The sequence below is a fragment of the Zingiber officinale genome, chromosome 5A (assembly GCF_018446385.1).
Source record: "Zingiber officinale cultivar Zhangliang chromosome 5A, Zo_v1.1, whole genome shotgun sequence".
In the NCBI taxonomy this organism is placed as follows: Eukaryota; Viridiplantae; Streptophyta; class Magnoliopsida; order Zingiberales; family Zingiberaceae; genus Zingiber; species Zingiber officinale.
In genome coordinates this window covers 138069422-138130369 of record NC_055994.1, presented here as the reverse complement: position 1 = coordinate 138130369, position 60948 = coordinate 138069422, and the positions used below count along the sequence as shown (strand labels likewise).

The window sequence follows — 60948 nt, the reverse complement described above, 5'->3', positions numbered from 1 at the left end:
AATAACCAATATATTAATAATATCGATGCATCTGGATGATTTATGTGTTGTTGATGATAGTACAAATGGAATTAACTCTAAGCTTGAATCGTGGAGGAAAAAGATTGAAAATTAAGGATTTTTTTAATACAATGTAGAACTTTAGTGGAATATGCCAAATGTAGTTTCAATAATAACAAAAGAAGCATAAGATGGATGGACAGGAAATTCTAGTGAGAGTTTTAAAGATCTTAAATCTATTCATTGAGAAGGAGATAAAAAATATTATTAATAAACTAAAGAGTGAATAGTTGAAACAAAGAGTTTTTTTAATGGTTTACGTGTGCTTCATAGCTAAAATGAAAATTGAATAGGATTATAGTGTGAACAACGACCATACTTTATAGGTTATTGTTGCCTAGGTAGGAAACAACTGTAGAAAATGTTACTATAATGGAGGTGAAAATGCTAAAATGGATGTGCAAGGTTATAAAGATTTAAAAAACTACATTAAGGAATTACTTTTAGCTCTAATAGTTGATTTACTAAAAAGAAATTAGGTTAAGATGGTATGCACATGTTCAAAGTTGAGATTCTATTAGTTGACAAGTTGGAACGATCATAGCTGATGGTCTATGGGGTAGAGGGAGATGATGGTTAACATAATTGAAGGTGATTGAGGAGAGCTAAATGCCAATAGTGGTGTACTCTTGATGGCACAATAAAATCCATATAGCCAATCTCCAATGATTGGGATATCATGACTTCTTGTTGGAATCGGTCTAGAGGTTTTTGCTGGTTGAATTGACACAGATTTCTGCCCTTCTAATGTTGACCAGGTCTTGTTATTAGAACTGTGCCTCAACTGGATCTTGTTCTAGAGTCCTTGCAATGTACTGTTGACTTGCAGATAATGTTTGACATGCTCAATCAGAATATATGAAAGGAATATTTACTTAATTAGTCTATTATTATGTATATAGTTTCTAAATAATGTTGGATCTACTGAATATTGCTGCCGAAACAAAATCTTGCACGTAATTAATTAGATATTATATTGCTTTTGCATTCTATGCTTGCACAAATAAATGCATAATTAATAATGCACCTATCTAACTTGATGTTTTTAGTATAACAAGTCTTAAAATGCTTAAACCTAAATTCATTGGGAGAAATACTGCTCAATCTTTCTATATATACTAGAATTCACCTTTGGTGTGAGACTAATTCGCCTGCTCCACCAATACCATAAATAATGGTATCGACGATTATTGGTCCTCAAAATTGAAGAGGAGTGGATTTTAGATGACTCCTTGCAAGATACAATAGTTGCCATAAGCAAATATTCAAAGAAATGGGCAGACATCTCGAAATGCTACTACAAATTCAGTTCAATTCACCTGAATTAACTAGTGCTGACTCACTGAGGACTTGTCTGCCTCTAGAACTGAGCATGCACTAATAAATGTTAGGTCTTGACATAATTGCCACTGAAGATGTTAGATTTCCACACTTCATAAAGCAAATTTGATGTCTTTCGAGCTCATTCCTCTAAAATTAATTTTAGAGGTGGGTGCAGCCACTCTCCAGATGAGTGCATTTAAACGTTAAATTACAGATCCTTTTTTTATTTAGTGTTGACAGCTTTTAGTTTCAGTCGATATGTGCATTTCAGATGGTAATTTGGTGATGATGTATGATAAGACTACTGTTAACACCTAAGTTGTCCAAGATTTGTCTTGCTGTTAAGCTTGAGCAGGCTAGCATAACTCGATGAGCCTAATCATTGAACCAGTGTTGCGTCATCCACTACCCCAGTACCCCACAAGATTCTTTCCACTTATGGTGCATATGATGACTTTACACTTGATCTCTGAGCTTTCAGGTAAGTAAATATGCTAATGAAACTATCTTCTGATGCACCATGTTCTTTTACTGGTATGTTTTCCTTTATGCTGATTGTGATTTTTAAATGTAGTACTGTCATTGAGAATGCCGTTGTCTTTTGGGGCCAAGGTTCACCTTTTTTTATTTATCGGTTTTCATGAAAAGGAAATGTATATATTTTTTGTGTCAAAGTTTCATTTTTTAATTTTTTTGGTTGCTTCTTGATTTGCATGAAGAGTATCTAATTTTAAATATGATTGTTGTTGTTGTTAAATAGCAATCTTCATAATTAAAGATTATGAAGATTGCTATTTGCTACTTTTGAAGGTAGTACTGCCTTCAAAAATGCTTTTTTTTTGGGGCAAACTTATTGTGCATATGATGGCTTTACACTTGATCTCTGAGCTTTCAGGTAAGTAGATATGCTGACTGAAATTCTCTTCTGATGCACCACCATATTTAACTGGTATTTTTTCCTTTATAATGATTAGTATTTTTGAAGGTAGTACTGTCATCGAAAATGCCTCTGTCTTTTGGGCAAAGTTTCAGCTTTTTTTTTGGATTGATTTTCATGAAAGGACAATGTATATAGCTTTTGTGTCAAAGTTTCTTTTTTAGTTGTTATTTGTTGCTTCTTGAATTTCTTGAATGGAATGTAATTTTTAAATGTGGTTGTTGTTGTTGTAAATAACAATCTTCATAATTTTTAAATATGAAAATTGCTATTTACTGTTATCGAACATGCCTCCTGTTTTTGGAGCAAAGTTTCATCTTTATTATTTATTGATTTGCATGAAAAGAAAATGTATTTATGTCAAAGTTTCATTTTCAATTTTTATTTGTGATTTCTTGAATTTCACGAATGGAATATAATTTTTCTTTGTACCATCCTCTTTTATTCAAATCTACTCTAGCTTTTCTCCCAATTTTTATGTTTTGTTGGGTGTTTCTTCATGGAGGATTTTTATGAGATATAGACATTTATCTCTGTTCACCGTAGTCGTTTAATTACCACTAGACTTCTTTTATGTGTTTACTGCTTTAGATAAAGTTAAATTTATTTTTGAAAACTATTTGAGTTTGAAGCCTTTGCTAAGGTGTCTCTTTGGCTCTATGCACATTCTTCAAAGATTTCTGTTTGGAATCAACATCTGTTTGATTGGAGCAAAGAATCGTTGGATTAAATAAGTCGTGTTCTTCAACTCAAAAGTTTCACCCTGGTTCTTGGAATACAAAGGAGAAACTTGTACAAGAACTTATGCAAACCATTCTTTTTTAACTTCGTAGTTTCCGGTTTGCAGTTTCTTCCCGTTACTTTTTGATGCACAGTTAAAATGTAAAAGCAGCAAAAAATAACTTGATTATGTCTGCTATTATTTTCTAAATTCTTGTGTTAAAACATGGATGCACTATATTGTGGAAATCTATGTGAAACCTAATTATGTCAAGGTGAAGATATCTTTTAACCATTGTTAAATCTCCAAAGGTAATCACAATCACCGGAGATACAACTGTAATTGCTAAAGCATTCTTATTTAGATGTGTTGTATTTGCATCTTTATTCAACATAATGTGGTAATATCTGCACATCCAAGCTACACTTCTAGACAAAAAGAAAAGGCCTATGTGTCCAAGTATTTCTATCCTTTCTCACCGTCCATCGGATAAATCTGGGATGCACAGATTGCTCTATTATTATTATGAGCAAACCATAGTAATTAATCATGCCATATACTTGAGTTGGCTCAGTTCTCAATGGAGGGAAGTTGGTGTAGACCAAGGTGAGAGGAGTGAGTTGTTTGTTGAGGAAAGTTAAGTTTGATCGAGTTGAACCTAACTTAGGTAAGGTGGTTTTAGTTAGATTAGGAATAAAAGTGGTCATGCTGGTTGGAACACAACTCTAAGTCTTTAGGGCTAAAAAAGATTGAACATGCTGGTCGGAGAAGAGTGGGATGGGGTTAGATGTGAATCATTGAGGAGATATAAGACAAGTGCTCATCAAATTTGCCTAGGGATTTCAGGGTTAATCATCCTTCAATATCCCTCTCTAACATTGCTCTGGGTACCCTTTATTGTTGTCCTTCAAATTCAATGGTAGAGCTCCATATCTAAGCTGGGATCGATTTAATGCTCCACTGTAGTCTCATATGGTGAGTTGTAACTAATCCATAGAAAAAAAATCGAATCTAAATCTAAATGGTACACTCATTCAAGAAGTTAAAAAAGGGAAATAGTTTGTATTTTAATTAGTTTACTCGAAATAGGGATTAAAGTTTCTTTTGTACATGACAAGTCGGTTAAGCGAACTATCTCTCTCTCTAAGTTGTTTAATATCTTTAATTCTTGGCCCTTTCCAAGTTATCCTAGCGGACAACAAATTTTGTAACATGTCAAATTAAACTTGTTGTACCTTAGATAATAATTTCTTAACTTTAAAATTTACCATTAAGATAGTTAAATTTGAATAACTTTTCATCAATGTGCGCAAATATATATAGAGCAATGTTTCTTAGGGACCTTTATTTTTTTTCTTTTTAATTTATTTTAACTTTTGAATTTAAAAAATCAATATTTATATGTATAAATCCTTAATATATAAATATATCCCCTAAACACATTATAATATTTCATAAATATTTAAGTATGTTTTATTTTTAACTTTTCTTTTTACTAAACATTATATAGAGATAAAATCTTAAAAAAAAAATAATTTGAAAATTATAATCCAATTGGGATGCATGAATCTTAAAATAAAATCTTAAAAAATATTTTAATTAATTTTTTTAATTCAAAATTTTAAAAAAATAATAATAATAAATAATGAATATCTATTATTTCGATTTTGAATTTTTAAAATTTAAAATTTTAAAAAAAATTAAAAAGGATATATATATATATATATATATTTGATGTTTTGTTTTTTTTTTAACTTCCGATTATACCAATAATGAACATAACTATATATATATATATATAAAATACGAATCACGTGTCATGTATTATATGAGAATAATCTACAGACTACAGGCCCTGCCCATAAGATTGTCATTAAAATATAACGTGTGAGGGAGATAATTGACCACTGTAGTATGCGACAATTTATAAATGATTATTCATTGTCATTAAATAACAATTATGTGTAATAAGGATGAATAAGGTCATTCACTTGATACTTATCATTTGGTACTTGCATAAAGATATGATTATGTTACACAGAAGAAATGGATTAGGTTAATTAAATACGTGTTTCTTAAAATGATTTTTAATAAATATTATGAGTCGAGATAAAATGATCCAAAAATTCACCGGCGATAAAAAATTTCTCCTTCACAACGCCAAAATTGATGCTACTTCCACCCTCAGCGGCGTGAGGGTTTTAAGACTAAAGTGTTCGTTTCGACGAACAAGGAAAGCAAAGCGTCTGATGACGATGGCGCTCTCGTTTGGGTCGGCTCCGTCGTCGTCCTCATCCTTCCGCTGGTCTTCTCTCTCTACGCCCTCCGCTTTCCCCCTTCCTGCTTCGACCTTCTTCCCGAGGAAGCTCAAGGCAAGTAGTGATTGTATGTACCCCTGTAATTGATAATTGATCTCCGGCAGAACTATAGTAGAAGGAAAGTTGAGTCCAGGGTTGGAATTTTTCGTAATTGTCTATGTGCTATACTTCACATGCAAGTCGGGCTCTATCGCAGGTAGGTTTTGTCAGCAAAAGGAAGTTAGTTCTTTCTAATATCGGCCAAGTTGGCATCGTCGTATGCAGGAAGTTGTGGTTTTGCTTTAGTAATGGTTTTCTTGTTCTAGATATCACAACTCCAAAAAACAGTAGTTTTACAATGTGATGCTGCATTGTCCAGAATCTTGTTGCCATAAAATTAAACACTGAACAATCCCATGTCTATGTTATGCCCATTATCAATATCAGATAGTTAAGCATTATGACAACAAGCGTTAGTCTCAACTATTTGGAGTCATCTAACATTCATTAAAAAAGTTGAGATGGAGAATTTCATTATTAATGATGTGAAGCAAGGACTATGGTTTATGTTATGTAAAGGCAGTATCAAGTGAATCGTATCATTCAAGAGCATCTCAATAATGATATTAAATATACCAAGCACGGGAACTAGAGATTGTATCAGTTATTCCAATATATTTATCTATTCTGTTACTTTTCATGGGTGCACCAAAAGTTCACTTGTAAGCATAGGTTTGTTATGATAAACTAATTTGAAATTAATAGTACCATAATCAGAAGAAGCAATAAGGGCAAGAATTCTCAGAGAGACAATAAAGGCACTAGTCGACTCGATGAGAGTATTAGAGCAACAAGTTCTTAGGCAACAAGCACTAGAAAATGCTCTTTTTTTTTTGGAGACTACAAATATAAAAAAATTATGAATCAACATGTGTTTGAAATAATCATGTAAAATTGCTCATTTAATGTTGATGCTATCTGATATAGGCAGCATGTCATGTGTTTTTTAAAAGGATTGTTATGTGACATAATTAGGCACCTTTGGTAGTTGAGGTGAATTTATGTCAATGCAATGAAGGCACTGAGCTTCACAGGAGTATTTTTTCCAATGGACCTTAACTTTGAAGGGTGGAGCCATCCTTTCATCAAGGGAGGCGCCTCATACATACTTAGCAATTATGAATAGGAAATTTCTTTCCTACGCATCCAATAAGATCCCAACACAGTTGTTCCATTACTCAGCAAGAACTTGACCATATGTCCGCATGCACACATGCTAAGCTGCAAAGAAATCTACATCAACTAAGGTATTGGCACATTTCCCGTCCAAATGAGTCACCCTCTCTACTTTTTGCTAGGAGGATTCTTCTTTTGGGAGCCCTTGGGCAAATGTTGATGTGAAACTCAGTTTCATAGCTATGACATGCTACAATTTAAATCTTCATTCTCTTGCTAATCATCGCACTCCTATAATAGGTCAATCGATAACCTACGTTTGCAAACTCCACAAATTTGAGGATCCACCACTAGAGACCCCTAATTCCGATTTTGCATTTTCAAATCGTGTTTATTCCACTAAGGTAAGAAGAATATCTGAGGTTAATCAGCGCCTAGGATTTCTCCAATTGTTGTAGAAACTGTCATTAGTTGGAGTTTCATTGTCTACCTCCCCCTCTAATTTTTTCAATCATCAGAGCCTTGGAACTTTTCATCTTCTTGTGTCAAGGTTGTGACAGTGTTTTAAACAATTTATCGTCTCATATTGGGTGACACAAACGAAATTTGGAACCATAGATCTGAAGCTTATCTTTGCATTTCATAAGATATTATTTTTTCTTCTGATTATTATTCAACATTTTCATAATATATCAACCACCTCGTTTGTCTTTAAAATACAAGTTCACACTGTCATCACCCATCTGCTGTAACTTTTTTTTTTTTGGAAAACTATTGAAGTCAAATGCTAATGGTGTCAACTAAGTTTAGCCGTACCTGGGATTGATCCATTAGGGTGGTTACCCAATCCTAATGTATCACTGGGTAGTGGGTGGTATAAGTCAATCTTTTCCCAACTGCTACATAACTATCTTTGTGCTACTATTGGGTTTGAACAAAATGGGTTGTAAAACATGATCTTATCCTATAACTTTATTAAAATTAACTAGTTTCTGATCCTTCTACTTTTCCCCATAATATTGTTGCTTCTGTACAGTAATATAGTAGCTTTTCATCAACTGGATCGTTTAGCACATTCTGTATTCTTTAACTATAATTATATTTTGATAATTGTTATCCTTTTTCAGTCAGCTTCATTTAGGTGTACTGATCAAAAGACCCATGAGAATAGCATGCATAGAGTGAAAGGTACCTTTTATTATGATATTAGTATATTTTTTTTTGCTTTTTGTCTTTTAGATTGCTGATGTGTAAATGTGTATGTAACTGATCAGGACTACCAGCACAGACTTCCTATAGGTATTTGAAACTGAAGAATCAACCTCTGAGCAGGCGGCTAACTTGTTTGGCTACTTTTGAAGCCCCATCATCCTCTTCTGAGCTTGAAGCTAATATAGAGCTAGAGAAGTTTGACTTGGATTATCAAGAAAACTCCCCAAAAAGCAGTCTGTCTGCTTTTTCTGGGAGATCTGATGGAAAACCTGGGTTTATATCATTCCATGGTTACCGTTACCTAAGAAATGAGGTTGAAACTATTTCAGGGGAGGGAAGGTCTAGAATTCTTTGGTTTGCTGCACCAACTGTATTGGTAGCCTTCTTGGTTTTCCCCTTGTTTTACTTGCGAAAGATACTTTCTACCTTTTTTGAGGACTCTTTATTTACAGGTATACTTTCTTGTACAATTGTGATGTTAAATCTAGACTTTATTTGCAATCATTTTGGTATACTTGGATAAAGGCCAGGGATTAGGGCTTAATGCAGCCCTCTTATTTTTAATCTGGCATTAGAGGTGTCAGATACATTGCTCTTTTATGACCGCATATACATGTAAATTTTGTGAACATATCAAGGATACTACCTAGCCTATAGTATGAACATTTTCTTCTGGTACAGAATCAAGTTATTTGGCCTCTTGATAATGGAACTTCGTCTTGTATTTATATACTAAATACTCTGCAGCAGCACGTGGTCAAAACAACTGCAAAAAAATGTTTTTTTTTTGTTTTTCTTTGCTGAGTCATTATTTGCTCAGTTCCTCCTGAACACGAATCATATGAGAGCAAAGACTGGAAGCATTTTTTATTCTAGTCTTTGCTATTGTAGGAACACTGCATTCCTCTATATTTCATCGTCACTAATCAGTATGAATTGGAAAGTATACTATGATTTTTTTTAACTGACTGTGCACTAAACCAAATATCATTTTTTTTTTATATTGGCAACACTGATCAGTTTGTAATGAATCCTAGAACTTGGAACTGTTGTATACCAGTTTCTGCACATATTCTTTCTTATTTAAATGTATTTATGCATTTGCTATGTTTTGTAAAGAAACAAGATTGCTCACTCAGTCACTCTGCATCTTCACTAAAGAAAACATCTATCAAGAAGAAAGATCTACTATTTTATGCTATACAACTTATTAGTGAATAGTAGATAACACCAAGAATCACATGAACAAGAATAGTCCAGGACATTATTGCTTGTTTTATATAATGTAACATCAGCGGTCCGTGTATTCATCTGATTCACTGGATTCTGGGTTGATGCAAGGGAAAATTTATATAATTGTTGCCATGTTTTGCTTTCATATTGAAGTACAATTGATTCAACAAGTTTACTCTTTATACGAGGATAAAAATCTACTTTGTAATTTCCATTCATTCTTGCTCATATTATGAAGTTTCATCGTGGTATTAATTATTTTTTTCTACGTACAGATTTCCTCATATTATTCTTCACAGAAGCTCTTTTCTACACTGGAGTTGCAATCTTTGTTATGTTAATTGATGTTCTGTGGAGGCCTATTCAAGCTAAATTACATAAGAAATTATATGTGTTGAAAATTCAAGGTCTTCGGTTAACTTCAGTAGTTACATCTGCTATGCCACTAATAATACCTCTCCTGACAATGGGCTTGGTTTGGCCTTGGACTGGACCAGCAGCCTCTGCTACTCTAGCACCATACTTGGTTGGCGTGGTGGTACAATTTTCTTTCGAGCAGTATGCTTCTCGTAAAACATCACCTGCATTGCCCGTTATTCCCATTATTTTTCATGTGAGTATATAACTGCAGATTGTTTTTGCTGTTCGAATTTTCTTATCTGCGAATGGTTTTGTATGATATTAAATAACTATTTTCATGATTTCAGGTATACAGGCTGCACCAGTTGAACAGAGCAGCTCAGCTAGTGTCTGCTCTATCTTTTTCAGTTAGAGGCACTGAGATAACATCGCATACGACAGCCATAAGCAACTCGCTAGGGGTGCTGTTTACCGTTCTCCAAATCCTCGGTGTAATTAGCATTTGGTCACTCTCAAGTTTCCTGATGAGATTCCTTCCTCCTTCAGAAGCAGTTTTCTAGTCATTACTTCATTTGAAAGTTGTTGCTGAAGAACTGGTCAGCTTCCAATAATATTACTGGTTTACAACTCTGGTCGATCTGGTAAAATGGTTGATATTGAAATCTGCAAGTGTACCAGATCTGGCAGTCATGCTACTTTACTATAACCTCGATAAGTCTTTCATGAGAACTGCTACCTAGTAGCTGTCCCAGGGGTGCAGAATCGTTGAACAGCAAACACAGTTGATATTAAGAGCTAAGCTTTAGCCAAAATTCTGTTATTTTGGTTTTTTTTTCTTTATCTTTTATTAACTTTACAAACTGTAGTCGTGTGTGATTAATTATCGTCGTTGAAAATGAATATATGATGCAAATCTACCCCTCTAGTACCAACTCATGGGCTGTTTGAAAATGTATTGGATTACAGATAAGGAAGATTTTTTTATATATATTTTACCACTGTTGTATCAAGTGTTTCTTTTGTTGGTGTGACAATGTGGTATTAAATGGCATGACCAGATTCATTTATTAAATAACACGATGAGGCGGAATTTGTTAGTTCAGATTTTCTGTTTCGAAATCATGTTTTTCCATGTCTTTTGTCAATTCCACGGTGATAATATCTTTAAGATATGTCTAACATCTTTAAAATGATTTTAGGACAGATCCGAACTCCGAATTTGTACGGTGTCAAAATCCATTTATCGGTCCAAAATCGCGTCCGTCCGAATATCGAAACGGTATATGATTTCGTAGCGTAATTATTGATCATCGCCAACTCATCGTCTTCTCTTTCTGCTTCGAGACGCGACGCGGGCGATAAGCCAGCGCCGATCGAGGAGGGGGCGCAGCGAAAAAGGGAGCAGCCATGACGACTCAAGATCCCGGCAAGCTTATGGCCAAGGCCGACAAATTGTAATCGCTTTTACTCCCTCTGCGGTTCACCGTGTTATGCTCTCTCGTTTTCTTCACTTGCCCCTTTCCCATTGTCGTAGCGATTTCATTTTGTTTGGTTCCTTGACATTGATTCTTCTGTGCTTGTAAACCGTTATTGTGTGGCAGACGAAATTGCCTTCTTGGATCCATATCCGAGTAGTTGTTTCTTTGTCAATTTCCGGGCATTTTTTGTTTTACTTGACTTTTCGTGGTTTTTGTTGATGGGTATTATTAGTAGTCATTGATATGGATGCATTTCAGATGAATAATGAACTGTGTTTTAGCAAATTCAAAATTTGGATGTGCTAGTATAATACTATCATCTTCCAGTTGTTCCTCAATCTTGTAAAGGCAATATTTCGTTTTAAACTGATTATTAAAAAATAGTTCTGTTGTCTTCTGTACAAACCCAATCAAGCGAGATCTTATTTTTTTAGAGCAGAAGATAGTGATAATGTAGGCATTTTCATTCTTCGGTTAAACTTAGATGCTATTCTTTGGCGTTTCATCCTAAAATTCGGTTGGAATATTAGTTCAGGAATATAATATGAAAGATATAGCTGAAAAAGTCAAGGATTTTTTTTTTTGTTCTAGTTCAAACCTTCGGTGTAGATCAGATGGATGGATCCATTATTAAAATTTGAATCAGAATTTATAGGGTCAGAGTTGTAAATTTCTGACCCTATAAATAGAATGCATCATGAATGTGCTCAGCAGGTATACACTCCTACTCTCAAGTTAGTCTTAGATATAGGAGGTTGAAATTAAGGAGCGGGAATGCTATTTCCTCAGACGTTCTACTTGGAGTAAGTGTTTTACTTGCAGTTGTTCTTACTTCGGAGTCTTACCTCGCAGAATTTCTAATCTTGAATGAGTCTTACCATAGAGATAATCTTACCTCAAAAGGTCTTATCCTAGAGAGAGAATCCTAGAGTTCTTACCTTAAAAAGTCTTACCTCAAAGCGAGATTCTTACCTAAAGTTTTACCTTTAGGGGAGAGTTGTTCTTGGATGAATTGTCTAGCTCCCATTAGTATCCTATGTGCATTGTGGTACAAGCATGACAGCCAATACAACACTCCTTTATATCTTCAAGATCAAAATTATATAAGGATGAATTTAGCTGTCCCTACTGATATAGTTCTTGCTCGGCTTCCAGCTTGACTTGAAGTTGATTTACATACAAATTATTGTTTCAGATTTTATTAGGATAATGGACAAGGTTCATTTCATTGCTAGACTAACATTTTGTCTTAGCCTATCTAGTGTTCATTTTAATTATGAAATTCATATACTCGTCCTATAATAGAAACAATCTTTTTTAAGTCCATGGGAGTCTTCATCGACCTTTCAACCAAAATGCTGAGCTGTCCTCGTGTCTTTGTACAGGCTTTTTTTGAATGAGATCAAAGACTAGTTTTGACTGTGTGAACTTTTCTCAATGGGTTTCTTTTACTGCAGAACAAAACTCAGTTTTACAAGATGGAATGCAGATTGGAAGAATGCTACTGCATTGTATGAGCAAGCTGGTTGGTTGATATTACTTTTGCCTCTTTAGTTGCAATAACTCTTTGGCTTGCTTATTAGTTTCATTCTTTTGAAGCTGTTGGCTATAGATTCAAGAAAGAAAATGAGAAAGCAAAAGAAGCTTTTGAAAAGGCTTCCAAGGGACAAGAAATGATTTCCTCGTATCCTTGCTTGCTTTGTCATTTGCTAAAATCCATAATTTGTATTTTCTGATAAAGACGGATAGCTGTAATCCTTACAAGCTTTACAGACCTTGGGATGCTGCCAAGCATATGGAGTCTGCTGCTTCTTTAGCAAAAGAGCTTGGCCACTGGAATGAGGTTTCTGACTTTTATAGAAAAGCATCTGAATTATACAGAGAATGTGGAAGATCACAGCCTGCATCAGATGCTCTAGGAAAGGGTGCTAGGTGAGTCAACTTGGTGTGAACAATGTTGTTCGTTAAATAGCGCTTATCACATATTGGTTTTACCACAGTGCTTTGGAAGATACAAACCCTGATGAAGCTGTTCGGTTGTATATTGATGCTTGTGAAATTCTAGAGGAAGATGGGAAAGAGCAAATGGCTTTTGATTTATATCGTGCTGCGACAAGCACTTATGTTAAACTTGAAAGGTGAGGAGCTTTACATTATACATTCTAGTTAGCTATATGAAGTTCTTGACTACAATATGTATCTACATATGTTCACAATTAGATCCTTCCTATTTCATGTGTCAAGCTTCTTGTGCATTAGAGCATCTCCAAATTAGCAGAAGTTAGTGGTTTGTAATAGTTTGTGCACAATCTGGTTCATATCTATTATGCCATTCAACATTGAGCTTGTCATTTGAAGTATTGATTATTGATTACTCACGTTTTTGTTAAACTTCCTGAAAGTCTAATAGGACTCCTAAGCAGTTTGCAGACTAAGTTTTGATATTTCAGCAAATATTTTGTAGGTTTTACGGAAGGTTCTGTAAGACTTAACTGATGAGTGAGACAGCCATCAAACTTTCATATTCTGATTATGTCCCCAGTTACTTCTGAGTTCCTCTCTCCATGGAGGCTCAGAGCCAAACACCATGATTACCAAATTATGGATATTAAAACCTTGTAATTGCATTGCTAATATGGTGTTAACAGTCAACACCTACTCAAGTTCATTGTTTCAAGTAACAGCCATGTTATGGATGATGGTTCTGTAGAAATTTTAATCTCGAGTTTCATGTATTGTACAATGTATTGTCTATTAAAAATTGATTGATGAAAGGCAGTGCTCATGACACACTACACTGGCTAGTTCCATGTGCCATCTGAAACAGTTCATTCCCAAGCACATGCTTTTCTTAACTCTATTGTATGTTTCTCACGTTGAGATTGGCTTGCTCATGTTGGGTCAGAATCATATTACGTCAAATTTTTCTGGTACTTAACCTACCCAACCCAACCCACTTTAACTGGGTTTGAGCTCCTATCTACTCATTGAAGCCTGTTCAGGCAGGGAAGTAAGTATTTAAGTCTAGTTGAGGAGTAAGTGAAATTTGCAGTTCCTGATTATTATCTTTCTCACTCTAGCTACTCATGGTTTGAGATCAAGTTTTTGGCAAAATGATAGCAAATGAACCAAATCTTAGTGGACTTCCATGTTTGGGTTCATAGTAGGGTCCAAGGGAAAACCTGGGTGGCCAACTTGTTAACATTTTTGTGAGTGGGTCAGTAGTCTACAAGATGAACCACCTTTCTGATTCTTTGCTTTTGTATATGATGGAGCAGTAATTTTTTAAATTAGTTGTTACTTGTTTTGGTTCCTGAGCATGACACAAGTTGATGACTGGTATAAATCAAAGTTCAGCAGTAGAGAAGCACAACACTCAGCACAGAAAATATCTCAAAGACTGAGAGCAGTAGTAAAACCACAACTTTAATAAAGAAATTCTGATACCACAAGATAAATTGATGGAAGCTTTGTTTTTGTAATTTATTGCTCAACGTCCTCTAATGTCAAATCAGATAAGCTTGAACCAGTGACTAAATTTCACGGGAATGCAGACAAAGAGCCAAGGTATATGTGCTTCTATAATCGACAGTTAGACCACACATTATAGAGCAATAATATGGGTACAAGACTAGATTTGAAATCATTAGCTGTGGGCTGATAAAATTGATAAGTCCATAAAAGCAAGAATTTGCCTAAGTGCCCAATTTACATCTTTATGGTTTAACAATCTGCTATCTTGTTTCAATTGATTTTTTGTTGAGGATTCTATAATATAAATTATTTGATGATGTTTATCTTGTCTGTGATGAAAATTTAAAGTGTATTATTGTAAACTCACGTTGACAAATCTTCACAATGCACTACAAATACCATCTGATGCACGAGCTGATAGTTTTGTTGAGATTTTCTTGCTACTTTTGCTTGAGTAAAATTTTCATACATTTTGTGTAGGAAGTGTACACAAAGTGTCTAAGTTAGATATCAACTTCTCTGATTCATGATTTTCTTTGGCAGATATACAGATGCTGCAACTCTTCTTTTACGATGGGGTGTAGCAGCTGATAAATGCAATGCTGTTAACAGTCAATGCAAGGTGTCATTCTCAACTTCATTCCATTACAGTATACAAATCCATTATTTATACAGTTTATGTATATTAAATGTAGTGATATGGTGAATAACTTGCCACTAATTTGTAACTTCCTATTTCATTGCACAACAATGGACAAGATCTAGTTGTATTGTATGGATTACAAAGGGGCTCTATGAAGGGGCTCAATGCAGTCTAATCTTCTAATAAGCTCAAACAAATGTTAGTGATACAATTTTATATGGTAAAAACAAGTTCTAGTGGTTTGAATCTTTAATGTCTAGCTCAAAAACTATTTATGATATTTGTTTTCTGATTTTAATTAACAATTAATTTTACATAAGTGTGCACCCCTTTTGGCTTTATTTTCTGATTGCTTGGAAATTGGAATCCGCTCAAATGTCAATTGGATCTGAATTTTAGGAACATGATACTTGTATGACTTCTTATTTGTAGAACAAGTTTCCATCATTGGAGATTGGCTATATGAATCATATTCCTGTGTTGAACTCTATTTGGGTTTGGGATTGATATTGGTGGGTTTTTTGGATCAACAATAGCATCTTATTTATCATAAAAGTAATTAACTAGAATAGTCACACCAAATAAAAAGTTACTCTAGAAAATTAATTTTGAATGGTACTAGGAAATGAAGTCAAAGAAACTAAGAAATGAACAACCATTTTTTTTAAATTGGAAGGAACTACAAAACATGAAATCCAATCATAAACAAACTTCCAAAAGGTAGCAACTTTTTTCAATTAACCACCAAAGCTATTCAATAATGCAATCTGAGAAAGACGGAGAGAAAGTACTCCTAATTAAGGTTTATGATACCTTTCTTCTACCAATCTTCGTGGCTAGCTGATGCCCCCAGGGCAGGGTTGAGTTGGCTAGTGCGGGGTCGAGTTGCTACGGACAAGGGTTTGAATCGACAAAGCCGAGGGAAAAAAGCTCTTCCCGCATTGACCAACTATAGTTTTCTGATTTACCTCCTCACAAATAGTTGTGGGGCCGCTGGGGTGGCGGATTCCACCTTTTGCTATCATTAATGGTTACCTAATGCAGGATCAACCCAATATAACCCCTTGATCTTCAAAAGGTTATAACTTTTGATTTGGGACTCAGAATCAAGCTATGTCAACGCTCACGCATGCATAATTTAAAGATCTACGTTTGCTACTAGAATTCGTAACCACCAAGTTTTGGGCCCCCAAAACACCATTTAGGCCCTTTTCTAAGCCTTCGAACATATTCTTTACCATTTTTAGTAATTTATGTTTTTATGGTATTTAGGGTATTTTTGATATTTCTGGTATTTATAAGTTAGGGATTGTCTATATAAGCGTCTTGTTTTGATAATTTCTTTCTGTTATGAATTTTCTTTTTGGGTGCGATTTCTTTCCTTTCTTTACAAGATAGGAATTGAGGTCTAGGATTTCTTTCCTTTTTGAGTCTTACGGTCTAGAGTCTATATAAACAGTTGTTTAGCTATTTGAGGATTATTCTCTATTATTAACAAAGCTTTCTTTTTTTTGGCAAATGACAGATTTCTCTTTGTTTTCTTAGGATTCTCTTCTTGCCTTCTCCTCAATTCCCCTTTCTCGTTAGCCTGCAGGATAATCACTATCCTTCCTAGTGTCAGTTGGTATTAGAGCAAATCAGATCCATGGAAGGGCATCGTGGTTGCGGTCACAAGCAGTTCCGATGGAGGAAGGCGAGCACCTTGATTGTAGCGTTTATGACATAATGTTGATTGAGGATTTACAGAGGCAAGTTGCAGATTTGACCCAGTGTGTAGCTGAGGCGACACAAAACCTAGAGGATCGTGAGATCTCAGATCGTGGATATGAATTTCCATCGAGAACCTTTATCACCAACGAGCTACATACCACAAATGCCGTGGTCGGGAGGAGCCCTATGGAGACCTCGGTTTTCAGTTTGAAGTGCCCGAATTCTATGGTATGTTACTGGCAGAGGGCTTCGTTGATTAGATCAACGAAGTGGAACGGATTTTCGACTGTAAATAAGTTCCAGATCAAATGAAGGTGTAGCTGATTGCCATCAGGCTCAAGGATCGAGCATTAGCGTGGTGGGAGCAGATGCAATGATCGTGAGATAGATAGGGCAAACCCCAAATAACTAACTGACTCGGAGAAGATGAAGAAGAAGATGAGGGAACACTTCCTTCCTTTCGCTTATGCCCAAATTCTGTTCAGCGACTTTACTTGTTGAGACAGGTGCGAGATTGGTCGATGAGTATACGGGTGAGTCTTCCAGTTGATTGCTCGAAACGATTTATTTGAGACAAAGGAGTAGATGGTGGCATGATAGTTAGAGGGGTTACACAGTCCTTGCTATATATCCTCAGCCTTCATTCCTTGTGGACGATTTTAAAGGTCTTCCGGCATATATTGGCCATTGAAAAGCACATAATCAGAAATCAGTGGGTAGAGGCGACCAAAACAGCCGGCTAATTTGCTCTTAGGATTCTCGTCCTTCATAGCAGTAGCCCCCATAGGTAAATTCAAAGGCCTGTTTCAGGTGTTATCATTGTGGTGAATAGGGGCATAGGGTGAACTAATGCAAGAAACCTTCTCCTGTTGATCCAAAAGGTAAAAATTTACTGATCGAGGAAGACGTGAAAGAGGAGACAACAATAATTGACGACATGATGTACAGTAATGCCCATAAGACTTTGGTTATGCGCAAGAGTCGGTTGGCTCCCAAAGGCGATTTAGGGGATGAGTGGCTGAGAACCAATATTTTTCACACCATCTGCGCTGTTACGGATAAAGTTTGTAAGATGAGCATTGACAGCGGCAGTTGTGAGAACATAGTATCCGAGGAGGTTGTTCGAAAATTACATCCAAAGATGGATCATCATTCTAAGCCATATAAATTGTTGTAGTTGAATAAAGACAACGAGGTAATAGTAAACAGGTGATGCCTCGTACCTTTTTTCAATTGGTAGCAAATATGTTGATAGTACTTGGTGTGACGTGGTGACCATGGATGCATGTCTTGTACTACTGTTGGGACACCCTTGCAGTATGATTGCAGCATTATCTACGATGGATGGAAGAATACTTACACCCTTCACATTAAGAGAAATAAGATTGTATTGGCGTTGCGGCGAGAAGAAATCACTCCAATTCCCTTAGCCAAAACTACTAATCTGCTTTCACTATGCAGGTTCTTGCATGAGATGGAGAAGGGAGGCGAAGTCTATGATTTGTTGTCATGCCATAGCGATGTCCTAGCCACGAATGTTGTTGCTAGCGGACTTTGATGAGCTAATGCCAGAGGATCTTCCTTTTAAACTACCACCTATGCGAGATATCCAGCATCAGATTGACCTTGTTCTGGGGTCGAGTTTACCTAATCGACTAACATATCGCCTTAGTCTCAAGGAGACTGAAGAATTGCAGCGATAAGTGATGGAATTACTGGAGAAGGGTTATATCCATGAGAGCATGAGCCCATGTGCAGTTCTTGCCCTACTAGTGCCGAACAGGATAGTTCGTGACATATGTGTTGATAGTCGAGCCATCAATAAGATTACAGTGAAGTACAGGTTTTCAATTCCCCGGATCAGCTATCCAGTTCTAGGGTCTTCTAAAAAATTGACCTTAAAAGTGGATACTACCATTCAGAATAATGCATGGAGATGAATGGAAGATTGCATTCAAGACGCAACATGGGCTATATGAGTGGATGGTTATGCCTTTTGGATTGTCTAATGCACCCGACACATTCATGAGGTTTATGCATTAGATCTTGCGACCTTTCATGGGAAAGATTGTGGTGGTTTACTTTGATGACATTCTGATCTACAGTCCGACATGGATATTATACTTCGATCACCTTCGTGCTATTTTTGAAATGTTGAAGACGGAGCAGTTATTTGTCAATAAGAAGAGTTCTTTCTTTATTGCATCATAATTTTTTTAGCTTTATTGTGTCTACTGATGGTGTGCACGTAGATCAAGCAAAGATAGACGCCGTCTTGGAGTGGCCTCAATCGAGGACCTTGCATGATGTCAGAAGTTTCCATGACTTGACTTCTTTTTATTGTAGGTTCATCAGAGCACTTTGATTGCTCCTATCACCAAGTGTCTCAAGGGACGAGATTTAAAGTGGTCTGAAGAAGCATAGGTTAGTTTTCAACTGGTCTAGCAGAAGATGACCAAGGCGGTTGTGACACTTCCTGATTTTGACAAAGTGTTTGAGGTCAATTCTGATGCATCCGACATTGGCATAGGGGGTGTTCTGAGTCAGTCTGGGGTCTAGTTGCTTTCTTTAGTGGAAAGCTATTCGGATAAGAATTATTCTGCCTACGACTTAGAGTTTTATGTCATTGTTCAATTCTTGAAGTATTGACGTCACTACCTAGTATAGGAGTTCATCCTATTTACTTATCATGAAGTCTTAAAGTACATCAATGGTCAACATAAGCTGAGTAGGCGGCATGCCAAATGGGTGACTTATTTTCAGGAGTTCACTCTGGAGTTTGAACCGTGTCGTAGATGCTCTGAGTCGTCGCTCTTCATTACTTACCACTATGACTACCAAAGTTGTAGGCTATAAGGTCTTCGCAGATATGTACGCAACTGATCCTTCATTCGGAAGGATATTCTAGGAGGTGCATAATAACTATCTATTTCGTGGGTTGCAGTTGTGTATTCTAGATTGCTCTCTAAGGCAGTAGATCATAAGTGAGCTTCATAATGAGAGACACTTCGGACGTGATAAGACATTGGTCCTTATCTCTGTCGATTTTTATTAGCCTAAGTTGGACTAGTGATATGGCTCACTTTGTAGACCGATGTTCTGTATGCCAGCGGTCAAAGGAGTTCTCACCAATACAGGCTTATACACTCTCTTGTTCTAAAGCTCCTTGGTTCGATGTCAGCGTGGATTTTGTATTAGGATTACCCGCACCCAACGAACCTCAGATTTGATTCTTGTTGTGGTTGACAAATTTTTAAAGACGAGACACTTTGTAGCTTGCAAGAAGACTATGGATTGTCCATCTTTACTTGACGGAGATCTTGCGTTTACATGACTTCCTTGGTCCATGACTTCAGATCAAGATACAAAGTTCATCAGTCATTTCTGGAAGAGCTTATGAGGAAAATTGGGCACGCAATTGAACTTTAGCAGCACCTACCACCCTTAGACAAATGGTTAAACCGAGGTGGTGAATCAGAGTTTGGACAATCTTCTAAGATATTTCATAGGAACTAAGCCGAAGCAGTGAGACTTGACGTTACCTCAAATAGAGTTTCTCTACAACAAATCGAGAAACATGACTATAGGTTTGAGTCATTTTGAGATTGTCTACGGGCTGAACCCATCTGGGGTTTTGGACTTAGCCCCTGTTCTACATGTAGAACAATTTGGTCTTAAAGCAAATGAGATGGCAGAGCATCTCTAGGGCATTCATAAGCATGTAAAATTGGCAATTCTTGAGAGCAATATCAAGTACAAGATTCGGGTTGATAGTCATTGTCTACTTTTTGAGGTTGGAGAATCTATGTATTAACTCGTGATGGTTTCCCTATTGACAAGTATAATAAATTGAAGGATCGGAAGATTGGACCGTGTGAGATACTGTAGAAGATCAATGATAATGTCTACATGTTGCGCCTTCCTAGTCATTTGAATACTTCTAATGTTTTCAATGTGAAGCATTTGACTCCTTATTCGGTGGATGCTGATGAGGCAATTGTGAACTCAAGGGTGAGTTCTTTTCAACCCGGGCATACTGATGCAGGACAATATGACCCCTTGAATTTCAAAGGGTCATAATTTTTAACTCGGGATTTGAAATCAGGCTCTGTCAGTGTTCACGCATGTAGAATTTAAAGATCTACGTTTGTTACTAGGGAATTTGTAATTGCCAAGTTTCGGGCCCCAAAATCACCATTTAGGCCCTTTTCAGAGCCTCCAAACATATTCTTTACTATTTTTAGTAACTTCTGCTTTTATGGTATTTAGGTATTTTTGATATTATGGGTTAAGGATTATCTATATGAGTGCCATGTTTTGAAAATTTCTTTTTGTTATGAATTTTCCTTTTTTGGTAGGACTTCTTTTCTTTCTTTACCAGATAAGAATTGAGGTCTATATATTAGGATTTTTTTCCTTTTTGAGTCTTTGGGTCTAGAGTCAATCTAGTCTATATAAACACTTGTTTAGCTATGTGAGGATTAATCTTTTATTATTAATAAAGTTTCCTTTTTTGACAAACGACAGATTTCTCTTTGTTTTCTTTGAGTTCTCTTCTTATCTTTTCCTTAATTTTCCCTTCGTATTACGGATAATCGTTATCCTATCCGACATCATTAGCTGAAATAGTTTTTTTTTTTTGGAGATGACCAGTGTATTGTGTCTGTACAAATTGGTGTCAGTCATCATGATTGAAGGGAGAACGAAGAGGACGAAGATAGAGCAACAACACATGATTCCCAAATATTGCAGTTCATAGATGACTTGCTGTTCTTTTAGACGGTTGACCAAGATAGAATTCGTAGTTTGAAGGTGACAGTAGAACTTTTTCTCTTTACAGTGGATCCAAAATTAATTCCAACGAGTCTTCAATCTCATTACTTGGGAGAATCCCAAGAAGAGGGGACATTGTTACTGCACCTTCAGTCACTTTGTATCCAGCTATGGTCTATACAATTCCAGCTTTGTTAATCTAGAGAATGGAGCTTAGAAGAAGTTCCATTTGACAACTGATTAGTGTGGAGATGAAGGTGGTCAGATGCCTGGCTTCCTGGACATAGTCTGCAAGCCACCAGGTTTAGAGGATTGTGTGTAATCAATCTTGAAGTCTTTAATTGTGCACTGCAATGCAGATGGTGATGGGCTTGGGTAAATAAGGTGGATGTGATTTGGGTGAGAATCCTCCAAAGAACATACTTGAGAACTTCAAACTGGATGGATATGACCACAGACAAATGATCCTTCTTATGGAAGGAGTTTTTTAAGGTGCGTGATGTTTGTTACAATAAGTAGTATCACAGCTCAAGTTTGTAGAGTAGTAATAATATACTATGGCACCTTAGATGGCAGGATGAAATTGTATTACCTGAACTGTTCTGTCTGCCTAGATAAGCAGGTGGAAGAGAGGGATGTGCATCTTTCTTGGGGTTGAATTTCAGCAGACCAGTTAGGATCAGAGATTTAACTCAAATTGCATGAGAGGTTGGGGATGATACTACCACAAAAATGAATATAGTTTCATTTGGAGGTGGAACCTGGGTAGCAAGTTCTCAACTGTGTTTGTGATTTTCTGATTAACCTAGGAATTCAGGATGGGGCTGTGTGTTAAGTTGTTTGAATCGTATGACCTCTAAAAATGCAAAGTTCTAAACTTGGATGATACTGAGAGATTGTGTGAATACTACAGTTATGTTGACAAGGGTTGTGCCACTACTTTATGTGCTTTGCATCTTCTATGCGGTGGAGCAGAAGCAGAAATTGAAATGTGTGAGAACTTTTTTTGATTATAAAGTGCATGTGTTGATTGGGATATCATTAACACAGATTTAAGTTCACTGGTATGGTTGAGCATCAAGTTCTCTTCAAGTAATTGGAGAGGATGCCTCTAAGATGTGGTTAAATGCTGGTGCCTGGTATACAAGCCTGGCACTATGCTCTGGATCACAAGACATGGAGTTATGTTGAGAGAGAAGGAAATGGACAAACTGGACTTGCTTCAAAGGTGGAGAGATGGGGTAAATCTCTGGAGTCTGAGGGGCTCTGGCTTCAAGAAGAGATCTGTCATTACTTTAAAGAAGTATCTCTTTTGTTGTGAGCCCCTTTAATGTGGTTGCTAACATGGTATTTGCTATGCTTGTAATAGGCAGCTCCTGTGCCTGTAGCTGTTAATCTTTTAGGATACCTCAAATAAAATTTGAGGGTGCTACAGCCGCTCCAATCCTTTTTTTTTGGAAAAAAAAGGCTTCCCTACTTAGGGTTCCTGTTTTTTTTTTTTTACTGGAGAACTGCCTGCTTGCCTTTCTCAGCCATTGAGCTAAACATGGCATATCTTCCTCAACGTTCCTTATCTGTGATCCCTGATTTTCATGGCTCTCTGTCAACAATGTATTGAGTTGAAGCTAACATTTTAGCACTCCCATCTCTCCCACATGTAACAAAATGATGGTTAATCCATGGTTCCAAGATAGCTATGAAGAAATATCAAAAGTGGTCAAATTGAATGTCTAAGGCAATGAGTTTTGCTGTTAGACTGCATACAACCTGGACATGACAAGTGTGTTTAGCTAGTATCTGCTAGATCAATAACATGATTTATTTGTTCAACAACAAGAAATGGTTAACCCACTCATTGCTGTCAGTTATATGGTATCTATTTATCCATTGAGCTCTACAGGAGCTATCATCTTGGCAGTACTGCAGTTCATTTACATCTCTTTTTGTGTTTCCTCGGTCCAAATATCTACAGCATCATTTTTTTTTGTGCTGTTTTCTTCATTCTTATGTAACCAAGCGATTGCTTTGTTTCAGGCTTACTTGAGTGCAATCATCATTTACCTCTATATGCATGATTTCCAGCAAGCTCAGAAGTGCTACAATGATTGTTCTCAGTGAGTTCAGTGATTATGTTATATAGTCCATGAAATAAAATTCAAATGTAACATTCAAACATAATTTATGTTTTTCTTGTGATTCTTATGTTCTCATTCAAGACCTTTCACATTTTTCACCCGCGGTTACTCTCATATCGTTGATCAACTAATTCTGCTGTAACATCTCTTTCCAGAGTTGGTGCATTTTTAAGTAGTGACCAAGGTCGTTGTGCTAGAAAATTGTTATCCGCATACGAAGAAGGTGACATAGAAGAAATTAAGCGACTTGCTCAACCAAGTCCAATTACACATCTCGATCATGTGGTAACATATTTTTCCCCCCTACTTGGCTACACTAGGATACTTACATGGTTTTAGATTTCCACTATACTTTCTATAATAATCAGCATGTCAGATTATCAAGTGAATGCTTTTGAAGTCGTCTTGTAACATGCGAAGGTCTAATTTCAAAGTTTTCTATGTAGTGCTAATTGATTCTATTGAACTCGTGTGCAGATTATCAAGCTCGCAAGGAAATTGCCTACTGGGGATCTGAAAGAGCTCGAGAAAGAAGAGGATAAGGAAACTTTGGATGAAAATGATCTCACATGAAATTTCAAATGAGCAAATGTTTGATGTCGTATTTACCAGTGATAAGGCTCATACATATACATAAACTGCCAACGACATTTGATGTGTAAACAACCTACATTTCCTCGACTCGTCTTTGTCGGGTGTATATTTTCATTAGACTGCATGTTTGAGATTGTCTCATGTTGACTTCAAATTATGGTAATCAGAGAGAGCACATGATCCTCTAGCGTTGATGAAGCACATGGTCCTTTTTTGTCACCAGCCGCTTGATCCAAGGCAATTGCCTTGTCGCCATCTTTCCAAAGGATGCAGTTCCTCTCTCAAAGGAGAGAAGAAACAGCATGTTTGATACATCTTGAGCTTAATTTTTTTTTTATAATAATTCATGTGTTTAACTTTAGTCCGAAAGATAGATCTATTAAATAAATTTAAAATATAATTTATGTATATTTAAAAATTGACTTTTAAAATATTAATCTGAAATTGAAATTTTGATCATCTTATTTATTTCCTTAAATACTTTACTACTGCATCACACCCCGTATGATCATTTAATTTATTTACTTAAATATTTTATCACTGTGCCACGCTAAATGGGGCATCATTGAGGGCATCTACCAAGATCAGAATTTTAAATGATTTTTTTGTGGTCTTTAATATATACTACATAAATGTAAATATCATGTTAAAAATATAAAAATTTATAAACAAAAACTCTTTACAACTTTCTTTAAGTCATATGATCGGTTCAAAAATCAATGTGATGAAAAATTAAGGTGTGATATTTTTGTTGACCGTCCTTCAAGAAAGTTGACATCAGTGTCGAGTTAGGGAAGGGATCCTCAACATTGGTCCTCCAACGTTTAAATCAATTACCGATAATAATGTAGAAGGCGGAGCAACAATAAGAATAAACAGTATAGTACAAATAATATCTATTGTGTACATCCGTCGATACTTGGACCCTATTTTATATAGAGCTCTTGTAACGTACATGCACGCTCCCCAAGGCGAGTACGTTTATCAAAATTTTTTCTAAAAAGACTTGTTAGTAAAGTGTCTCTGACACAATATTTTAATAGACCGAGCATATCTATGATGTGACAGTGGAAATTTCCGTCGTACGATCTTCTGGTTGACCTCAGCGGCACTAACTCCCAAAAGGATATCGAGGGATAACACAGCGAGGTAGTTGCTAGGCCGAGAAGGATAGCCACTCGGCTGGGATTTCGCTGTTCCTGTGTACCACTCGCTCGACCGGGACTTCGTTGCATGTATCACGTTCGCTCGGCCGGAACTCCCGTGTGCTTGTGTCACGTCTGCTTGGCCAAAGTTTCGCTCTGTCAATGTTGAGTTCTGCTGCCTGAGCGAGCAAGGTAGCTGCTCTGCCTAGTTTCTGCATATCGTCTCCTCCTCCATCCGACGTCTAATATTCCATTGAGTGTCGGTCATTTGACATCTCCTCGTGTTCAAGGCGGGATCAGACCGGAACCTTCTCCTCCGGGTGAGGCATGATCTCCCGATCGGCCGATGATATATGAGCGTTGATCTGATCCATCGACCGACCGATGATATCTGAGCATTGACCGCTTTGACTTTGATTCCACCGTGATAACCATCCCCTACAAGATGGACCTCTCATCACAGCATCATCATACATTACCAAATCATACATCTTTATTTCGAACGGTCTCACTAAAACAGGTTTGAAATTTAATTACAACTCTTAAATTAAAAAAATCCTCACACGCACGATGATTAAATTTTTTTATTCAATTTAGTTATCTAACAAACACCTTGAAAAATCTCGCATTGGAGCTGCCTGAGCCATGTTCATGATCTCCCTAGTCGCTCGTCGCCAAATGCATGGCTTTGTATGTTAGCCAATTGCCAAACCACGCGCAGTGAATTGAGGTAGAAGACTTTGACCTTCTCCTTCGACAACTTGTTGGTGCATGTCTCTGTCTCCGCTGTAATTCATGAAATAATTGCCACCATTTCTTTGACTCTGATTCCTCAATTGCAAAAAAGAAAGTTTCAGGAAATCGTTCTCAAGTAAGCTGACTTTGATCTACCCGACGTCCATCGATTGAAAAGCTTGGAAGGTTAGATAAAAGGAAGAAAACAAAAAAAAAACACAATCAGTCAGTCCATCCAGATTTCTGTTATAATAAGAACAATGGAGAAGTTAAATAGGTCAAACACCTTGACAGAAGCTTACATGGCTCCGCGGACCAATGCTTCACAATCCAACAAAACAAAACCTACTATTACTTCTAATTTATTGCCGCAGCAGACTGGAAGTTAGGAATACTGAACCTAATATTTCTTCTAATTTATTGCCAGGCTTATCCATCAATTCCATCCACTTCAGTCTCCTCCTACCAAATCAAATCAAAGCAGGCTTCATCTCCCCCATTAGTGGAGTGAGTTAATCAATTAATCTAATTGCAGGCAGGGGCCGAGTTAAAGGGAGCCTACAATCGCATACTTTTCATTTTAGATTAATTTATAAAGTTATTTATAGCCAATCTGATGCAGGACATATAACTGTCATCATAAATATATTTTAAATAAATAAATTAGGTGGAGCAAAATAATTTTTTCTCAAAGTTTATCACCGTGATCAATCATGAAGAATCACAAGTTCACCACACTAAACTAAAGCAGCATAAATTTATAAAAAATATAAAAACTAGTAAGAAGTAAAACTGAAAAGTTGGGGCAAAAGAAAGAACAGAGTGGTAGAAACTTGAGCTGTTGGAGTTGGAGCGGTGCAGCATTCATTGCGACTACTGACATGCGTCTGCTACATTTCGAACTAAAATGAACTTAATACAGTTACTCTACCGTTCAGAATTGTCGATTTACAGTTGGGATATGGTTCATTGTAATTTAAAATTATTATATTAAAAAAATTTAAATTATCAATTCATTTAAAAAAAAAAAGCGTGCACATATATAAGTTGAAAATATATCTCTTTAAAATATAAGGGAATCAAAGCTATATAATTCTCTTGCCTCTCTAAAAACTTTATGAAGTGAGGTTATTGTTTACTTTTATTTTTTAGTATTTGTGTTTTCAGTATCAAAATTTTCAAATCTTTCATCTGAGAGTTAGCTTTCTTAGATTTTTTTTTTTCTCCTATGGTGTAATCATTGAATAATGCTTAGGTTTCTAATAAGTTAGGAGATAAAATTGGTCGTCATTTATCTAATATATTATCGTCGATATTGAACGTCTATTCCACAACAACTGTTGACATTAGGTAAGTTAAAATTTCTTTGACAATCATAGAGAGAACGAGAAAACTTAAAACATTCTGCGACTATCACGTTAGGATATCCGTTTCATTATCTGTTTCATTAAAATCAAAATAAATTGTAAAATATTTATTCTCAAGTTTGAACTTGAGGATTCTCGTAAACGTTTTTCTTTCAATAAAATTTGCACTTTTATAAATTTTAAATTACTTCTAATTTTTTGGTGTTACATCAATATTAGTTTATATTCCATAATTTATACTTTATTCTTTATAAATATCATATAAATAATTTCTAATATTATATGCAATATTACGAGGTTTAGGAGAATTTTTTTAAAATAAAATTAAAATGTCATGATATAAATCTAACATTTATTATAAAACTTTTAATTTATATCTAGGATGTAACGTAAATACAAATAAACAAATTTTAGGATATGAAAAAAAAATCCCTTTTCATTGCTAATACACACAATAAGATAAAAATACATTTTACTATTTCCACTTAAAACTAATACTATAATATAAAAATTTACTAAAAGAAATGAGAAGTAGGTTGTTCTGTTGCATAACTAAATACTTTTATAATTTAACAAATACTACTAAAAATATTTTATTATTGTGAAAATAAATATATTAGTATTATTAATATTTTATGTGAAAAATAAATATAATAATTATCTATATTGAAATGAATATTGTAACAATTGATATATTGAATTTTAACGTAAGTACATCACGTAAAAATTTATTAGGTCTTATTTCATTATTTTTACAAAATTTATTCAATTGTTTTATTATAGATGCGACCATAAATAGGAGTTAATAGTTCTAATTGGGTTAATATGATTTTATAAAATTTTTAATCACACATAAATTAAAAACATAACAAACGCAATGAATATGAAAAAATAAACTACCAATAATACGCTGACATATAAATTTTAGTTTATCAATACTAGTGATATTAGAACTAGCATTATCAAAAGATATTGAAAATATTTTATGAGTTAATCCATATTCTTCTAAAATTAAATATAATAATTGTGAGATGTTGAGTACTATGCCATTCATTAAAAACTTTATAAGCTAATAAATTTTTTTTTGGATATTTCAGGAGTTATTGATCCAATAGCAAGTTACACCCATATATGAATGTGTTTGCCAATGAACACTCCAAATATCAGTGATGCGGCGATAGAGGGAGGCCTACCTGGCACGGAGTCAATTTCCAGGATGGAGGTCAAAGTCAAGATGGTCAATGCCCGAGTGCCAGAGGGCCGAAAGGAGGATAATGGCAATGGCCGATCGGGCAGTCAAGCCTAGTCCAATGGGAGACAGGTCCGAGCAGATCGCTAGTTTGCGATGATATGTAAGATAGTCGACGCTCGATACGAAACATCAAGACGTCGAGGGAGACTGGGTAGCTCGTCCAAACGAAGGAAGGTGGGTGCTACAAAGCCATTGCATAGAAGAGTCACTGAGGTCGACAGAGCGGAGGGGTCCCGACCGAGCGGCAACCCCGCTCAACCAAGCAGCGGGACCTGACCATGGATGGAACGGAATCCCGGCCGAGCGGCTACCTCGCTCGGCCTAGTAATGGGACCACTGTAGTATCTCTCGACATCCTTTTGGGAGATAATGCTGCTGACATGAGACATAGTCGATAGACGGATCGTACGACGGAAGCTTCTACTGTCTTATTAGGGATATGCATGCCCTGTTAAGGTATGGTGTCAGAGGTACTTTTTGACAGACTCTTTCATGGAATACATTGGAGAGCGTGCCCATGCCTCGAAAAGCGCACATGTCACCCACTAGGGTTCCATATAAAGGGGGTCCATCACCGGTGGAGGTACGCGTTGTCTACTATTTGCGCATAGTTCTACTATTGCTCCGCTTCTCTTCATAGTCTAGTGACTGACTTGAGCGTCGGAGGGCCAAAGTCGGGGACCCCCTTCCCAGGCTTGGTACTGACATTAATTATTTTGCAAAGCGGAGTGAGGTCCACAACCGGTCAGTGGAGCCGCCACCTCCCCAACTTTCCAGCTTCATGCTTTCGGACAAGATCATTTTGGCGCCGTCTGTGGGAACGTAACCTGCATTCGAACTAGAAGATGGAAGAAGCTGGACGATTCACAACGGTGACGCTGACGCAAGAAGAGCTTATCATGCTAATACAAGCTCAAGTGGCGAAGATAGTGGAGTAGCAACAACAACAGGCGCTGGCCGAACACCAACTACAGGAGCCCACAGCATCAGCCGCCAATCAACCAGCTGAATATGGTGATCGAGCGGACCGAGTATCCGCTCGAGGTAATAGCAAGAAGCCAGCTGACACATTTGGGGAAGCGCCCTATGCGCCTATCCCCTTCCACCGAGTGTTGTTCAGGACCCCATCGGAGGAACAGGGCCAAGCGGACAAGGAACGTGGGTCTTCCTCAGACGATGCACCCGTTCGAGATGCAAGGAAAGGGAAGGCACCGAGGGAGGATGATTTTCTCAAGCAGATCAGTCAACAATTTTCGAAGGGGATTCTGAATGACCCTCTACCAAAGCACTACACTCCACTGACGACCGGGGAATACAACGGAACCATCGATTCGGACGACCACTTGGCCAAGTTAAACCATGCGACCACACTCCACCAGTACATCGACGGAGTGAAGTGTCTGGTCTTCCTCACCACTTTCTCTGGGTCAGCACAATGGTGTTTCAAGAGATTGTCGATTGGCTCAATCCATCACTTCAAGGACTTTCGAGTGACATTTCTACACCATTTCGCTAGCGGCCGTCACCACCAGAAGACCAGTGTAAACTTGTTTTCATTGAAGTAAGGAGAGACACTGAGGGCCTACATCCAACACTTAAATTAGGTAGTCATGGACATCCCAGCGGACTCCTCAAATGTATTGATGAACACCTTCACCCAGGGGTTCACCGAAGGGGAGTTCTTCTGATGCTCATTTGGAAGCCGTCGAGGGACTTCGACCACTTGCAAAGGAAGGCAACAGAATACATAAACCTGGAGGAAGCCCAAGTGGCAAGAAGAAGGGAGGTGCCGATTGAAGCTGCAGTAGTGCCTGAGAGGCAACCGTTGAGCAACCATTAGCCACCCAAGGGCCCTTGATTGGGGGGATCATAGCCAGACCACAAGCCCAAAATGCATGTCGTGCAACATGTGGCAGTCGATCGTCCAAAGGCTACAAAAGGCAAGGTGTGGATGCCAATGTTTTGCTTTATCCATTAGTCACCAACACACAACACTCGGGATTGCTACGACCTGACGCCGGTAGATAATCGACCACCCCAGGGAGAACATCGCCGTCGACCACCATCTCTTGATCGGCGACACAAGCGCCGATCAGCCTGGCGAAGGGAGGAAGAAAGGACGACGACCAAGCCACGTCATCATCAATCTCAGAGAAGGGATGATTAGGGTCCTGCCCGAGCCTCTACTGAATGGAGCAAACCTTCAGTTCGAGAGGAGGAGAACAGGAACAAATCCGTTCGAGGAGAAATAGGATAATCACCAGTGGGCCGACTGATGGTGATTCCAAACAAGCAAGGCGCATACCCGGTGACTCGAGATCCACATCGTTGTCTGCAGCAAGGAGGTGTGTGAGTAAATATAGATGTACCTGTATAAGTGCATGTATGTCTTTTGGATGTAGGAAAAATATGAATAAATCTCAAGTGTTCCAAACTCTTGAGCCGATCGACCAAGTTAAAAGTTGGGTGGCGACTATAAACCCTTGTCTACGCATTGCAATCGTCAAGTGACGATGTTAAACCCTTTTCTTCACCGACGATCGAGCGACGACCTTAAACTCTAGTCTTCAATGAACATCGAGCGACGACGTTAAACCCTAGTCCTCACCGACGGTCAAGCGGTGACTTTAAACTCCTGTAGTCATTAGTGATCGAGCGGCGACCATAAACCCCTATTGTCATCAGCAGTCGAGCGACGACCTTAAACCCTTGTCTTCATTGGCGGTCGAGCGGCGACCTTAAACCCTAGTCTTCAACGACCATTGAGCGACGACGTTAAACCCTAGTTTTCATCAACGGTCGAGAGGTGACATTAAACCCCTGTCGTCATCAGCGGTCGAGAGATGACCTTAAACCCCTATCGTCATCAGCGGTTGAGCGGCGACCTTAAACCCTTGCCGTCATCAGCAGTCGAACGGTGACCTTAAACTCCTATCGTCATTAGTGGTTAAGCGACGATCTTAAACTCTTGTCAACATCAGAGGTCTCGCGGCGACCTTAAACCCTTGTTTACATTAGCAGTCGAGCGGTGACCTTAAACCCTTATCATCATCAATGGTCGAGTGGCAACCTTAAACCCTCGTCTATACATGTCAACGGTCGAGCAACGACCTTAAGTTTAAGTCCGCATCTTCTATAATCGAGTGATGGCTATAAACCTGAGACCAACGAAAAATGACTTATCGAAGCGAGTAGTACGACGTCAGCTGGTGGACCACAGAGCCACACTTGGACGTTTTTCACAAAATGGTAAGCGGTTTGTAGTCCTACTCGATCCTGAGCGGCAACGCAGGGACAAACAACGAAAAATAAAACAAGGAAGCGCTGAGCTAGGAAGCACGAAGGAGTGACATCAAATAAAAAGGTTCGCCGAACGGGCAACCATTTATTAACACTTGCATAGTTTTTACAAGGGCAGAGAAGTAGTACAAAAAGGGGATAAGATACGTAGGAGCAGACTCACTTGAGGTAGTCGAGTACATTGTCGGGCAGTGACTCAGTCATCTTATCTCGGCTGATGACCTAGCTCATTAGGCTGGTTGGGATATAGCCGTCGACCTTGAGTTGGTCGAGCGTCTCGTCGATGACCAGGTTGAAAAGACGGAGCGCTCGATCGGTGACCTGGTCATTAAAGGCTTCCGAGCGGAGGTAAGTCTTTTTTGCACCTCGAATTGGCTGGATTCCGCGCTTTGATAAATTTCTAGTGCTGATCAAGACACCTCTAAATCCACCTTCAGAGTGGCCAGCTCCGCATCTTTGGCATCGAGCTGGGCCTTCGCTTCAGACCGATCGGACGACCTACCCTCCTGCTCAGCATTTAGCGCGACCTTCGCCTCCTTCAGGTTCTGAGACAACATCCGAAACTCTTTATTTTTGATTTCCAAGTCTTCGATAGCTCGGAGCTTCCTAGTTTGGCTGAGTGGATCTTCGCTTCGAAGGAGGTGGCCTGTTTATTAAGCTGAGCCAATTGAGTAGCCTGCTTGGCGCTTTTGCCCCTCTCTGCCTCCAGCAGCTCGGAGCTCTTCTTCAGATCGGTCTTTAGTTGGGCCATTTTGGCGCTCATCTACTCCATGCACGCTTGAGAAGTCGCCTCCTGGCCACTCGGGGAGCGTAGCTACTAGACTTCATGTTCCAGATATGCGAGCCCGTGGTACATAGTCAGACTCTCTACCCAGTATTGCAATGATAGTAAAATTGTATAAGCCAAACGAGTGTAAAAAAGAAAAGAAAGGTATAGCATACATATCCCAGTGGACATCTGAGTGTGACTGTTGGCGAGTTCCCCTGGAGCAATAACCGCCGCACGGGCTCGAGCATCAGCCCATATCTGTGAGAGCGGCCATTGGATTCTTATTTGGTGCTCGGAGGTGAGGAACGTTGGGTCGTCCACACTGCAGTACTCATCTGTCGGCAAATGAATGATTGTCGTTATTTGCCTCTGGCTACTCGCGCCATAGGGGTCTAAAGTTGCTCGGTCTAAAGACCGGGACGTTGGAACTAGTCGGATGCGAGACACCTGGGCCGTCGGCAAAGGTGGTGGCATGAAGGCTACCGGTTGCATGCAAATAATCTCTTGAGGCAGTGTGGACAGCGAAGGCGTTCGGTCGGATGATATTGCCACAGGGAGTTCTATGACTCCCTACTTGAGAGGCGGAAGCAAGGTCTCACCCCACTCAAAGGAGGGTCGAAGATGACCGGTGTCAGGGTCTGTAGGGTAGAAGTCGTAGATCGAGATGAACCTTCCGTGCGACGCCTCTTGCATTGCTGCAGGGGTTTGTCGGAAGTGGCTGACTCTGAAGCAACCGCGATCGGAGCCATCGACGATCGTTCGGGTGGAAGGTCCGTTGTTGCAGCCGCTGCATCGCTCGTGGCTGTCTGACTTCTCCCAACTCCGCTCCCCAGCGCTTGTGTTCCCTCCTCTTCGCTGAGCGAATCCTCATGGGAGCCGACCGGCTGCAAGCCGCGACTCTAGCTTGGCCATGACCGCAGCGTTAATCTCTGCATCTACGAGCTTGCACTTGCCGGCCAGACGTGCTCGCAACATGATTCGAGCTGCATAAATGGAGGAAAAATCAGTTAGATTCAAAGGTTGGGAGAAGAAAGAGCATACCTAGGATGGACGGGAGTTTCGTAAAAATCAGGCTCAAGCCGAACACATAGCGGACGTCCTCCAGCAGCAACTTATGGATATGGTACTTCTGATCGGCCAAGCTGAAGGCTGCATGGAGATAGTCCGATCAGCTTTTGTACTTCTTAAGCTCCTGAGGGTTCGACACTTTTAGCTGCCAGTTGGTCAGGAAATCTGGCAACTCCGAAAAACATACGAAGAAAAAGTAATCTCTCTAATTCTTATTGAAGGATGATATCTTATCAAAGAAGACTAAGCCACTCGGGCTTGGAAGAGAAAAGTCCCCAGTTCAGACAATTTCAGATAATAAAAATAATGAAAGAGTCGAGGAGTCTAAGGAATGTCGTGCAGGCGGAACAGGATGACGACCCTACACAGCAGCCGAAAGAAGTTTGACACTAATTGATGGAGAGAAATGTGGAAATATTTACAAACTATGGAAAAAAGGGTGGACCGGGAACTGTAGACCAGCGGTGAATTGGTCCCTAAAGAAGCATAAAAAATCCGACGTAGTTCATGCGGTCGGTCGAAAGTAGAAGAAGGAAGAGCAATTTGATATCCAAATGGAAATTCGTAAGCAAATTTCAAACTTTCCTCATCATCCTTGTCGAACCTGGACTCGGTGGAAGTGTGCCAAAGTCTAGGGACAGAGGTGGGGGCTAGGAAGAGCTTGCCATCGAAAACAAGGAGGACGACGAAGAACAATGAAGAGATTTGAATGAAAAGATGAGGAGGCTTACAGGAAGGATCGCCGAAGAGGCAGAAGATGCGAAACGTCGCCGGGAAGCTCAAAGACGAAGTCACGCAAAGTGAGGAAGACGACAATGCATGCGAGGTTTATAAACCTCACGGTTGATTGACCTGAGCCGTCCGATCCAAGGTTGTGAAAAACTAGGAGAAGATCCAACCGTTGAATTTGAAAAGGCGCCTGACGCATCGCCAGCGGATATCTGTCTGTCACGTCAAATGTGCGGCGACAGAAAGAAGGACACGTGACGCTCAATCATCGGATGACATTAATAAAGTTTAATTAAAAGGTATGGTCACCTGCTTAGCCATAATGATTAGAGATTTGTACGGTCTTCGAGAAATTCGAATGACGTAAGGGCGCTCGGCCAAGGAGTGTAAGAAAAAGAAAGGAAATTTTTTCACCAAGTGTTGCTGCTCATTGCCCGAGCGGCACGCATAAGCAATTATCACATAGCCGAACGACCGAGATACAGTTTGCTTCGAAAGGCTTGGGCCGAGCGGTAGTTATATACCTAGACTGACAATGTGATCACGACAAAGGCGTGGGAGTCATCGAAGACTCTACTGGTCCAGTTAGTTGGATTTACAACCTCCTTCGACTAGATTGAGGAGGAGACTTATGATGCGGCGATGGAGGAAGGCTTACCTGGCACGAGATTAATTGACAGGGTGGAGGTCAAAGTCAAGGTGGTCAACGTCCGGGTGCCAGAGGGCCGAACGGAGGATAATGACAATGGCCGGTCGGACAGTCAGACCCCGACTGGCGGGAGACAGGTTCGAGCAGACCTCTAGTCTAGCTCGGGATGATACGTAAGATAGTCGATGCTCGATATGGAGCAGCAGGATGTCGAGGGAGATTGGGTAGCTCACCCGAACGGAGGAAGGCGGGTGCTATAAAGCCATCGCATAGAAGATCCACCGAGGTCGATATAGCGAAGGGGTCCCGACCGAGTGGCTACTCCTCTCGGCCAAGCAGTGGGACCTATCCATGGATGGAACGGAATCTCGGCCGAGCTACTACCCCACTCAGCCCAATAATGGGACCACTGTAGTATCTCTCGACATCCTTTTGGGAGGTTAGAGTCGTCAATTTAGGTTGGGCCCGTCGGGTTGGCCCGCCCCGTCAAACAATTTAAGCAGGTTGGATTGGAACTTTATCAACCCAAGCCCACCGTGGGTCGACCCGTCTAGGCCCGCGACCCGCACGGGTCAACCCGCGACGGGCTTGGATTGTCCCACGGGTTGAGAAACACATGTAAACTAAGTTTTATGTCATTTTATTATCTTTCTTTGTTATAATTTTGAAATAAAAATAGTACTTTTCATCTAACATAAATATTTATTTGTGTCCATTTATATTTAAAATATATATTTGTGGATATATTTAATTGATGAACCCTTTCCGAAGTAAAATATCAAAGATATGAAATATTTTTTAATTTTTTTAAAAGATTTTGATGGGCCCGCGGGTTGGCCCGCCAAACCCGCAGCTCGCCTTGGATTGGATTGAGTTGGAAATTTTCCAACCCGCCATGTTGACGGATCAGCCCGCCCCGCCCCGCCAAATGGTTGGCTCGCTACGGGCCGACCCGCCCCACCACAGGTTGCCTCGTTTGACTGCTCTATGGGAGGTAGTGTCGTTGACACGAGGCATCGTTGACAGACGGATCATACAGCGGAAGCTTTTATTGTCTTGTCAGGGATATGCATGCTCTGTTAAGGTATGGTGTCAGATGTATTTTTTTGACAGGCCCTTTTGTGGAACACATTAGAGAGTGTGCCCATACCTTGAGAAGTGCACACGTCGCCAACCAAGACTCTATATAAAGGAGGGTCCATCATCGGTGAAGGTATGTGTTGTCTACTATTTGTGCATAGTTCTACTGTACGTTGCTCCGCTCCTCTTCATATTCCGGTGACTGATTTGAGCGTCGGAGGACCAACATCGAGGACCTCTTCCCTGGCTCGGTACTGACGTTAATTGTTTTGCACAACGATGCAAGGTCCACAGCGTGTCAGTGGAGCCGCCACCTCCCCAGCTTTTCAGCTTCACGCTTTCGGACAGGATCAATCAGAATATAAAGAAACTTTATTATTTAATTTATTAAATTCTTCAATTAATTTTTTCCCCTTATTTGACTAATTTTTTAATTATTTTTGTAAGTGTAGTTTAGGAACACGATTAACAAATGAATTAAAAGATTCTTTATAAAAATCTTCAAAATAGCATTTAGATCCAAAACTAAATGAAAGATGTTATATAGAACAAATCTAACTAATGATTCTCTTAATTTATTATCGAAATATAAAAATTAACCAAAATAAGTTCTGCTAGTAGAAAATCTAGATAATTGGACTTGAGAATAGTTGATTTCATATTTCGTTGGGTGCTTTATTTCTACATATCCTTTCATTAATCTATAGCTACTGGTGGCTTGAAATTTATAGGAAGCATTACAGATGTGCATAGATTATATATATATATTAGGCATTGTTTGACACACGCCTACTTGTATTTCATTAGTATAATCTATGTTAATTGCACCTCATTATATTATTATGTACTTCAACTCCTTTTATTCGGAGATTTATTCTTTTCTTGTTTTAATTGACAGGACGTAATTTGGAGCGAAAATCGAGTGGAAAGACGCATTAAAGCAACTTTGGAAGATCAACAATTAGGGTCATGCCCCCTGGCACAGCTGTGTGCCTCCCCCTAGAGTTACACACTAGCAGACTATGCCCTCCTTGTAGAGACAGACACGGCAGGGTCGTGCCTACTAGGCATGACCGTGCCCTTGTTCCAAAGAGTGGCATGGCAAGGTTGTGCCTCCCACTCACAGAAAGTGACACGGCCCAACCCTGTCGTCCCCTTTCACTGTCTGCCAGTCCGACCATGCCATAAGGTACGACCGTGCCACCTTGGGCCATGACGCACACACCACGACCGTACCAAGGGGCACAACCGTGTGCATGCAGGGTAGGGGGTCACACCCCCTGCTATAAAAGGGGGCCTTCTCCCTTTATTGAGGGATCCTTGGTTTGAGGCTCCGTCCCCTTCCTTTAGGAAGAAATTTCCCTTCTAGGGGAAACTTTAGAGCCTCCATCTTCGCCAATCTGCACCATCCGTCCACTTCCAAAGCAAGGGAACGCCTCTAAAGACATTGGACTTCAAGGATAAGCACTCTCTTCTCTATTTTCACATATTGAATTGTAATTTGATACTTTCTTTTTCCTTTGGTTGTATTCTCTTATAATGGAGCAGATTATCCTATTCTTAGGATGTATGGAGTACTTATGATGTGATGTTGATCTATGAACTACACATTTGTATATTTTCTTATTCAATGATATGTTCTATGATTTATTCTTGTATGTTATGCCTTATATGTTTTTGATGAAATGTGTGTAAGGTCAATATATTTAGATGTAGAGTTTTGTTCACCGTGTAGAGGATGTGCTTTGGATTATGTAACTAGGAACTCTGTGACAGATGGTATCTTTACTTTCTAAGGCATTTTCTTAAAAGGGAGAGCAATTCCCTACAAGGGAAGCTAATTAGAGTATGAAGGATTTTCCCAAATTAATGTTAGGAAGTGACTTATGTAATCTAAAGATTATATGACCCGAGGGGGGGGGGGGGTAACACTTTAACTGGACTTTCTAGGTTAATTGCATTAGTGTACCGTTAGAAAATAAATTAAATAACTCTAGCGATTGTATGACTGGGGGCCCTAGGGTATTCCTTTAATCGGACTTTTTAGAGTTGCTTCTTTACTTAATGATGTTAGAACTTGGAAAAATTTCTTGGGACGATCTTTGCAGGGTTATGCCGGACTTTAGTTAGAAGACCCTACAAAAAAAATGATAAACCTAGTTAGCCTCATTGACTAGCCCTGGGGATGACCGGACCGGTCCGATCCCACGAAATTTTTTCCCTGTCCTCCAGGGTAAATCGAGAAGCGCTCATGGTGAGCGGCCAAGAAGTCCAACATCCTTTGGTTGCACACCCCATTTAAAGAGAAAATTTCAACAAATTCGTCATAGCTGGGGATCGAACCGTAGGTACCTTGGTGACAATCTAGATGTCCTACCGCTACACCATATCCCTAGGGGCAGTTAAATGACGCTACAAGAATGAAAGCGAGGAGATAAAAAGATGAACAATACATAGGGATATTAACTATCATTATAGTGAAACCGAAATCTTATAATCATTCTCCCAATGACTCTCTCTTCCTAACCTTTTCCTCTCTCTCTCTCTCTCTTCAATCCCTCTCTCTTGCTCTCTTATCTCTCTCTCTCTCTCTCAACATCAATTCTCAAGACTTCACCTAACTTTTGATCATCTAGATAATTAACTGTCTGAAATCAACTAGTGCTTAATCATCAGTATCTATGGATCAATATTTTTATTACTTGGCGACAATCGTAGACTAGCGGTATGACATTAATTGCAGTGTTTACATTTTTGCATGCAATTATCCCGGCGGAAGAGTGATTTTCACAAAATATTTAGTAAAAATAGAAGATTTTAAAGGAGGAGCTTACTGATCCTTAGAAGTAATTGTATAAGTACTTTCTTATGTTGTGGGTGTCGGAAGTTGTTTGATCTCATTATCGGTGGATTGAATATTGAGTTCCACATTCAGATTCACTAATTCCTTACCCTTCCAAGATCGAGATGATGAATTTCCTTGACCTTCTTCCATTGTAGTTGGAACTCGGGCGTAGAAGCGTATAGAATTGGAATCGAAAGCATGTTGAGATTGCGGAATTGAGAATGAGAGTAGAGAAGATGAGTGTAAAAATATTAAATGAATTCTCTATTTATATAGTTTAGAGAATAACTGACATTAAATCATAGTCATTGATAAAAAAATAATCAAATGATCTCAACCGTCGAAAAACAAACAAAAAAAACAACCCCCTCCCCTAATGGCTACCAACGGTCATAATCTGCCAGTTAACCGATAATTCCAACGTTTACGAAAAGAAAAAAAAACTTAAACTGGTGGACTAAACTAGTGGTTAACCGATCGGCCTAACCGGTGGTTAACCACCAATTTAGTAGTTTTTATGGACCGGAACCGACTAGGCCCCCTGCTTTATTACTCTTAATAGAGGTTACCTACCCTTGAGAATGTAAGGAAATATGTTGCTAAACACGCAAACGCACAGCGGAAAAGATATATTTCCTCCAGAAGATCCATGCGAAGGGAAAGAGAAATTCCTACATATACTAAGTTTTCTAACATGAGAGATTATTAAACCTTTATAGCGTGCTCACGGACTCCCGATAGCTCGGATCACAGCACGATCTCGCGTTCGTGCCTCTACGGTATCTACACGAATAAGCATTCGTTTGTCTCACAAACTCACAAGATAGAGAAAGGTTGTGCTAGAAACCTATGGAGTGGATTTCGGCCAAGAGGAGAGGAGCAATGAGAATGAAGAGAATTAAGCCAAAAATGAAGAGAAAAACACTCTAGTATTTTCATCCAATGAAAATACTTAATTAGCATTAATAGCCTTAATGAGCATTTACACTCCATTAAGGACCATACACTTGTAACTCCTCATTTCAAATAACTCCTCATTTCAATTTCAAAAATTGAATCAAATGTATCATTGAATTTCAAAATTCAATGAATGTCTCATTAATCCTCACTTGAGTCTAACTTAAGTTTCCTCACTTGAGTCTAACTCAAGTCTAATTCACTTGATTCTAACTCAAGTCTAATTCAATCGAGTCTTACTCAATTAATCTCATACAATTCAAATTCAATGAATCACATTTCATTAATTTGAATTGACTCTTTGAGTCTAGTTTGAATTGGACTTAATCCAACAATTAGATCCAATTGAGTCCAACTCAATAAGTCCAATTTCGGATTATACTTAATCCAATGATTCATCATATGAATCCATCTCCAAATCTACTTGTTCTTTGTGTGTGACCCAATAGGTTCTCGTAACGTTGGCAATGTACCCAAATCAATATTTAAATACATAAGTAATGAGTGACATCTAGCAAGGTATCATTGCTACCCAAGTGACGAGAAGGTCAAGATCCGACCTAACCTGTCCGTGACTATTATCTTGTATGATTTGGTCCCTCTATCCTTGATATCTAGATTGATCAATGAGGCATAGACCGTGTCATCCTCTTATTAACCTTTGTGTTTCTTGATATCTAAGTAGACACACTCAATTAAATAAGCTCAATATCTCATATTGATTCATTTGAATATGACTATGCTTTCTTTATGTCCTACTAATAAAGGGTCCCACAAATATTGCTTCCGTCATATAGAAGGGATATATCCCATCTACATCACTCACATCCCTCCGCATAATTCATTGCATACCCAGTGATCGACTTTATTGTCCACCTTGTTACAGGTGACGTTTGCCGATACCAAAGTACACAATTCCTTATGTAGGAAACCGTAGTGACTTCAGGTCTAAGGACTATTCATACCAATAGTCACATGAGAATGTTTATGACACTCATATAACGATCTATGAAACATTCTCATGGCGGGTCATTCAGTATATATTCTCTAATATATACTCATGTGTCAACCTGATATCTCATATCCATGACTTGTGAGATCAAGTCATCCGTTGATCTACATACTAGTCTCAACACATTAATATTGTCCTTGTATATTAATGCTCGACTAGGAACAGTTAAGAGTAGTGTTCTCTATAATATCTCACTATCAATTCAACCAATTGATATACTGTAGATAAGGACCTACTACCCAAGAATATTATTATACTTATTCAATTGACACTGAACTGAAATAAATATAATAATCAACTTTACCTTTTATTAATAATGATATATGATACAAAATGAGTCATTTACAATCATCTCATAATTAATACTAGGACTAATACTAACAGAAAACACTAACTTGCCCTTTAGTGCATTGATCGAAGCTACCTACCCTCAATCTTATCCTCTTCAATTTGGGCTACTTGTAAGTTCAATCACTAAATCCAATCTGCACGACTAAACCTTTACACTTGATGCACCAATGGCCAGTACACATTGAGATTTTTTTTCTTTATCAAATATCAATATCTACGAGTAACCTTAATCGCGAGGAAGAGCTCAACGTAATGTGATCCTCGACAAAGCACATTGAATGTTGGGGGGTGACGGCGAATATATAAAACACTTTTGTTGACCCTCAAAATGATTCTCTTCCCGGTTAATATTAGACATGATAATTTCCTTTAAAAAGATTCGATATTTAACTTGAATGGGAGAAAGGTATGGGGATTTTTTTTATTAAATAATTAAATAATCAGTATGAAAATTTAAATAGGGAAGTGAGTCTATTAAAATCCTATTCAAATCCGATCCAAATATCTATAATATATATATATATATATATATATATATATATAGCGGATAAGAACGAAGGTGAAAGTTGAGAACTCGACAAGAATAAGAATGAAGGTGAGGATGGATAAAATAAATGAGGATGAGAATGGAGGATATAAAATCCAATCTAACTCGGTGTCATTTCTTATCAACATTGCCACCCGAGGCAAATTGAAGGACATCAAAAATCTAGACTCAATGGTTGAGTGCCAACAATGATCGGTAAAAAATACTCAACGGTTGAGAGGACCTTCGTATGACTGCCTCCACGGCAAGGATACAACATCACTGAGTGAATTAGGGTTTCAATAGTTCAACATCATGTGCTAATCATCTTCAGGGTTTTTAGATTGTCTTGATACTCATAGACTTGGAAATTAGCTTCTTCTAACCTATGAAGGCAATTTTAATTTAAATTTGACTGTAATTTATCAAAAAAAAATTATATAAAATCGAATATATATTATAACTATATATATATCAATAAACGAGTTGAGTTGAATCAAATTCAACTGTCTTCAAACTTATTTAATAAATATACCATCGAACTTGAGTCAAAGTTGAATTTTTAACTCAACTAACGATGTTATTATCCGTAAATATTTATCTAATATATAAAAACTTATATTATTTTTTTATTATTTTCAATATATGATAAATACTTTAAGATTATAAAAATTTATAAATTACATGTATCCATATATTTAAATAAAAATAAAAAATTATAAATAAAATTTAAAAATATATCCATAAATTCTTCATGAATACTTAACAATTCAAATTTACTAATGTTTATATATATATATATATATATATATATGAATTTTATTTAATCAAACAGGTTTAGTAACCATTCATTTATGACCCTAATTCTAACTTCTTCAGCTTTTTTTTTATCTAACGATCCAACTAATCTTGAGAATTATTGATTTAGCTCGATAGAAGTTTTTTATCTACTATTAAAGTAAATCAAGAAATATAGATAGATCCTAATAGATAGCTCAACGTCATAAGTAATTCAAACTCTTTAGGTGTAATATGCCCAGGGTGGAATTTAAATTCTCGTTGCCTAGGAAGCTCATCCCATTGTTTACCATCGCACTGTAGCCTAGATGCTAAATCTATATTTTTTTAGTTGACATTAGATATCAAATTTTTCAAACAAATTAATCCTAGGGATGATTGATTTGGTCCTATAAAAATTTTCCACCGACTATTAGAATAAATCAGGGAGTACTTGTGGTTGTCCAGAAGACCCACATTCTCAGACTTGGTATTCATTAGAGGAAAAATCTCCTGTAATACATTGTAATTGAGTTTAGATCATGAAACTATCTACATTTAGCTATGAATAATGGAAAGTAAAAAAATACATCTATAATTTTATAATTGAGTATTATTAGAGAAAAAAAATTCAAATAAAAACTCAGGGATAAATATATAAATTTATGATCCACTATTTTAACTTTATTGGGTTCATCGTAAATCTATCTTTAAGTTTTTTCTTGAGATTCCTTTTTTTTTAAATTGTTTTTCTTTATAATTTTATTAGGATAATGCTTAATGTATAAATAATGTTACAACTTTAATTTAATACATTTCATGTGAAATATTCTTTTTCCTCACCTTCCAAATCATTTGTTGTTTACACATTCTTTTTTTTTTTTTCTTTTATTTTCTCTCTCTTTCAAGCCACCTACATACCATCACTTTTACCCGCCAAAAACTTCATCGTTGGTACTAAAAATTTAAACCTGAGAGTAAATTTAGAAACTTTTTCACAAGAGTTATCTTATTTTATAAGGCTTTCTTTTGATCCTATTTGAACTTGTCAGCCTTGCTCGTTCATTTTTTTCGGTCGTGATTTAAATTTAGGATTTAAGGTTTAGAATTTATAAGTTGAAAAGAAAGATTGGAAGAAAAAAATATTAATTAAAATAAAAATTAATATTTGAAGATTAAACAGTAAATTTTTTTATAGTTGAAAATAATCCTAAATTAAAATAAATAAAAATAAGAATTTTTTTCTCTAAAATAATAAAATGAAAAGAAATAAATAATAATATTTTTTTTTATCTAAAATTACTTTTTTTAAAACAAATCAAACAATTATAGATAAAGAAATCATTTTAAAATAAAAATAAAATAATTTTACATCTATACACATAGCCATCCATTTTATTATTAATTAAATTTGAACCAGGGTAAAAAGTTCATGAATGAAAAATTACCAAAAACAAAACTGAAATTGAGGCATAATCATGAAATAAAAATTAAAATTATCCATACTCTATTTTATTTAGATGGAAATCTGACTCAACAAGATTTTATTTTTAAAAATAAAATTCATCTGCCATAATATTCTTTGGATTTTTTTTTCTTTCTATTTTTGGCCTAATAATTATTTCTATTTTTAAAAATCAGGACCTCAATCCAAGGCACTGTTAATGACCAAATCCAAGTAAATCTTGACGTTCCTTTTCATGGGTCCCCTCTCCCAAAAAGATATCAGCTCAATCTCAAATATAATGGTCAAAAATTTTTAAAATTAACAATGTAAGATTTATTATATTATGTATCTAATATTTATGTATCTATATTTATTTTTCTATATTTATAGGATCGGTACTAAGAGATGATTAATATAATGAATTTATATTTAAAAAAAAATTATAAAGAATTCTTTTTGTTTCTTCCATTAAAAAAAAATATAGTCATTAATTTAACAGTACCCTAAGGGCATCCACATTGATGGGTGTTATAATACCCACCATCTCATCAAAATGTTTGGGGTCCACATGCCACATATATATTATATTAACATATTCATTCTCTCATATTTATTTTAACATTATCCTTCATTATTTGTGGGATTCACTGTCCATTCATCTTTATTTTTATTACAATTTCAATTATATTTATACAATTTAAATAATAATAAAATTTTTGGTAATTCACAAAATTTCTAAAAAATTCTCGATTATTTTCATTCATTTCAGTGGAAAATAAGTGAAGAATTTTAGAGTGATTTAGGTGTTGAAAGATTGAAATAAGGTAATGAGTATTTATAGATGAAATTTTATATTTTTTTAAAAAAACTATCCATTGAAATTTGACATAACAGTTGAAAAATTAAAATGATCCGTTGCATTAATTAATATATGTTGCGTCGAAAAACTATCCGTTGATTACTATTTGTTATTTCTCACCATTTAAATGATTTTTTAAATTTTTTTAATAGAATATATATATTGTAGAATAAGTTTGGGGTGGACCATAGGAATTAAAAAAAATCAAAAAATAAACATTGAATGCGTTCAATTCAATTGTACGCGTTTAATATTTTGTGTGAGCCCATATCTCTTATAACTTTCTCTACATTACTCTAATACCTAACGTCGTCGATATAGATAGAGAGAGAAATATATATGATCCTGTCCGAATGCTGAATCAATGGACGCTAGGCACGTGGCGCTCTCCGATCTGATGACGTGGATCTCTGACCGGTCGTACGGATCTCCGGCGAACCTGCAAGGAAGTCGGGCCGGGAAGGGGTTCCCGGCGACGACCCTCCGACGCTCAAGTCAGGCAAGAGGAAGCTATGAAGATATGAGATCGCATGATTGCGTACCTCCGCCGAAGTCTGAGGGCTCTTATATAGAGCTGTGGGGAGGCTCAGGCACACCTAACGAGGCGTATACGTGTCCTGTGCCCATACCTTAGCGTGGGCGTACCAGAGGAGCATGTCTAACACCATACTGCTACAGTCCGAGAACCTCTCTGATGGGACAACAGAACCTTCTGTCGTAAGATTTTGCGTATGGTTTGATCATTGAACATGACTGTTGTCAGAAGATGTTTCCCAATGTCCCCTTGCCCTTGTCCTCTTTTACCCGCGCCGAGCGCCCACTCGCTCGGCGAGTACATTGTCGGTCCGACCGGGAAGACTCCCGGTCGCATGCTCAGCTGAGACTGCTTCTCCACCGCCATGCTGTTTTATGCCTCTGTCGAGCGGGCTGCCCGTTCGGCTCGACGACCTTGTTCCCATGAGCGTCGGAAACCCGAGTCCGCGTCGGGTTCTTTGATTCCGCATAGACCCATTCGGCCGATTGACCCTACTCTTCTCCGGTCGGCCGTTTGACCCTTGACCTCCACGTGGCGTTGACTCCCCTCAAAGGGGGTCCCGCATCCGTACCACCGGATCACTTGCCTTCCCTTTAAGTCTAGTCGAAGGAGGCGATTAGTCCGACTGACTGGACCATCAGTCACGCCGAGCGGCGTTTATATGCAACTACCCTCCACTCAGCCCCCACAGGGGTAGCTATAACGTCAGTCAACGCCAACATTCCTCGGATCTCTTCGAAGTTTGCACCAATCTCCATCATTAAGGTCGAGCACACGCTCATTAAATACGCTCCAGTAGCTGCATGCCACGTGGCGATGCTAACGCCATTGTACAGCGGTGGCGTGGTGTCTGACGGGATCGAGGCAGTTTGAAATGGACGGTGCGATGCGTGCTCCGGTTCTCGCGACCTGCATCCGACGGTGGAGGCCGCTCGGGCTCAACCCTATAAAGCCTTCGCTTTCTTCCTTCGCCGCATTTCTGCTTCCGCGTGCCCAGAAGCTTCCTTCGGCGTTCCAGTGCTCTGACGGCTTCGATTCTCCTTTTTCCAGCGATTCAGTGTTCTTCTCTGATCTTCATTCTTCTCTGTAAGGTTCTTCTTTCTTTCTTTCTTTGTTAGCCTTGTGTTTCTTGTCGTGTTTTCGTCCTCTGGTCACTGTCTTGTTCCTCCTCTTCTTCCCTCTGTCGTTGGCCTTTTTTTCGCCTTTCGCTTGCTCTGCCGTTCGGACAATGGCCAGTTCTTCTCAGCCTCAAGATCAAGCCCTCGACCCATGGTATACTACCATGGAGTCGCGCTTCGATCGGCGCGACGTCGATATTCTGATGGGCTCTTTCGAAATTCCCTCTGATTTTGAAATTATCCTACCCTCGCCCTCCGCTCGGCCACATAAGCCGCCGCGCGGAGCTTTCTGTGTTTTCCGCGACCAGTTCGTAGCCGGTCTGCGCTTTCCAATCCATCTCTTCATCGTAGAAGTTTGCAATTTTTTCGGCATTCCGCTCGGAAGCCTAGTCCCTAACACTTTCCGCCTTTTATGCGGCGTCGTCGTCTTGTTCAAAATCCACAACATTCCCCTCCGACCGGAGGTCTTTTACTATTTCTATTACCCTAAACAGTCCGAGCTGGGCACATACATGTTCCAGGCTCGGCCCGGTTTAGTTTTCTTCAATAAACTGCCCTCTTCCAATAAACATTGGAAAGAGTTCTATTTCTATCTTCGTCTCCCCGAGCGGGCCGCTTTCAGAACCCAGTGGCAGGTCGGACCGCCAATCTCCCTTGAGTCGAAGAGGTTCAAGATCCGACCGGAGTATCTTCACGTTGCCAACATGCTAGCCGGTCTGAAATTCGACATCAACAAATTCTTACCCGAAGGGGTCATGCACATTTTTGGCCTGAGTCCGATCAGGGCCCCACTTCCGAACGACTTCGGTAAGAATTTTACTTGTGCATTTGTTTTGATTGCTAACTGATTTTCTCCTTTTTTCCTTTGCAGCGGACATTGTGATGGAGTCCGTGATGGCCGGCATTTTGAAGAAGAAAGCGGCGGCGCTCGAGGCCGCGGCTGCCAAAGAGATGGAGGTGCTTGGTATTGAGCCGGTCGGCTCACATGAAGGGGAGAGCGGGACTCACAAGGAGTCGGCCGCTCAGGCCTCTCCCCAGGATGTGACAAGAGGGGCCACCCCTAGCGGGGGACCAACAATCCAAGAGGAGGGCTCCACTTAGGAGGAATAGCACCCTCTTCGACAAAAGAGACGCCAGACGGAGACACCACTCCGCTCGGCCACTTCCGCGGTCCAGCCGACCGAAAGGACCACCGCCGATTCTCGCGGTAAAGCTCTAACGATCGAGGCGATTTCGTCCGATCGGACCCCATCCCAGCTGGATGCGTCTGCGGACCCTCTCGAGGCCGTTCCAGTCAGTGTCCTCCCGCCCGCTTCCTGCCAAGTTCAACGTTCGACAATTTTGTCCCAAATGTCTGCGCCGGCCTCCGATCCTTCCCAGGCTTCTGCTCAGACGACCCCCGGTCGGCACCGTACAATCAGGGTCTCCCTGCATCTTCCCACAGAAGAGCTGCTGCCCGAGTCCGCTCGGCCAACCGCGCCCGAGCATATGATCACAATGAAGGGGCCCTTAGCCGAGATGTGGGCCGACGCTCGGGCGCGCGTAGCGATGATTCCGCTCAGCAATCTGGCCAACAACCACATGCAACAGGCTACTGGGGTAAGTGTGTTTTCTCAAGTCCTTTTTGCATTCTTTCCGATCGGCTATTAACAACTTTGCTTATGTCAGAGATGGGTGGAGGAGATCGCCATCTCCAATCGGCTGGCGATGGTGGACGAAGAATTAAAAAGGCTAAGGAGTTCGGGCGACGCGTCTTCCCAGGGTCCATCATATGCCGAGCTACAGAGGGAGCTCAAGAAGACTCAAAATCTGTTGGAGGCCGAACGGAAGAAGACGACCGACCAGGCTCACACTCTGGCCGAACTTGATCGCCAGATCAAATCACTGGACCGCAAAATAAGCCTGGCCACCGAGTGGAAGAAAACGGCCATTGCCGACCTGGAGAAGAAGAATGTTGAGGCTCGGGGCCTGGAGCAAAAAGTTAAGGAGTTGATGGACCAGTTGGACGGCGAGAAGGCGAGCCGCTCAGCCGAAGCAATTAAGTATAAGGATGAACTGAAAACTCTGCAGGAGTCCCTCGCAGCCTCCCAAGCGGCCTTCAAGGAATATCAAGAGCCTGAGCCTGGCCGAGTCGCAACCCTTAGGCTGAATTACATCCGTTCGGAAGAATTCTCGGAGAAAGTCTGCGAATGGATGTACATTGCCTTCGAGCTTGCCATGACTGTCACCACAACTTATTTGAAGTCCAAGGGTCATCTTGCCGACTCTGTCCTCATCCTGGCCCAAGACCAAGCGGCGCTCCTCGACACCATCCCCTAGGACATTTATAATTTCCTTGAGTAGAAGTTTTTATGTAATTAAGCCGCTCGGCCGAAAACTATCCTTTTTTGTAATTAGGCCGTTCGGCCTTATTTTCTCTAATGATAATGCTATCCTTTCGCTTGCCTTTACTTTTGTTAATCAATACGCGTGCTGTCCGCACAGCTTAATATACCTTGTTTTGCAAATGGGCTTTCCGCTAGTTGTTCGCGAAGTACTTTTGGTTACTTAGCCGGTCGACAAAACGACTCACAAGTCGACCTCTTTATTGTCTTCTTCCGGCTGGAGGGTTTATAGTCGCCGGCGCGACTCGATTTTTAATGTCGGAGCTCGACGGTCTTCCGGCCGGAGGGTGTATAGTCGCCGGCGTGACTCGAGTTTTAACGTCGGAGCTCGACGGTCCTTCCGGCCGGAGGGTTTGTAGTCGCCGGCGCGACTCTCGATTTTTAACGTCGGAGCTCGACGGTCTTCCGCTCGGAAGGTTTATAGTCGCCGTCGCGACTCTCGATTTTTAACGTTGGAGCTCGACGGTCTTCCGGCCGGAGGGTTTATAGTCGTCGGCGCGACTCTCGATTTTTAACGTCGGAGCTCGACGATCTTCCGGCCGGAGGGTTTATAGTCGCCGGCGCGACTCTCGATTTTTAACGTCGGAGCTCGACGGTCTTCCGCTCGGAAGGTTTATAGTCGCCGGCGCGACTCTCGATTTTTAACGTCGGAGCTCGACGGTCTTCCGATTCGGCTGATGATGCCTTATACTTGTGCTAATTTTTGGATTCTTTACTCCTGCATTTCAAATATACAGCCAAACAGAAAATATACAACATGCATTACATTGGCGCACCTTTCACCCCGCCTGGTAAGGCTGGAGGTGGTTCGCGCTCCATGGTCGATCCAGTTGCCGTCCGTCTTCATCCTCCAGATAATAGGCACCCGAGCGGAGCTTTTAGATGACTTTGAAGGGGCCAGCCCAAGGAGCCTCCAGCTTGTCAACGTCCCCGACCGGCTTCACTTTCTTCCACACTAGGTCGCCGACCTGGAACGCTCTAGGGATCATGCGCCGGTTGTAGTTCTGTTTCATTCTTTGCCGGTACGCCATCAGCCAGACGGACACCTTGGCTCGCTCTTCGTCGATCAAGTCCAACTCCATGTTCCTCCGCTCGACATTATCATCGTCATAATTCTGGATCCGGACGGACTCTACGCCGACTTCAACTGGGATAACCGCTTCACCGCCGTACACTAAATGGAAGGGTGTGACGCCCGTTCCCTCTTTTGGGGTCGTGCGGATAGCCCATAGGACGCCCGGCAGCTCGTCCACCCAGCTTCCTCCTTCGTGGTCAAGTCGAGCTCGAAGAATTATGAGGATTTCTCTGTTGGTTACTTCCGCTTGGCCATTGCTTTGGGGATACGCCACGGAAGTAAAATGTTGTTCGATGCCATAACTTTTGCACCATTCTTCGAGCTGCTTCCCGACGAACTGTCGCCCGTTATCAGATACGAGCCGGCGAGGGATGCGGAACCGACAGATTATATGTTGTCAGATAAACTTTTTGACCATATGCTCAGTGATCTTGGCCAGTGGCTCGGCCTCCACCCATTTGGAAAAGTAGTTGATCGCCACCAGTAGAAACTTCCGCTGACCGGTCGCCATAGGGAATGGACCCACGATATCCATTCCCCACTGATCGAACGGACAGGATACAGTAGACGCTTTCATCTCCTCTGCCGGTCGGTGAGAGAAGTTGTGGTACTTCTGACAGGAGAGGCACTTCGCGACGGTTCGAGCGGCGTCCTCTTGCAATGTTGGCCAGAAGTACCCAGCCAACAGGATCTTCCTAGCCAGCGATCGTCCGCCCGGATGTCCTTCGCGCGATCCTTGATGCACTTCCTGGAGGATGTATGCCGTGTCTTTCGAGCTCACACACTTCAAAAGTGGCCGGGAGAAAGCCTTCTTGTAGAGTTGATCTCCGACGAGTGTGAACCGACCTTGTCTCCTCCTCAATAGCTGGGCTTCCTCCCGATCGGACGGTGCTACACCCGAGCGCAGAAACTCCATGATGGTTGTCCTCCAATCGCTCGGGAATGTGAGACCCTCCATCCGATCGATGTGCGCCACCAAGAATACTTGCTCAATTGGCTGCTGGATGATGACCGGTGATATTGAACTTGCGAGCTTGGCTAACTCATCTGTCGCCTGGTTCTCCACTCGGGGTATATTCTGGATAATGACCTCTCTGAAGTGGGCCTTGAGCTTTTCGAAGGCCTCAGCGTAGAGCTTGAGCCGAGCATTGTTTATCTCAAAAGTGCCCGACAACTGCTGAGCGGCTAACTGGGAGTCTGAATGGAGTGTCACCCGACCGGCTCCTACATGCCGGGCTGCCTGCAAACCGGCTATGAGGGCCTCATACTCCGCTTCATTATTTGTGACTTTGTAGTCCAGCCGGACGGATAGGTGCATCCGTTCTTTTTGGGAAGAGAGTAATAGAACACCAATCCCGCTCCCGAGCCGAGTGGACGATCCATCCACAAATATTTTCCACATAGCTTCCGGCTCGGGCTTTTGCACTTCGGTAACAAAATCTGCTAAGAACTGCGCCTTTATAGCCGAACGGGGTTGATACTGAATGTCAAATTCACTCAACTCCGTTGTCCATTTGATGAGCCGTCCGGACGCTTCGGGGTTTAGCAGCACTCTTCCCAATGGGCTATTGGTCCGGACGATGATGGTATGTGCCAAGAAATAAGGACGAAGTCTCCGAGCGGCGAGGACCAAAGTAAAAGCCAACTTCTCGAGCTCAGTGTAGCGAGATTCAGCGTCTTTTAGAATATGGTTCAAGAAGTACACAGGTTGTTCTTCTCCGCTCGTCCTCACTAATGTCGAGCCTACTGCCTGCTCGGTTGATGACAAATAAATACAGAGCGGCTCATCCACAGCTGGCTTGGCTAGCACGGGCAAAGAGTTCAGGTATGTCTTCAGCTCTTCGAACGCCCGATCGCACTCCTCGTCCCAATGCAACTTGGTGGCTTTGCGTAGGATCTTGAAAAAAGGGAGACTCCGATCGACATTCTTCGAGATGAATCTTGACAATGTTGTTATCCGACCGGTCAAGCGCTGTACTTCCCTCAGATTTCTTGGGGGCGGCATATCTTGCAATGCTTTCACTTTGCTGGGATTTGCCTCTATGTCTCGCTCAGTCACTATATAGCCTAAGAAATGCCCGCCTTTTGCTCCGAACAAACATTTCTGAGGGTTCAGCTTGACTCCATACTTCCTCAGCGTTCGGAAGGTCTCCTCCATGTCTTTAAAAAGATCAGCCGCTCGGATGGACTTGATGAGAATATCATCCACGTATACTTCTAAGTTGCGTCCGATCTGCTCTTTGAATACCTTGTTCATCAAGCGCTGGTAGGTTGCGCCCACGTTCTTCAGTCCGAACGACATTACATTGTAACAGTAAGTGCCGTCGGCTGTGACGAAGCTGACCTTCTCTTGATCTTCTCGGGCGAGCGGCACCTGATGGTAGCCCTGATAGGCGTCCAACATACATATCAACTCATACCCGGCTGTAGAGTCCACCAGTTGATCAATCCGAGGGAGAGGGTAGAAATCCTTTGGGCATGCTTTGTTGAGGTTCCGGAAATCGATGCAAACCCTCCACTTGTTACCCGGCTTGGAGACTAGCACTACATTTGCGAGCCAACTCGGGGAACTGTACCTCCCTTATATGACCGGCCTCTAGGAGCTTCTCGACCTCCGCTCGGATGATGACGTTTTGCTCGGCGCTAAAGTCCCTCTTCCTTTGCTTCACCGGCCGAGTGTCCGGTCGGACGTGGAGCTCATGCTGCGCTATACTTGGAGAAATTCCCGGCAGCTATGCTTTGACCACACGAAGACATCGCAATTCCTCTGGAGACATTTGATCACCTCCTTTTTCTGGCTTGCCTCCAGATCGGCCGCAATGAATGTGGTGGCCTCCGATCGGGTCGGGTGGATCTGCACTTCCTCTTTTTCTTCATACACTAAAGAGGGTGATTTTTCAGTTATGGCGTTCACCTCGATCCGTGGCGTTTTCTGAGCGGAATTAGCTTCGGCTCAGACCATTTCGACGTAGCATCGCCGAGCCGCCAGCTGGTCTCCTCGCATTTCTCCAACTTTATCTTCAACTGGGAACTTGATTTTTTAGTAGAAGGTGGAGACGGTCGCTCGGAACTCACTGAGCGTCGGTCGTTCCAAGATAACATTGTATGCTGAAGGAGAGTCGACCACGACGAAGTTTGTCGTCCGCGTCCTTCTGAGCGGCTCTTCTCCCAGCGAGATAGCCAATCGGACCTGTCCGACCGGCAGAACTTCATTGCCCGTAAACCCGTAGAGGGGGGTTGTCATGGGCAGCAGCTCAGCTCGATCAATTTGCAGTTGGTCGAAGGCCTTTTTGAATATAATGTTGACCGAGCTGCCTGTATCAATGAAAATGCGGTGAATAGTATAGTTTGCTATTACCGCTTTGATGAGGAGGGCGTCGTCATGTGGCACTTCGACTCCATCAAGGTCCCTGGGTCCGAAATTGATTTCGGGTCCGCTCGCTCGCTCTTGACTGCAGCCGACCGCATGGATCTGGAGCTGTCTGACGCTCGCCTTCCTTGCTCTGTTGGAGTCACCTCCGGTCGGTCCGCCAACTATGATGTTGATTTCGCCTCGGGAAGTGTTGCTTCTATTTTCTTCCTTCCGTGCGGACGACCTAGGCCGCTCCCTAGACACCCGGGGATTGTCCTCGTGCCTCTGAGGATAATGCCGCTCGGGAGACTGTTGTTGTCGCTTGTCGGGTATCTACCGATCAGCTTCATGGTATCGCTGTCGCCTGTCGGATGATGGTGATCGACGATGGCTACACCAAGGAGCGGGGTGGGCAATCAGGGGAAGGCTTCGACAATCTCGTGTGTTATGCGTGTCGGTCCGGTGGAACGAGCAAAACATGGGGGTTCATACCTTCTTCTTTGGTTTGGGTCGCTCGGCAGCTACCTCTTGGACTGCTTGGGACCTCGCGTGGTGAGGGTGGACTGCTTCGGCCCGCGGTCCTCTGGGCGGCTCCTGGCGAGTGACAGGCTTCCGCTCGGCAGGAGCTAGCCGCTTAGTTGGAACTTCTTTTCTTCGGGCCGCCTGGGCTTCCTCCACATTAATGTACTCGTTGGCCCGGTGTAACATATGATCGTAGTCTCGGGGCGGCTTCCGAATGAGTGACCGGAAGAAGTCACCGTCCACGAGGCTTTGCGTGAACACATTCATCATCGTTTCTGAGGTGGCCGTTGGAATATCCATGGCCACTCGGTTGAATCGTTGGATGTAAGCTCTGAGCGGCTCCCTGGGTTCTTGCTTGATGGCGAATAGGCTGACACTGGTCTTCTGGTAACGCCGACTGCTTGCAAAATGATGGAGAAAGGCGACGCGGAATTTTTTAAAGCTGGTGATGGATCCGTCCGGCAGCCTCCGGAACCATTGTTGCGCTGATCCCAAGAGGATGGTAAGGAACACCCGGCATTTCACTCCATCTGTGTATTGATGTAGTGTAGCTATGTTGTCGAACTTACCAAGATGGTCGTCCGGATCGGTGGTTCCGTTATATTCCCCGATCGCCGGGGGCACATAATGTTTTGGCAGAGGGTCCCGCAGGATGACCTCTGAAAATTGCCGGTTGATCGACTCGGGGGAGGCATCCGTTCGGGGAGCCTTGCCTTTTTTGTTGTCTAGCCTTGGCACTTTGTCGGATGAAGATCCTCTATCACGGTTAACTGTTGCGACTTCAGGAGGCGTACGGAATAGGGCCCGATGAAATGGAACCGTGCTTGGCGGTGCTTCCGCTCGGCCCCCTGACGCTGACGTCGCTTGTTGCTCCATCCGCTCGGCTTGCGCCTTCTGTTTCTGTTGTTCCACAAGCTTAGCTGCTCTTGCCTCGATCAGAGCGTCGAGCTCCTCCGTGGAGAGCATCACCGTGTGCGGTCGTCTAGCATCGTCCATTTCTTCCGCTCGGATGCAGGTGCGTTCCCACAGACGGCGCCAATTTGATCCTGTCCGAACGCTGAATCAATGGACGCTAGGCACGTGGCGCTCTCCGATCTGATGACGTGGATCTCTGACCGGCCGTACGGATCTCCGGCGAGCCTGCAAGGAAGTCGGGCTGGGAAGGGGTTCCCGGCGACGACCATCCGACGCTCAAGTCAGGCAAGAGGAAGCTATGAAGATGTGAGATCGCGTGATTGCGTACCTCCGCCGAAGTCTGAGGCTCTTATATAGAGTTGTGGGGAGGCTCAGGCACACCTAACGAGGCGTATACGTGTCCTTTGCCCATACCTTAGCGTGAGCGTACCAGAGGAGCATGCCTAACACTATACTGTTACAGTCCGAGAACCTCTCTGATAGGACAACAGAACCTTCTGTCGTAAGATTTTGCGTATGGTTTGATCATTGAACATGCATGTTGTCAGAAGATGTTTCCTAATGTCCCCTTGCCCTTGTCCTCTTTTACCCGCGCTGAGCGCCCACCCGCTCGGCGAGCACATTGTCGGTCCGACCGAGAAGACTCCCGGTCGCGCGATCAACTGAGACTGCTTCTCCACCGCCATGCTATTTTATGCCTCTGCCGAGCGGGCTGCCCGTTCGGCTCGACGACCTTGTTCCCATGAGCGTCGAAAACTCGAGTCCGCGTCGGGTTCTTTGATTCCGCATAGACCCGTTCGGCCGGTTGACCCTACTCTTCTCCGGTCGGCCATTTGACCCTTGACCTCCACGTGACGTTGACTCCCCTCAAAGGGGGTCCCACATCCGTACCGCCGGATCAATATATATGTTTAAAAAAAAATCCAAAACATCACTTTTTAAAAATTGATCCCTCACCATTAGTGGACTTTTCTCATCCTTTTAAGAAACCTTGCGTTATTTGATTTCGCCGTTGCACTTCTTTTCAAGAAATGCCTTCCCAACCTCTGCGAACCCAATTACTCTTCTCCTCTTTTTCTGTTTCTTCTCACCAAGTTTGAATTTTGCCACCAAATCAGGGAAACTTGATGACTTCTAAGGAAGCTAAGGCCTTTTGCAACTGTGATTACAACAATATTAATCAAGTTTTATCCCATAAGGTGAAATTGGTTAATGATTATATAAAGGGCAGTCATTTTTGAGGATGAAGATCCTTTGGATCACAATTTGTGGTTTAAAGGATGAACATATAAGTTGATTGGTCAATGAGGATGGATCCTATCTAAGTGGGATTCATCCTCATCAACCAATAAATATAATGGTTTATCCTCTACATCACAAATTATGGTCCAGAGGATCGGTGCTCTATTTTTGGGATAAGGTGGACTCTAATACCATCTATTTTTAAAAAAATTATAATTAAATTTTATTTCAATTTCACCATTATTTTATTTTATTTTATCCGATTTTATCCCATTGTAATTTTATTCCCGTCTTTATTTTCCCTATTATTACATGGTTGTTGTCAAAATTTTTATTTAAACCTAAATTTCTCCTTATTTCACGCTACTTTATCTCTCGACGCACACTGCTCTATTTGCTGCACGAGCAGCTAATGTCGTTACCTTCCTTGTCCCTCCTCATAGGCATCCGACCATGACTCGACGTGCATAATCATGACATCCCTTCTCTCTGTTAGTATAATATATCTGTGGGGTCATTGCCCCAAGCCTTACCATCGATATCTTCCTCCTTGACCACACTACATGATGTTCACTACTATCTCCGTTGATAGTTTTATCGTCGCTACTTCCCTACCGTAAGCAACGTTGACTCTGCCTTGTCGTCATGACTCGGCCACGATCACCGTCACCAGCAAGGGCGTATTTTAAGTAGGGGCTTGGCTAGGCTCAATCCCAGCCAAGACCCATAGGTTGCTTTATATTATTATATATAATATAAGTATATATATTAGTATATTACAATTCCCTTCTCTGAAAATAAATTGGCACTACTAAAACCCTATTGTAATTCTTTTCTCCCAAAGTAAATCAAGAGAACGAAAAAAGAAAGGACGACAAAAAGCAAAAAGTCGAGAAGAGCAGAAAGAGCCAAAGAGGTAAAAAAAATTCGTGTTGGCAGAAAGAGCAGAGAAGCCGTGAAATTGATATAGAGTATATAATTGATAGGTTTGATCTCTTGAAAAATAGAAAGTTACAACTAAAATAGTATTTTATTGAAGTTACATCTCTTTTGGCAAAAATTGTACTTTTTTGTTTATGCATTTTATATTATTATTGACGCTTGAACTTTTGGCAAACATTTATCTAGATTTGATAATTTTATGGAGAAATGCGTGTTTTACATTTAAATTTTTATATTATGTTGAAAATGATATAGTGACTTCTAATTTAAGATTTAATTTTCCAACCCCCCCTATTTCAAAATCCTAGCTACGCCCCTGGTCACCAGAACACAAACGTCGACAATCAACCCTAAGTAATTTTAAATCTGGCCTACGCTTCTAAATTATATGGATCATTTTATATTATCATCATCTATACCTAAATAAATTTTACCTAAATATATTTTATCTGTATTTATCATAATTCCATTTCTCCTAATTGGAGCATGCTAATATACAGTCATACTATCTTAAAATATTTTCATAATAGATATAATTTTAATTTGTCTTTCTAACACTCTCGTTTCTGATTGTATTTTGAAAGAATCTCTTATTTTTCAATTGGTTATGGCATGCATAGTTTAAGTGATGAAACTCATAGAGATTCTACTATCATGGTTAATGGATTATATATATGATTTTCCATTGGAAAATAGATAAGCGTTGTAGAAACGCTGTATTTTTTTTTTATTTTTTTTTTAAATCCCCGATTATGCCCAGAAACTACTGTCTTTAGTATTTAAAAGTTAAATTATAGTATTAAACATAAAAAATTAAAATGAAAAAAAAACTATTAATCATAATTTTCTATTAAAAATAATAAAATAATAATTTTTAAAGACACGTTTACAAATTTTTTTATTATAAGTATCCAACTCTTAAAATCTAATTAATTTTAGAAGACCAATTTAGTTCTATAAAAAATTTTTATTTCGTCAAAGGTTCACCTTCCCCAAGTTTGGGTTTCTTTCAAAGGTACGGCACCAACGCCACCATCTCATGAGGATTTTCTTGCTGCATCGTCCCGCTCTCTCCAAGGATTGAGAGCATCTCGAATTGCTTGAGCCTCTGGAGTGCTCTCCCAGGCTCGCTTTTCGGACTCTAGAACGGTGACCTTGTCATCTGGCCAATAAGGAAGAGCATATAGAATGATTATATATCTAATAATTAACAGAGGTGCATATGGAAAAAAGAAACATCTGTTCGTAAGAATCATATTTGCTCATAACTATACAATTTGTAAAAGTACTAGTTTTAGCCAGGTACAACTAAGAGTTACGAGTTTAAACACTGGTGTATGCTCATGATAGTCGCTTAGACTCGAAAATTGCACTGCATTTAGTTGCTGCACTATCAATAAAAAAACAAACTCAAGCTGGGCTTCCAGGTGAATCCCAAAAATACGAATTGGGAAAGCTAAGATGATGAACGAGCAAGCACAATGGATGGTCCACTAAATTTTCAAACCATTTTCGAAAAACATCGAGTAAACAGAGTGGTTTACTTGCGCATTAATGGGCTACAACACAGTGGTTACAGCAAACAAGACTTCAAACTCCCACAATACAAAAATGACATAAAGTACTCATGATCATGATAAAATTAATAAATTGTCTCAATGTTTGTGTTGTATCTATCTTAAGTGAGTATCCAAAGCTAGAATTTATACAGGATGAATTGTCAATGCACTACTTGGTGGATACTCAAGTCTAAGAGGCATTCCATTCACTTGATCTTCCTTGAAAGATTGCCCAAGAACCATATTTGAGTTTGCAAAAACAACAGATTGATAACTAAAGCTACTAGTAGAAATCTCACGCTAATTATTTGGTTAATGGATATAAGAAGACTGAAAAGAACCATTTAGCACAGACTCTTCTTCAGGTAAGAGAATGTCCATGGACCATGGATTAAAAATTGATTGCTCCCGTCTTGCAGTCCATGACATAAATTTTCATGTGAAATTCACACCTCTCTGAAGTTGTGCACACATAAAGAAATGCAACAAGAAAGAGGAAGTCCATGATATGTACTCGAAATCAATTAAAAGCAGCATCAATCAATGTTTACCTATTGATTGCCCCCCCCAATGATTCATGTGACTCTAAAGGCTCATACATATATTGCTCTTTCATGTAAAGTCCATTTGAAACAATTTAAGCTAGCTTTACTCAATAAAGGTACTGAAATCCTAGCAGCAACGTCACTTCTTGCTTGACTAGGAATATTCTCCTTGCATTTAGAATAATGATTTGTCAAACTATAAAGTTACACACCATCAGTTTGTCTGATCATAAGTTGCACACATCAACCCTATCAGTGGCCTAACCTGGGTTTCAACAGGTGACAAGAAAAATCCTCATGAGTCATTTCATCCAATACAAGAAAGGTAACAATAGTTCCTCTTTGACAGGGTGACTGTGTGTCACTGCCTTTGAGGCAACCTTTCATTACGCTCACTTCCTCACTTGAAAGCACAAAAAAATCAGTTAATTACTAATTTCAGCAAGAGGTTTTGGCTTTCAGTCAAACTAGGCATCTAGCATGAAATTCAAAAAATAATTATGATAGCTGAGTTTTCAATTTTTTACCAAATCAAAACAATTCTTAATCCACATTAGTCCAAGTCTCATTCACTAGCAACACTGCATATATAACTCAATTAGTTTGTATACTTAATTATCACCCATCTTAATTAAATTTATTGAATTGACCCTCAAGGTTTCAAAAAAGTATGCAAGATCAGTACATGGTGCATATGCAATTTGCAAAGGCATATGCAGTGATATATTAAATTAATATACATATATATTAATATATAAAGTATTTATTACTTGCAAAACAAAGTATTTATACATATGCAGACTTAGGCGGCTGCATATGGGGACCAAGGGATTTCTAAAACCATGTTTACCATACTAAACCTAAACTTAAACCAGTTTAAAGCCTACACATAAAATCATCAAACTCAGGATAAAGGGGGAAATTTAATATTTTAAGCATACCATAGATTTAGATGCTGAATAAGCAAATTTGGAGATATGGCATGAATAATGGAGCAAATAAATGATAGATTCAAAGGAAGTATGCTTGACTGTATTTGGTAACGATTCAGAGTTTTAACATAAATTAGTTGGTTTGGACATTGGGATAGAATTAATTAAGAAAAATTTGAACATCAGAATAAAATTATGTAATGGATGCAACTAATTATAGCACTTGTGCTAACAATCACAACTTCGATTGGTAGGCCAGTTTTGGATTTACAAAACCAACAGATGAAAACGACTATTCTTGTACTGGAAATTTTGATAAAATCCAAACCAGAGCTCAAGCTATAGATGAAAGCTAGAGTAAAAGATCGCCACCATAAGATTTGATAACCTCTACGGAACCCAATATTCATTTTAGATATAAGACAAGCTAAGCCACCAAGGGACTTCCTAATTCAATAAAACATCAGGAATTAATCATAACGATCCTTTTGCTATATAAAATGTCTGGAAGAGTAAGCTCCTGAATGCATTGCCAAAACCTGAACAATGGTCAATTCATTCGATGGAGGTGTACCCAGTTACCCTCACTATGTACCTGTTTTCAGAAGTTTAACGCCCCTACTCCCAATCCATCCCAAACCAATTCCATGATTGCCTTCATCATAGGAATTCAATTTGTAACTAACATAAAAAAAGGACAACTTTAACTAATCAAACAATAACTTTCTCCGGATTCACAGACCTATAGTGCAGGAACTTCCCCTTGTGGAGGGGGAAAACAAGGAGCTTAGAAAAAGAGAGGCTACACGATTTCCGCCACTAGGGTAAAGCAA

At 39.9% G+C, this 60948-nt stretch overlaps 3 protein-coding genes and 2 non-coding genes across 6 annotated transcripts in view; 4 read left to right on the top strand and 1 right to left on the bottom strand.

Annotated features, from left to right (window-relative positions):
- The first annotated feature begins 1836 nt into the window (after positions 1 to 1836).
- On the top strand, positions 1837 to 1901 carry LOC121983653. The gene has a single exon (XR_006112674.1). It is a non-coding gene; the product is annotated as a small nucleolar RNA snoR101 (small nucleolar RNA).
- Positions 1902 to 2250: 349 nt separating this feature from the next.
- Positions 2251 to 2316, top strand: LOC121983652. The gene has a single exon (XR_006112673.1). It is a non-coding gene; the product is annotated as a small nucleolar RNA snoR101 (small nucleolar RNA).
- Positions 2317 to 5171: 2855 nt separating this feature from the next.
- On the top strand, positions 5172 to 10773 carry LOC121982060. Its single transcript, XM_042534925.1, has 5 exons — positions 5172 to 5413; positions 7642 to 7702; positions 7789 to 8178; positions 9235 to 9572; positions 9667 to 10773. The coding sequence occupies exons 1-5, from the start codon at positions 5291 to 5293 to the stop codon at positions 9877 to 9879; spliced, it is 1125 nt and encodes a 374-aa protein (XP_042390859.1). The 5' UTR covers positions 5172 to 5290; the 3' UTR covers positions 9880 to 10773.
- LOC121982061 (gamma-soluble NSF attachment protein-like) lies at positions 10635 to 24324 on the top strand. Its single transcript, XM_042534926.1, has 9 exons — positions 10635 to 10773; positions 12255 to 12322; positions 12397 to 12481; positions 12571 to 12729; positions 12798 to 12935; positions 14815 to 14893; positions 23432 to 23511; positions 23688 to 23817; positions 24010 to 24324. The coding sequence occupies exons 1-9, from the start codon at positions 10727 to 10729 to the stop codon at positions 24103 to 24105; spliced, it is 882 nt and encodes a 293-aa protein (XP_042390860.1). The 5' UTR covers positions 10635 to 10726; the 3' UTR covers positions 24106 to 24324.
- A 33615-nt stretch (positions 24325 to 57939) lies between these two features.
- LOC121982059 overlaps positions 57940 to 60948 on the bottom strand; it is a 3708-nt gene continuing 699 nt past the window's right edge. Inside the window, exon 2 of one of the 2 annotated variants that reach the window (XM_042534924.1) lies at positions 57940 to 58241. In XM_042534924.1, coding sequence (XP_042390858.1) covers positions 58117 to 58241 — 125 coding nt within the window. In that variant the 3' untranslated portion in view covers positions 57940 to 58116. The remainder of the gene's footprint in view (positions 58242 to 60948) is intronic. The other variant, XM_042534923.1, reaches the window with a different exon arrangement.

What these genes read in the sequence shown, in the direction of transcription:
- LOC121982060 (XM_042534925.1), top strand. Translation starts at nt 5,291, where the DNA reads ATGACGATGGCGCTCTCGTTTGGGTCGGCTCCGTCGTCGTCCTCATCC. An exon ending in TCTTCCCGAGGAAGCTCAAG is followed by an intron (nt 5,414 to 7,641) that starts GCAAGTAGTGAT and finishes ATCCTTTTTCAG; the next exon opens with TCAGCTTCATTTAGGTGTAC. An exon ending in TGAGGACTCTTTATTTACAG is followed by an intron (nt 8,179 to 9,234) that starts GTATACTTTCTT and finishes TTCTACGTACAG; the next exon opens with ATTTCCTCATATTATTCTTC.
- LOC121982061 (XM_042534926.1), top strand. Translation starts at nt 10,727, where the DNA reads ATGACGACTCAAGATCCCGGCAAGCTTATGGCCAAGGCCGACAAATT. An exon ending in TGCATTGTATGAGCAAGCTG is followed by an intron (nt 12,323 to 12,396) that starts GTTGGTTGATAT and finishes ATTCTTTTGAAG; the next exon opens with CTGTTGGCTATAGATTCAAG. An exon ending in CTGTTAACAGTCAATGCAAG is followed by an intron (nt 14,894 to 23,431) that starts GTGTCATTCTCA and finishes GCTTTGTTTCAG; the next exon opens with GCTTACTTGAGTGCAATCAT.